The 72,089-nt window shown below is 43.7% G+C and overlaps 2 long non-coding RNA genes and 1 pseudogene across 6 annotated transcripts; all 3 read left to right on the plus strand.

Moving 5' to 3' along the window:
• Window positions 1–23,352: 23,352 nt before the first annotated feature.
• On the plus strand, window positions 23,353–31,182 carry LOC136524170 (GDSL esterase/lipase At1g28600-like; annotated as a pseudogene).
• A 14,787-nt stretch (window positions 31,183–45,969) lies between these two features.
• Window positions 45,970–55,110, plus strand: LOC136522368 (uncharacterized). 5 transcript variants are annotated; one of them, XR_010775868.1, is made up of 10 exons: window positions 45,970–46,145; window positions 46,216–46,266; window positions 48,085–48,852; window positions 53,059–53,158; window positions 53,316–53,477; window positions 53,555–53,695; window positions 53,783–54,118; window positions 54,205–54,450; window positions 54,552–54,624; window positions 54,724–55,110. It is a non-coding gene; the product is annotated as an uncharacterized lncRNA (long non-coding RNA). The 5 variants fall into 5 exon arrangements; XR_010775870.1 differs by having other exon boundaries at window positions 53,997–54,118; XR_010775869.1 differs by having other exon boundaries at window positions 48,067–48,852; window positions 53,555–54,118.
• Window positions 49,554–50,517, plus strand: LOC136522369 (uncharacterized). Its single transcript, XR_010775871.1, has 3 exons — window positions 49,554–50,092; window positions 50,173–50,322; window positions 50,396–50,517. It is a non-coding gene; the product is annotated as an uncharacterized lncRNA (long non-coding RNA).
• Window positions 55,111–72,089: the final 16,979 nt, after the last annotated feature.

Raw genomic sequence — 72,089 nt, forward strand, 5'->3', positions numbered from 1 at the left:
GATCGGGTCTGAACTGGGTTGGTTGGGCCTGGATATGGGCTGGTTTTGGGCTGGGCTCAGCCCGAACACGTGGCATGCTATGGCGCAGCCATGTCACGACCTTGGGCCTTCACTGGGCTATGGTCTATGGCTCATGGTCCATGGTGGAATCAGGAGCGTTGGTCCATGGACCTGCAGGCAGGTCTACGGTGGACCGCATCCACCCTTCTCTTCTCTCTCTGTGGTCCACGTGCACCGGGTGCATGTGCGTGTGGCCGGCGAGGGGAATTTCCCCTGTTTCCTCTCCCAGCGTGCTCCCACTGACGACGAGCGCCCGGTGAGCCTTGCCAGCGGCGCTGGTGCGTGATTGAAGTGGGTGAAAGCTCCACTGAGCCTTGACGTCCTCGTTGGTGGGGTTAACATGGCGTGCGGGGTCCCATGGTGTGCCGGCCATGGTGGCGGTCTTCCGAGCACGACGACGGTGTCGGTGAGGTGGCTACGGCCTCAGAGAGGTGTCTCGGTGGTGCATGTGAGCATCACGATGCTCTAGCGGGCTTGTCGGGTAGGTCGGAAGGTCCTCTGGAGCCCCCGGTGGCTTTGGCCACGGTGGCGGCTTGATCCGGCCATGGCGGCGGTCTGGTGGTGAACGGCGTAGGCTCGCAGGAGCACTACGGGGCGCCGGTGGGGCGGTCTCGTCGTGGTCGTGGAGGTGTGTGTGAGTGCGAGTGTACCCAGAGGCCGGATACGGCCTTGGCCTACGTGCTCCCGATGTGGAGCACCATGGCCGAGACGGTGAGGTCTGGCGGTGAGTAGGGGAAAGACTGGGGGGCTCACCGCTGGTGTCATGGGAGATAGGGTGGTGATGCAGTGGTAGTTTGAGGCTGTGTAGCTCCGGATGCAGTGCAGTGCTGCTGTAGTCGATCATGGCGTCGGCTCCTGCTCTGGCGGCTTCAAAGGTGCTCCGATGGTGCCTCCTTCTTCCTCCTCCCTCTCCCTTCCTTCTTCCTCGCCCTTCTGCTCTCTTGGCTCGGGTGCACAGTGGATGGCCACAAGTGGCGGCGGGGCGTTGAGAGAGCTCAGGGGCTCCCGAGACTGGGGCTTTTATAGCCGAGCTCGGCCATGGAGCTCGGTGAACGGTGGATGGAGATCGAGGGCGATCGGAGGCATGGGCTTAGCATCCAACGGCACGCGCGTGGTTGCGTGGGCGCGGCGCCAAGGGGACAAGGCCATGCCCTAGGCATGACCCCTTGGCCCGCTTCTACCAGCGCTGTCGGCCGTCGGTCGTGTGGCAGTTGAGGCGTGGGTGGAGAAGATGAACAGGAAGCTGATAGGTGGGGCTCGGCAGGCAGCGATAGCAGGCGGAGCGGACGGGCGCGTGGGCGTGAGCGGTGTGCTGGGCCGGCTCATGGGCCGCGCGCACGCGCGCGTGGAAAACGGGAAGGGGTTGGCAGGCCGGCTAGGCTGGCTAGCTTGGGGCTGAGCTGCTGGCTGCGAGGCCTTCTCTCTTCATCTCTCTTTTTCCTTTTCTATTTTATTTTTCTTCTTCTTTGTTTAAATTTCAAATTGATTTTGAATTCAAAATTGGTGTACCTTAATGATTGTAGTTTTAGATATGAGGCCCACAACATTCTTATATAAATATTAGGAATTTATTTAGCTATTTTGTATAACAAAAATAGGTGTAGTTTTGTTATACAAAAATAGAATTAGTTTTCTCTTTAAACCTTTATTCTTTGGTTTGAGTATTAATTACTTTATGGTGTATTTCTTTAAAGGAGTTGTTAGGCATTTCATAAAACAGATGAAAATCCAAATCACCATTTTAGTTAACAATATATGCTATGTTTCTTTTATCAGCATTTAAATAAACATGATAACAAATGACATGCCATGCTTATGAAATTGTCTAGTTGGGTTTCTTCTAATGCAACACCTAGGGTTGGCTCCTATAGATATCACTCAACATTACATGGGGTTAAAACAAAAATTTTGTAGTTGGGATTTTTGGTGTGTGGATTTTTGGGTTGTTACAGTCTTACCCCCTTAACAGAATCTCGTCCCTGAGATTAAAGCGTAACGTACTCTTCGAAGAGATATGGATATCGTAGCCGGAGGTTAGACCCTTTTTCCCATGTTGCTTCTCTCTCCGTGTGGTTGCTCCATTGGATCTTGCACATAGGAATAGTTTTGCTTCGGGTCTCTTTGGTATCTCTTCCCAGAATTCTGATAGGTTGTTCTTTATACTCAAGTGTATCTTGAATGTCAAGTGTATCAGTTGGAACTACTTTATCGAGCACTCTCAAACACTTGCGTAGCTATGAGACATGGAATATGGGATGTACACCCACCAATTCCTCGAGTAGCTCAAGTTTGTAGGCGAGCTTTCCAATCCTCTTGCAAATCTTGTATGGGCCAACAAATCTAGGGGTAAGCTTTCCTTTCACATGGAATCTAACAGTTCCACATAGCAGGGATACCTTAAGATAGACGAAGTCTCCCACATTGAACTCAAGTTCTCTTTTCCTTTTGTCAGCATAGCTCTTGTATCGACTTTGAGCAACTCTTAAATTCTCCTTTACTTGTGCAACTCCTTCTTCTGCATCTTGAATCTTAGCAGAATCAAAGAACGATCTTTCTCCTAGTTGGGACCACATCAAAGGTGTCTTACAAGGTCTGCCATATAGAGCTTCAAATGGTGACATCTTGATACTGGCTTGGTAGCTATTGTTGTAAGAGAACTCTGCATAGGGTAGGCATTTCTCCCAATTAGAGCCATAATTCAGTACACTAGCGCGAAGCATGTCTTCTAAGATTTGATTTACTTGTTCTATCTGTCCATCTGTCTGTGGGTGATAAGCGGTACTAAAATCAAGTTTGGTTCCAATGGACTTGTGCAGAGCTTCCCAGAATCAGGACATGAACTGAGGACCATGATCAGATACGATACTAGAGGGAGCTCCATGCAGTCTGATAATATGCTCAACATATAGATCTACTAATTTTTTGGCATTGGTCTTGGTTTTAACTGGTACAAAGTGAGCAATCTTGGTCAAACGATCGACAATCACCCAGATGGAATCATTGCCTTTCTATGAATGGGGCAATCCAACTATGAAATCCATGGATATGCTCTCCCATTTTCACTTGGGAATGTCAAGAGGCTTAAGCAATCCTGCAGGCCTTTGATGTTTAGCCTTGACTCTATTGTAGGTGTCACACCATGCCACATGTCCTGCAATGTATGTCTTCATGCCTTTCCACCAAAAGTGTTTCTTCAAGTCTTGATATATCTTTGAACCCCCAGGGTGTATATAGTACTTGGAATCGTGAGCTTCTAATAGAATTTTCTCTCGTAGTGCTGGATCAGAAGGGACACAAATTCTATCCTTGAACTAGATGGTTTCTTGTTCATCTTCTTGGTGGTTGGTCTTGTAGCCTAGTTTCATCAGACCACGGAGATACTTGATCTCTTCACAACTTTTCTGAGCTTGACGGATGCGATCTGTGAGATCATACTGTATGCGGAGCTCATTCAACAAGCCATGCGGTAGTATCTCTAGTTGGAAATCATCAATCTCTTCCTTGAGCTCAGGTGGTACGGATTCAGTGATCAAAGTGTGATAGTAACTCTTGTGACTGAGAGCATCTGCGACTATATTAGCTTTTCCCGGATGATAGTGAATTTCCAGGTCATAATCTTTAATCAACTCTAGCCATTGGCGTTGCCTCATATTTAGATCTTCCTGAGTGAAAAAGTACTTTAAGCTCTTGTGATCGGTGTAGATATCACACTTGTTGCCTATCAAGTAGTGTCTCCAGATCTTTAAGGCATGCACAACTGCTTCTAACTCAAGATCATGAGTAGGGTAACGATTCTCATGTTCTTTCAACTATTGAGACGCATATGCTATCACTCTACCATCTTGCATCAGTAGACAACCAAGTCCTTGTTGGGATGCATCACAATAGACTATGAAATCTTTGCTGATATCAGGCAATGCTAGCACAGGAGTTGTGGTAAGCTTCTATTTCAATTCCTGGAAGCTTTGTTCGCACTCGGGTGTCCATTCAAACTCCTTAGTCTTCTTCAGAAGGTTGGTCATTGGATGGGCTATCTTGGAGAAGTTCTTAATGAATCAGCGATAATATCCAGCCAATCCTAAGAAACTTCTAACTTCTGTCACATTACGTGGTTGATCCCACTCTTTCACGGCTTCAATCTTAGCTGGGTCAACTACGACACCTTTAGCTAATAGTACATGGCCTAAGAAGGCAACATCCTGTAGCCAAAATTCGCATTTACTAAACTTTGCATAGAGCTGATGTTGGGCTAGTTTCTCAAGCACCGTTCTCAGATGATGTTCGTGTTCCTCCATGGTGGATGAATAGACAAGGATATCATCAATGAATACTACCACGGACTTATCCAGTTCATCCATGAAAACCTTATTCATCATGTTCATGAAGTATGCGGGAGCATTCATGAGTCCAAAGGACACCATGGTGAACTCAAACTGCCCATACCTAGTTATGAAAGTTGTCTTTGGGATGTCACTCTCTCGAATCTTCATCTGATGATAGCCGGATCTGAGATCAATCTTGGAGAAATACTTGGCACCTCGAAGCTGATCAAGCAGATCATCAATCCTTGGCAGGGGGTACTTGTTCTTGATGGTGACTGCGTTCAAGTTCCGGTAATCAATGCACATTCTCATTGAGCCATCCTTCTTCTTAACAAACAGAACATGGGATCCCTAGGGTGAAGCACTGGGTCTGATATATCCCTTCGAGATGAGCTCATCAAGCTATTTCTTAAGCTTGGCTAGTTCATCAACTGACATGCGATAGGGTCTCTTGGCAATGGGTCCTGTTCCTAGCAAAAGATCAATGATGAACTCTATATCACAGTCTGGTGGCATACCCAGTAATTCTTCAGGGAATACATCGGGATAGTCTCTGTCCATAGGCACATCATGAACTGTCTTCTCCTCTTTCTGTGATTTTGAACTGGCTTTAAGGGCACATAGGATAGAGGTGGACTTTCCGGACTGGGGTTCACATCTAATGACTTGGCCTGATGGGTGGGTCACTTGGACATATCTAGGTGAACATGATATGATACCTCGGTGAATGGTTAACCAATCCATGCCTAAGATGAAATCTAGGTTAGTGGAAGGTAGCAGGGTTAGGTTGGCTTTAAAGATAAGACCCTCAATGGTAAGACTCACTCCCTTACAGATGTGGGTGCATTTTAGGTCTCCTAAAGGTGAGCTGGTGATGATAGGCTTCTCGCGTGGGGTTACAGGCAGGTCATGCTCTCATGCAAACTTGGATGATATGTAAGAACAAGTTGCTCCAGAGTCAAATAGAACTAATATAGTATTGCCATTAACTAAAAACATACCATACACAACGTCAGTGGCAGCCTATGCTTCCTCGGCGTCCAGATGGTTGAGACGTCCACGAGTAACAGATCCCTTGAACTGAGACTTCTGAGCAGCTAAGTTCTGTGGGCACTCAGTGGCTTTATGACCTGGTTGGCCACAAGCAAAGCAGGTAAAAGGCGTACCGCCTATAGGGGTTAGCGCGGGTGCCTTCTAGTTTCTAGTGCTTGGTGCGGAGCAGTTCTGTGCTGGGCGTTCATTCACCGAGCGAGAACGGTTGAAACGGTCCTAAGTGTTGTGGTCCTGAGCATAATGGTCCTGGGTGTAACGATCCTGAGCAGGGTGGGAGTATTTGGCGGTGTAGCCTCCAATACCCCTACTCGATCCAGGGTTGTCATCCCTGTTGTGGCGAGAGCGTTCCCTAGATGGTGCATCTCTGTGGAACCTCTTGCGATCACGGCCACGGAAGGACTCCTCAGGCTTATGCTTCCTCTCCCTGTACTCCTCTCCAGCTTCAGCATGGTCCTTCTTGATCTAGATGTAGCGATCCACCAGAGCACGTAACGTGTTATTCTCAATACCGCCAAACTTCAGCTTGATGTGCGGGTTAAGTCCCTTGCGGTAATAGTATAGCTTCTCCTTCTTAGAGTTCACAACATAGGAAGGTGCATAGCGTAGAAGGTTGGTGAAATGAGTAGTGTACTCAGTCACCCTGTCCTTTTCCATCTTGATATTGCGGAACTCCTCAGCTTTGGCCTCCATGATACCCTTGGGAATGTGATACTCAGTGAATGCTTCGGCGAACTCATCCCACAAGATGTTAGCAGGGTCCTCATGGGAATCACTAAAACTATCCCACCAGGCACGTGCTGCACCTATGAGCTGGTGTGCGGCTGCTCCAACACACTCATCGTCGGTGAAAGTAGTGAGGTCAAGCTTCTTCTCCATCTCCTTGAGCCAGTCATCGGCTACAAGCGGGTCAGGGTCGGTGCCATCATAGGTAGGTGGCCTTAGCTTTAGGAATCCTTCTAGCTTCCTTTGGAAGACATTCTGCTGACCTCCCTAGCAACGGTTTGCTCCGTTAACTAGAGCTGTAAGAAGTTGGGTCTGTTGTACCATCACTTCTACCAGGTTTGGTGGTGGTGGTGGAGGAAGGTTCTCCTCAGGCGGTGGGGTATTCTCTAGGTTGAAGGGTATCCCTCCACGTCCATGGCCATGGCCATGGCTATGGTTATTGCCACCATGCCCCCCATTTGGTTTGACTAGTTTGAGGGTGGGCGCACGTCCATGGTTCATTAGGCAATGAGATCGGTGGTTCGGTATCTACAACACGGATTATAGAGAATTTAGTGTTTGTGCCATAAGTGCTTATAATTCAATATGATTACATGATTTTGACGATTTAAAGAAAAACATTTATACTATCCAACACTCATTACAAAGAAGCAATAAGATTCATAAGATGCAATAAGATCCAAAACATTCATTACATGGGTTTTATTACATAGCATCATCTCCAGTAGTTACACTTGAAGACGTGTGAGAATTGTACTATGCATAATGTCTCATAATACATCTCATAAAGGGTACATCATGGGGTACAACTTATGGAAGCTACTGACATGACTCATGACCATGTAGGGTCATTCTACTCTAACTCGTACAGCGCAGCTAGGATACGACTGTTCTCAATCTTGATCTCCTCATCAGACTTGTGAAGTCGGGACACGTACTTCAAGGCCTCAGCAAGCTCCTCAGTAGGCTTGGCTCCAGGTAGGGTAGGGCAGGCGTCTAGGTTAAGGTGAGTTGGGGCTAACTCAAACTCCTCTATCCTAGGCTTCGTCTTGCTGCGAACCTCCTTGGGTAGCTGATCCCACATTCCCTTCATCTCCATGAGGCGCTTCCTGTCAGACTTCTGCCAAGCCTGCCATGTCCTCTCACACTTGTCCTATAGGTACTCGGTCTGCCTGAGTGCTTCGATCAGGTGACCTTGGTTGTAAACGGCCTTCTTCCTAAACTCCTCTAGCTCTTGGGTCATGGTCTTGTTCTAGGATTGGATTTTCAGCATATCAATCCCCTTGGACCTCTCTCTGTCTCCTCTATGGTTGAACTTGACCTTCTTGTCATCCAACTCTCTCTGCAACTCCAAGACCTTGCTGTCGAGGTAGCAGTTCTTGTTGCCTAGGTCGGCTGCTTTGTCCTATAAGTCAGCGACCTTGGCTTTGTGGACTTCTTCACGATGGTTGAGCTCGTCCTATAGCTTGGTGACCGTCTCAAGTAGACTAGCTCGCTCCTGTGCTCCCTATGAGTCTCACTCCTGGTACTTCCACAGAAGGGCCTAGTCTTGATGTCTCCTCTGCTCTAGCTAGGTCATGTACCTGTCCTGCTCTAGTAGGTGGATAGCTGAGACACGAAGGCATCTGTCCTCCTCAGCAAGGATAACTCTGTCGGCTACGAAGCTCTGCTCACTAGGGGTAAGGCTAAGGTCGAGGGCCTAGGGAAGTAGACAAAACTCTGTCATCTTCAGGTACTCGTAGTGGTCCCTCATCACTCTGCGAAGTGCCTTGTGTGAGATAGCTTGTAGTCCCTCCTCGACTGTGTCCTCTATAGTCAACTCGGTGAAAGCTGGGACAGAAGGTAAGGTAGTGCTAGCTGGGAACTCGACTGAGGTGATAATCGGTCCTTCGATTCCTCCTTGAGCTGGCTTCCTGGTGCAGGTGACCTTGACAAGCTTGTTGGGGACACCTAATGTGACGAGAACTCAGCAGAGGGTCTGTGCAAAACCCTCGAGCTCACATAGGTCGAAGGTAAGCTTGGCGTGGTCCAAAGGTAGGGGTCCTAGAGGCGGACAGTCGACACTCGTTGTCTTTTGCATGTTAAGGAAACAGGTGTTAGCAGGTCAATAATAGATAAGCCTTGCATAAAAGTAAATGTAGGGTCGGTATATAACCGAAAGAAGGGTTGTTCACGTCCTATTCTATCATCCATTTCTAAGGGTGTCATTCTATGGTCAAGTATGGCTCTAATACCAAATGAAACGACCTGATTTCCACAAAGGGAAATCCACAGAGTCAAAGTGTAATAAGACCGTTGTAGATCATATTACCCAAATTTCCAGTCGAATACCACATCCATACAATGATAATATCAGAGTACAAATAGTATGGAATTACATAATTTATTACATCGCCGCATTGGCGGAATCAAAAGTAGCATTCATTTAGAACACCTTGAAGATAAGATCACCAAACTCGAGCGTAGGCACGAACCCCTCATCCGTCAAACTCCTCAGAGCTATACTCCTCAGCAGAACCTGTGTGCTAAAATTTATCAGTATGATTTGTACTGGCCACTCTCACCCTATGAGCATTGTTTTGTGGAAATTGGATGCAAGTTGGGTATAATAAAAAAGAACCTATAAGGCTGGAGTTTTCCTATGTTTTAGCCTATCAAGTATATAATAATAGTTGGTCAAGTTTTAACACCATTCCCACACACATTCCACCACATTCCCTTTCCCGAGTCAGGTTTCGATCCTAGGATCGATATACCACCATCTCCACCAACACCATACCATCACTCAGTCGACAGGCCAACTCCCTCTCGGCACTGCCTTAAGACCCATAGCCCCTGGCTATGACTGACACTCTCTCATGAGGGAAGAAGAGAATGACTCATCTCACTATCTAGTTTAAGCGAAACCCAGGAAAGGTCCATAGCCGACAAGTCAGCATATGTATCGATCGATCAACCATACACTCTGCAGAGGTTTTACATAACCACAAGATCTGCCTTCTTCGCTGACCGTCGTCAACTGGGCTGATTCCGACCGCTTGCTATCCTAGGATAATGCCAATCTACCATTCAGCCCTAGTACACCCCAAGTCCAGTCTGGGGTGGCTGAGACTGTGAGTCATAAGCCGGGTCCAGAAGGTCCCCATGAAGTCTCGAAAGGGTGTGGGGGAATCCTCCGCGCCCCGTACCTCCTTACACTATCCGCTATCAACCTAGCAGTAGTGGCAATATCCTACCAAGTAGTCCGGCCGTCCTGCACCATATAGGGCGAGTGGTACGTAAGGCTTCTCGATGAATCTGAGTACTAGTAAGTCCTTAGGGTTGACCAAGCCAGAATGTCTTCATCAGGGTTTTCATTTATCGTGCCACCACAGCACCTCCACCCCGGGCTTCTCCCATCACAGGTTCACACCTAGGACCATCTTATATACCATTTACCCACCACATGTATCCATTCCAGGGGTGCCTAGGTAGCACCCTATGGCAAGACTTGCCCTAGGCTCGTCGTATATTCCAACTTGGTCGACACAACCCTCACCCTCCACACACCCAGGTCACACACGCAACACTCTCCTCGTAGTCCAGAATACACCATGCATTAATGTAGTATAAGCGTAGTAGAAGTACAAGCAAATGAAATATAGTAGTAAGCGTGTGTCTAACCTAGGAGCAGGGTAAAAATTAATTGAGCACAAATGTTTTTTCTGTGAACAATTGAGCACAAATGTTAAGTCTACGTAAATTTATTACAACCACTTGCGGTTCTTGCCTAAGGATTAAAAGACTCATACTAACATCGAGCTAGTCCTTAGAAAAGAACTAGGTAGCGTATCTGTGCGTTATTATAGGACAACTAAATCTTTTATATTAAAAACACACGGATCACATGATAAGATAATAATATTGTTAAATTAAATACCGACGTCAAAGTGACAATTAATTCAAAAAGCAAAGTTCATGAAATTAACACAGTCACGGAGAGCGCGACGTCGCAGGCTCACAAACTCTACTGTATAGACTTTTTGGTGATACGGCTAAGATAATATTTTATATCGGCAAAAAGAATTCTACGATATCCATTTCTTTCATACGCCAATAAATCTATGAATAAGTTCTGCTGCATCTCCATATAATCATGTACACACATGTTCGAGTATATATGCAAATAGGTTCATGCCCGTGTGTTGCTACGGGACAGCTAAACTTTTATACTAAAAATACACGGATCGCACGATAAGATAACAATATTGTAAAAGTATATGACCGACGTTAAAGTGACATTTAATCCAAAAAGCTAAGTTCATAAAATTTACACAGTCACAGAGAGCGTGGCGTCGCAGGCTCACAAACTCTGCTGTGTAGATCTTTCCGTAATGCGGCTAAGATCATTTTATATACCGGTAGGAAGAGATTTTCGATATTCATTTCTTTCGTGCACCAACAAATCCATGAATAAGTTCTACCACATCTTCATACCATCCTGTACACGGTGTTGGCAAGCGAATTAGCCACAGCTTATGTAATTAGTTTTATAATTAGCTCATATTTAGTCTTCCTAATTGATATCTAAAAATTTAATGTGACAAGGACTAAAGTTTAGTCCTAGTATCCAAACACCCCCTGATTCTCGACTCTTGCTGGCTGCTCACTTGTATCACCATGCCTATGTGTAAGGCTGGATAACGAGCTGGCTTGGCTCGACTTGGCTCAGCTCGTTCGGGCTCGTTAAGATAACGAGTTAGCTCGGCTCGGCTCGTTATTCTAACGAGCCAGAAAGCCAGCTCGGCTCGGCTCGTTAAAAGCTCGAGCTGGCTTGTTAAGCTCACGAGCTAGGTATAAAAAATACATAAAATATAATATTTGCATTTATCTAAAGTTTGAGAATAATAATAATATAAAAGAAATGCATTTAGACCAGTTACCAGTCAATTTATAGGGTCTAGACCAGTTATCAGTCAATTGTAAAGTGCAAGACATGAAGTAATACAAAAACTAATATAAGTTTTGATACTTTTTTCCTGGAAGCTTGGATCGTTTAGCTCGCAAGCGGTTTGCGAGCTGGCTCGAGTTGGCTCGTTATAGCTAACGAGCTAAAATCTTGGCTCGGCTCGGCTCGTTATCATAACGAGCCGAGCCCAGCCCAGTCGAGCCAGCCACGAGCCGAGCGAGCTAACGAGCTTCGAGTTTTTCGTCCAGCCTTATCTCTGTGTCTGTACGTATATACTCTAATGCTAGAACATCCAAGATGGTCTTTATTGTCCACCCTTTAAAAATATCATAACTTTAGGGTTGTTATTTGTGTATGCTGTAGGATTGGGATACTTTGCACTGATCCATGATGGTGTCCATGAGAGTCAAAATTTTTTATGCCACTATGATGTCTAAGCTTACCAATCAGACAGAGACGAACTTGATTGTTAAAATATTTTTAACACTGCTTTCATATACTCTCTATGTCCCAAAATAAAATTCATTCTCGTTTTTTGAGAGTTAACTCTTTTTTTAACTTCGACCAATTATATATAAAAGAATATTAATATTTATAATACATAGGCCCTGTTCGGCTTACCCCATATTTAGTTTGTTCGGCTTGTTTTTTCAGATGGAACAGTGTTTTTCTCTCACAACAATTCACCAGAACAGTGTTTTTCAACCAAGATTCAGTAAACCGAATAGGGCCATAATTAGTATCATTACACAGAACATTGAATATATTTTCATAATAAACTTATTTAGAGATATAAATGTTGCATGCATTTTTTACAAACCTAGTCAAAGTTGAGAACTTTTGACCTGCACGCATCCCATAACAACTTATATCTTGGGGCAGAGAAAGTATATGCTAATGGGAGTAGTCAACTGGAAGTCATGATGAACACAACAATACCTTCATATTATATGCTAATGGGAGCACGAAGAAACGTAGGAGAATAGATCTATATACTAATGGTGGGAATATTTGTTTAGGAAATTGCAGAAGGTTCACCAGTCTCACCATGTATAACATGCAAATCTTTTATTTGGCACCACTGATGTTCTCAAGGAGCAGCCACTTTTTATTTTCTGGTCTGCATGCTGAAAATACTAAAATTAAGGGCCAACCTCATTGAGTCGTCTTGCTTTATCTTTGCCAATTGTCTTCCTTGAGCTTTGTGAACAAATTATACCATTGGCAAAGACTAACACATAAAGAGGTAGAAGTTGCAAGAATAAAGCTGAAACGACCTGATTTCTACGAATGGAAATCCATAGAGTCAAAGTATAATAAGACCATTGTAGATCATATTACCCAAATTTCCAGTCGAATACCACATCCATACAATGATAATATCAGAGTACAAATAGTGCGGATTTACATAATTTATTACATCGCCGCATTGGCGGAATAAAAAGTAGCATTCATTCAGAACAGCTTGAAGATAAGATCGCCAAACTTGAGCGTAGGCACGAACCCCTCATCCGTCAAACTCTTCGGAGCTATACTCCTCAGCAGAACCTGTGTGCCAAAATTTATCAGTACGATTTGTACTGGCCACTCCCACCCTATGAGCATTGCTTTGTGGAAATTAGATGCAAGTTGGGTATAATCAAAAGGAACCTATAAGGCTGGAGTTTTCTTATGTTTTAGCCTATCAAGTATATAATAATAGTTGGTCAAGTTTTAACACCATTCCCACACACATTCCACCCCATTCCCTTTCCCGAGCCAGGTTTCGATCCTGGAATTGATACACCACCATCTCCACCAACACCATACCATCACTCAGTCAATAGGCCAACTCCCTCTCGGCACTGTCTCAAGGCCCGTAGCCCCTGGCTATGACCGACACTCTCTCACGGGGGAAGAAGAGAATGACTCATCTCACTATCTAGTTTAAGCGAAACCCAGGAAAGGTCCATAGCCGACAAGTCGGCATATGTATCGATCAATCAACCATACACTCTACAGAGGTTTTACATAACCACAAGATCTGCCTTCTTCGCTGACCGTCGTCAACTGTGCTGATTCTGGCCGCTTGCTAGCCTAGGATAATGCCACTCTACCATTCAGCCCTGGTACACCCCAAGTCCAGTCTAGGGTGACTGAAACTGTGAGTCATGAGCCAGGTCTACAAGGTCTCCATGAAGTCTCAGAAGGGTGTGGGGGGAATCCTCTGCACCCCGTACCTCCTTACACTGTCCGCTATCAACCTAGCAGTAGTGGTAATATCCTACTAAGTAGTTTGGCCGTCCTGCACCATATAGGGCAAGTGGTACGTAAGGCTTCCTAGTGAATCTGAGTACTAGTAAGTCCTTAGGGTTAACTAAGCCAGAATGTCTTTATCAGGGTTTTCATTTATCATGCCACCACAGTACCTCCACCCTAGGCTCCTCCCATCACAGGTTCACACCTAGGACCAACTTATATACCATTTACCCACCACTGGTATCCATTCCAGGGGTGCCTGGCAAGACTTGCCCTAGGCTCATCGCATATTCTAACTTAGTCGACACAACCCTCACCCTCCACACACCCAGGTCACACACGCAGCACTGTCCTCGTAGTCCAGAATACACCACGCATTAATGTAGTATAAGCATAGTAGAAGTACAAGCAAATGAAATATAGCAGTAAGTGTGTGTCTAACCTAGGAGCAGGGTATGCAGGGGTAAGGTTGCGTCAAGGTAAAGGCCATCAAGTAAGCATACTACCATGCAAGTCCTATCATAGTATGATTATAACAGTAAAGTAAAGCAATAGCAGTTCTACATTAGCCATGTGCAATAGGTGCTACGAGATTTGGGTGGGATGTGGCACCTTCGGTGTAGTCGTCTCTATACTCCTCACGGTACTCACGATCCTCGTCCGTCTGGTTCTCCTCCGATTCTGCAATGATCATATTATAGTCACGTTAGCGACGTCTATAGAATAGCACAAAGAAGCAACGAAAATTCAAAAGAACCAAATGCACTAAAACATGGGTTCATTGCGTAAAGCTCGATTTTAGATGAATTTTGGTCCTGGTTTCATATTTTCTAAGGTCATATGAATTAGTTATGAATTTCCAAAGTTTAAATCATTTCTGAAAATGGAAAAGGCCGAATTAATCCTAGGCTGACACGTGTCACGCTGTGACTGGTCCACGTGGCATGCTGACGTCAGCATGACATCATCAACGTCATCAGTTCTGACAGGTGGGTCCAGGGGCTCTTAGGTCACTGACATGTGGGTCCGGTCAGAGTCAACGTCAAGTCAACGAGCGAGTCAACGATCAACGGTCAGGGACACTAACGTGTGGGGCTAGGGCTGCTGATGTCATCGTGACATCAGCATGACGTCACCCTAGCTGTGTTGGCTTCTAACGTGTGGGTCCCACGTGACATCAGCATGACGTCACCATCTGACATGTGGGTCCAGAGTGTCTGTGCCACTGACATGTGGGGCTAGGTCAACAGTCAATGTTGACCAGTCAACGGTCAACATGGACCTGGATATGGGCTGGATTTGGGCTGGGCTCAGCCCGGACACGTGGCATGCTGTGGCGCAGCCACGTCATGACCTTGGGCCTTCACTGGGCTATGGTCTACGGCTCGTGGTCCATGGTGGAATTAGGAGCGCTGGTCCATGGACCTACAGGTAGGTCTACGGTGGACCACGTCCACCTTTCTCTTCTCTCTCTATGGTCCACGTGCACCGGGTGCATGTGCGTGTGGCCGGCGAGGGGAATTTCCCCTGTTTCTTCTCTCGTCGTGCTCCCGCTGACGGCGAGCGCCCGATGAGCCTTGCCAGCGGCGCTGGTGCGCGATTGAAGTGGGTGAAAGCTCCGCTGAGCCTCGGCGTCCTCGTTGGTGGGGTTAACATGGCGTGCGGGGTCCCATGGTGTGCCGTCCATGGCGGCGGTCTTCTAAGCATGACGGCGGTGTCGGTGAGGTGGCTACGGCCTCAGAGAGGCGTCTTGGTGGTGCATGTGAGCATCACGATGCTCTAGCGGGCTTGTCGGGTAGGTCGGAAGGTCCTCTAGAGCCCCCGGTGGCTTTGGCCATGGTGGCGGCTTGATCCGGCCATGGCGGCGGTCCGGTGGTGAACGGCGTAGGCTCATAGGAGCACTATGGGGCACCGGTGGGGTGGTCTCATCGTGGTCGCGGAGGTGCGCGTGAGTGCGAGTGTACCCAGAGGCCGGATACGACCTTGGCCTATGCGCTCCTGATGTGGAGCGCCATGGCCGAGACTACAAGGTCTAGCGACGAGCAGGGGAAAGACTGGGGGCTCACCATTGGTGTCATGAGAGATAGGGTGGTGATGCAGTGGCGGTTTGAGGCCGTGTAGCTCCGGATGTAGTGCAGTGCTGCTGTAGCCGATCGTGGCATCGGCTCTTGCTCCGGTGGCTTCGAAGGTGCTCCGATGGCGCCTCCTTCTTCCTCCTCCCTCTCCCTTCCTTCTTCCTTGCCCTTCTGCTCTCTTGGCTCAGGTGCGCAGTGGATGGCCACAAAGTGGTTGCGGGGCGTTGAGAGAGCTCAGGGGCTCCCAAGGCCGAGGCTTTTATAGCCGAGCTCGGCCATAGAGCTCGGTGAACGGTGGATGGAGACCGAGGGCGATCAGAAGCACGGGCTTAGCATCCAACGACGTGCGCGTGGTTGCGTGGGCACGGCGCCAAGGGGACAAGGCCATGCCCCAGGCGTGACCCCCTGGCCCGCTCCTGCCAGCGCTGTCGGCCGCCGGTCGCGTGGTAGTTGAGGCGTGGGCAGAGAAGATGAACAGGAAGCTGACAGGTGGGGCCCGACAGGCAGCGACAGCAGGCGGAGCGGACGGGCGCGTGGGCGTGAGCGGCGTGCTGGGCCGGCTCGTGGGTTGCGTGCGCGCACGCATGGAAAACAGGAAGGGGTTGGTAGGCCGTCTGGGCTGGCTAGCTTGGGGCTGAGCTGCTGGCTGCGAGGCCTTCTCTCTTCATCTCTCTTTTTTCTTTTCTATTTTATTTTTCTTCTCCTTTGTTTAAATTTCAAATTGATTTGAAATTTGAATTCAAAATTGGTGTACCTTAGTCATTGTAGTTTTAGATATGAGGCCCACAACATTCTTATATAAATATTAGGAATTTATTTAGCTATTTTGTATAACAAAAATAGGTGTAGTTTTGTTATACAAAAATAGAATTAGTTTTCTCTTTAAACCTTTATTCTTTGGTTTGAGTATTAATTACTTTATGGTGTATTTCTTTAAAGGAGTTGTTAGGCATTTCATAAAATAGATGAAAATCCAAATCACCATTTTTGTTAACAATGTATGCTACGTTTCTTTTGTCAGCATTTAAATAAACATGATAACAAATGACATGCCATGCTTATGAAATTGTCTAGTTGGGTTTCTTCTAATGCAACACCTAGGGTTGGCTCCTATAGATGTCACTCAACATTACATGGGGTTAAAACAAAAATTTTGTAGTTGGGATTTTTGGTGTGTGGATTTTTGGGTTGTTACAAAAGCTAGGTGGCCTACTATGCACCTAGCCTAAATTTAATACCCTCCAAATTATGGACAATACCATATGAACTGTTGTAACCGACATGTTAACTCCATCATGTAGTTCACCTAAGTATTGAACATGCACATGCATAGTTTTTTTTATCATAGAATATATTTTTGTTCTATGAGACAACATAATTTTTTTAAGTGACAGCAAAGAGCCCCAAAATATTAGACAGAAACTCTCATTTTACTATCTCTACATTTGCTAAAAATTTAACTGAAGTTTAGTTAATCCATGGAATAATTTGGATTGTGCCTTTTGTACTGCTCCAACAATTCTTTTACCAAGCATATACAAAATCTAGTTAACAACATTCAATCAATAATCAAAATTCATTACCTTGGTATTCGAGGATCATAATACAGAAGGTTTGCCGAGTGCCTGAGATTTGACACACGGCAAACGCGTCGTGACCGTTTCCACTCCATCACGTTACTTTTTTTCGCTGAGTGTTAGTTTCAGCTCTCGACAAAGTCTTTGCCTAGTGCCTGATAAAAAACACTCAGCAAAGAGCCGTTTGTCGGCACTGTAGATGCCGTGTGCTGTTTGTTGAGTGTTACACTCGACAAATCCTTTGCCGAGTGCCTGTGGCACATGGCAAAGCGACTGTTTCCGGTAATGGTAGTGACCTATAGCACAACTGGTAACCTGGCACCTCGATGATAATTGTGCAGGAAAAGTAAATTTGGCATTCTACATGCTATTGAGACATATCTTTGGCTTAACTGTAGTTGCTTCAGCTTTCTCCCACACAAATTCTTCAACAAGCTAAGGTGCACGAGAAGCCACTACATCATAATCTAAAAGGAGCTGCAACATTTACACACACAAAAAAATAATTATCCTATTGAAACTAATAAATTGCAAAATCTTGTGTTGAATTCTGTTGAATTACTCCATAAAAATTTCACACTATGCTCTTGGGTTGGTGCATATCAATGAAGATCTCTTCCTATGTTGCTTGGAAAGACAATCTACAGACTACACCAATAGGCAAAAAATCCACAACTTAGAGATTCTGTTTTTTTTTCTGTTCTCAAGCAAGCATATTTAGTCCAATCATCTATGACTATTAGGACCTATAATGTTCCAAACTTTTCAACTACCACTACTGTTCTACCTCCAACCCTATTTATTAGCTGTGAAAAGTTCTGAAGGTCTACCCTTCAGAAAACTGCAAATATGATAGAAAATGCAAATTGCAACTGATATCTAGATGTGTCCACTCTTAGTGCCACAAATGTTGCTTAAGTTTCATCAACATGCTCTAATTTTCTTGTGTGAAGCTGACGATTCAGTTTTGCTATACTTCACTTTGCATAGCACTATGTTCCCTCCTCCCTCCCTCTCTCTCTCGTGTTAGAAACTTAAACTGTAGTATGCATAACTTAAGCAACATTTGTCGAGTGTTAGTTTCAGCTCTCGACAAAGTCTTTGCCTAGTGTCCGATAAAAAACACTCGACAAAGAGCCGTTTGTCGGCACTGTAGATGCCGTGTGCTGTTTATTGAGTGTTACACTCGACAAATCCTTTGCCGAGTGCCTGTGGCACATGGCAAAGCGACTGTTTCCGGTAATGGTAGTGACCTGTAGCACAACTGGTAACCTGGCACATCGATGATAATTGTGCAGGAAAAGTAAATTTGGCATTCTACATGCTATTGAGACATATCTTTGGCTTAACTGCAGTTGCTTCAGCTTTCTCCCACACAAATTCTTCAACAAGCTAAGGTGCACGAGAAGCCACTACATCATAATCTGAAAGGAGCTGCAACATTTACACACACAAAAAAAAACAATTATCCTATTGAAACTAATAAATTGCAAAATCTTGTGTTGAATTCTGTTGAATTACTCCATAAAAATCTCACACTATGCTCTTGGGTTGGTGCATATCAATGAAGATCTCTTCCTATGTTGCTTGGAAAGACAATCTACAGACTACACCAATAGGCAAAAAATCCACAACTTAGAGATTCTGTTTTTTTTTTCTGTTCTCAAGCAAGCATATTTAGTCCAATCATCTATGACTATTAGGACCTATAATGTTCCAAACTTTTCAACTACCACTACTGTTCTACCTCCAACCCTATTTATTAGCTGTGAAAAGTTCTGAAGGTCTACCCTTCAGAAAACTGCAAATATGATAGAAAATGTAGATTGCAACTGATATCTAGATGTGTCCACTCTTAGTGCCATAAATGTTGCTTAAGTTTCATCAACATGCTCTAATTTTCTTGTGTGAAGCTGACGATTCAGTTTTGCTATACTTCACTTTGCATAGCACTATGTTCCCTCCTCCCTCCCTCTCTCTCTCGTGTTAGAAACTTAAACTGTAGTATGCATAACTAAAGGTTTAGGTACCTCTACTGGATTAATTATTGTTGGTTAAAAGGCTTTCATTGATGACGCGTGATCAATTGTGTCTCAAGTATAAAGTTCAATGATTTTTTTTCTAAGAGAAAACAGAACTGCACAGATCAAGTAGCAAAGGAAATCTAAATAATATATACCTCGAGGCAAGGAAAGGAATGTATAAGATGTAAGATTCTTTGAAAAACAATAGTATTTTAAAAATTCATATCGTGTTTTGAATATTTCTGTCAGGCCAACAATCTCATCCTCGGATGAGTTTTCTTCGATGCAAATAAAAGACATGAATTAAAGTCTCTGATATAGCTTGCAAAATAAATTGTTGAATGTTTCTTGTACAGCTCTCTACCCTGCAAATAAAAGACAATATGCATAAGCTAGCAGTTAGTAGATCTCAAAGGGGCACACTGGCTAAAGGATGCAGCATTACGGCCATTACCTAGCCATGTACTTATTGGTGAGAATTTATATAAATATAAAGAATGAAAAAGACGACAAGAAAGATTAGCATTAGGCCAACTCCTTTTGATTCTTTACAAACATATCTGAAAGTTAACATATGGGTTGTGGGTATCAAATCAAACACAACAAAAAGAACATGGATTCGATCATAAGTAGCATTTGCCCTCCTTTTTTTGAAAAAAAAGAAAGGTACCGTAGAGTTACAGGATTGTCAATCTTATCAACACTATCAATTTTTGGCAATTGTAGAACTCAACCAAGACACCCATTGAAGTGCTACATCCCTAGCTCGCAACCCAATTAAGAGTAAGTTCTCGCAAGCCTAGCTCCTCAGCCATTATTAAACTGCATGAAGGGCTCCGAAATGAAGACCACTATTTGAAAAAAGAGTAAATGATAATCCCAATCAACTAATTCTCCTAACTTCATTTTCTTGGCAAAAAAAAATAGTTTATGCAATTCAATAATAGTAAAAACAGTTGGCTGCCTGAGACCCTACGCATGGACATCTTGACATACAGATTCTCCAGCCCATCTAGATCACCCTAACATCCGCGGGGAGCACCTGAGCTGGTGCCACCACTTATTCCGCAACCGCCACCAGCTGTGGAGTCCTTGATTGACAAGTATCAATACTGAACAAAAATGTATTGCACACTGTTTCAAGTATACAGACTCCTAATACTATTTATATTCAAATTCAAATTATGAATATCTGATGACTGATGATAGTGAAAAACTAAATTTATTGCACAACTGAACTGAATTAGCTGAACTCTAACAAACAACCATTAGTCTGAGAATTGAAACAAAGGGCAATGACGGCTACACTTACGTCAAGCAAGTCGGCGTCGATCCTAAACTTCCACGATGGTAGACCAATTCCGTCGCCTGAGTTGTCGCCACTCAGGCCTTCTTGTCCAGCAGGATCAAACAAGAATACACCAGGAGCCATCTTCAGTAACGCACGGCTTAGTACAATCCCTCGTAGCAGTGTATCGAGAAATAAATCAAATAATACACCAGAACCAGGATGCTTGCTGATGGATCTCGCTACCACGTGACTCCCTCAACCTTGTTGCCGCTAGATCCTATGGACCTCGCCCCGGTGGAGAGGGCATCGCAGAGGAGGACGACGCCGAATGAGATCTTAATAGCAACGGTGAGGATAGGGAGAGATAGGATGCAGTCATATGAGTAGGTTCCAATAGCACCTCGTTCACACAGGGACATGATTAAATAAAATTTGCATAATCTCAAATATGCAGCAATCATCTTATAGTAGTGTTTCTCATGATTATCATTAAATCATTTGCTGAGTAAGGAAATTGAAGGAAAAAAAGTTATCATCCAGAATAAGATGAAATCATAAACCGCACCTGATAAAGCAGTTGCAGTCGCCTTCTGTTAGCGCGGCATCGTCAAGGACCTCTTTGCAATCGTTCAACAGCGGTCGGCGTCGACGGCATGGCTGTCGGATGAGGAGGGGGCGTTCCAACGGCGTCTGAGGGCCGAATTGGCGTCGTGGCATCTAGCCGACGAGTGCCTGGCGTGTGGCAGCGGCGAAGCGTTGTGGTGTCCAGCGTCTTCTACGGGGTGGCGTGGATTCGCGAGAGCGCACCACGGGAAGGACAGGAGAGGCATGTCGATGTTGGCCTGGCGTCGATCGACGATCCAGTTTATGTGGAGACGAAAGATATCTGACCGAGCGAGAGAGGGGCACCGCATGATTGTTTCCTTCCATGCATGTGGCCTCAGGTGATTGATTTGTTTCCTTCAAAGCAGACGGGGATCGTAAGAATGATAGTTTCTTTTTCTATTGCGCGTGGTATCGCACGACCGGAAGGGAGAAGCGACCCCAGAAAAAAGTCGGACCAAAAATTTTTCTTACTTTTGTTCTTTTTAGTTGTAGCAGATACCATGCAAAGAACTAAGGCTGTTTGGCCTAGGACTAACAACTAGTCCTGTTAGCTCCTATGAGTGAACTAACAACTAGGTCATGACTAGTGGATTAAGAATTAGTGTGTACGTTTGGATACTTAGGGACTAAAAATTAGTCAACTATTGGTTAGTTCTATGGATCCAAACAGGATCTCTCCAGCAAGATACAATAAATTAAGATTAAGTGGTAGAAATCAACGAATATGTTGGAATAAATAAAAAAACTATTTCTTTTTTCCCATTTTTCTTTCTTATAACAACCACAAGAATCAAAATTGGATTACTTTATTTATATATGAGTATGAGCCTTTCGAATAAAACATCAACAATCGGAACTTAAGTTTCGATTGTTGTTTTTTAAATTCTGGTTGGAGTTTCTTAAGTTTTGATGGGAATTGAACTTTTGTGTTAATTGAGGAATATGTCTATTTTTTCTATGTCTAGGACCAGTAATTATTGAAATTGCTTGGGCTTGAAATTGCTTCTCATTCTCATAGTTACGAAATGGTAAGAAAGATAAAATACGAGCTTGTTTTATAGCAAGAGTAATTAATCGTTGTTGCTTCAAGGTTAATCTATTTAGTCGTCTGGATAATAGTTTTCCTTGTTCGCTAATAAATCGATTAATTAAACTCATGTTTCTATAATCAATTCGAGCCCCGGGCCTATTCGAGAAAGCCTACGAAAAGGTTGTTTGGATTTATGAAAAGGTTGTTTGAATTTACGAAAAGGTTGCTTAGATTTATGAAAAGGTTGTTTGGATTTACGAAAGGGTTGCTTAGATTTACGAAAAGGTTATTTAGATATAAACATGATTTATTCCTTATTTAAAAAATTGAAAAAAAATCTTTATTGTCTTTAGATGTGAAACTAAGCCATATAGCTAAGCTCACTCTAACATGCAAAGTGACCCGACACAGTTCTTAGGTCCCCATAATCTACTGCCTCATTCACGCATAAGAATGTAGTTGTCCAGTGCAAATGCTATACTGTAATATAAAATCCCTAAATCATTAATGAAGCAAATAAAGGTCTACTTTGAATATCTACATATCCGGTCAGCTAAAAAGTCCTTGAGAATCAAGGCACGAAGTACAACCGATCAACCGCAGGAAATTGCAGGAAACAAGTCGCCTCATTTTTTTCAGAAAAAAAATCTGTATAATTATAACAAATACAAATAATAAGTGAGTAAGATGATATTTGGAACCAACCAGCTAACTATTAGTCGCGTAATTGAGAGGAAATCAGCTAATTGCAATTAATAGCAAGGTGGTAGCTAAGATATTAGCTGCCTTGTTGAGGATCCAAACAAGATCTCAACTAATTTTAGTAGCTATTTCCTCTATTTCAAATTGTAACTTATTTTAGCTTTTTTAATTCATAGTTTCTATTATGTATACAGATATATTATATATCTAAGTGCGTAGCAAACTCTACGTTTTACCATCTAGCTATAACAATTACAATTTAAAATGAAGGGAGAAACTATTATTATATGATTTGTAAACAAGTCATAATACCTTACCTACCACCTAGCTATAAAAATTAACTACTCCGTCCATCCCTGCATAAACCAATTCCTAGAATTATCAACAAGCCTATAGAAAAGAATATGAATTTATAAAATCAAATTAATATAATTAGATACACCATAAAATATATTTCTATAGTATGCTCATTCATTGTCATAAACATTTGTGCCCCTCTATATAAATTTAGTCAATTATAAGAAAAAAGTGACTCATATAATTATATGGATTAGTTTATTCATTTGTTGCCGTGTCGCTGACGCCCGAAGCCCAATTCCAAATGGACGAGTGTTGCGCTTTACCTACTTGATCGATAGACTCCATTCCTTGCCTTTCGGTTTCAGTTTGCATGTCCTCCTAACGTTTACCTACGACAAGAGAACCGCCATCGCGCTTGTTCAGTTTCATTCTTCCGCGGCGTCCGTCTCCAGCGCCGCCGAAACCGACGAGATCAGAAGAAACCATGGCTTCCTCTCTTTCCGGGGGAGGAGGAGGAGGAACACGGCTGCTGTTCCCGATGGTGGTGGTGGCGGCGGCGGCGGCGGCGCTAGTTGGGGCGGCGCCGTCCTCAGCGTGCTACTCGCGCGTGTTCAGCTTCGGCGACTCGTTGGCGGACACTGCCAACTACCGCTTCTTCTACAGGAACGACTCGGATCCCGTGCTCCGGCTCCCCTACGGCGAGACCTTCTTCCACCGCGCCACCGGCCGCTTCACCGATGGCCGCATCGCCCTCAACTTCATCGATACGTACGCCATCAGCCACAATGCCCCCTGCTACTGCTATCCATCCACCAGCCATCGTGGTTCATTCAAAATAAATCTGCAGCTGATGCGCTGGGGCTTCCGTTCGTGCCGCCCTACCTGAGCGGGCAGCGCGCCGAGGACTTCTTGCACGGGGCCAACTTCGCGGTGGATCGCGCCACAGCGCTCGCCCCGGACTTCTTCCGGGACAGGGGTTTTGACGTCGGCGACGTAGTGCACCTCGACATGGAGCTGGAGTGGTTCCGGACTTCCGGGACATGCTCAGCCTCCTCTGCCCCGCCGACCTCTCACTCTCAGGTATGTCACTGTACGTTTCTTGCCGTGAGCATCAGCTGCAGATATTTTTGTAGCGTATGATGAACTCTTGTTTTAGTGGGGATCATAATTCAGAAGCCAGCGGTAACTGGCTAACGTTTCTTTTCTTGCCGTGAGCGTTCGATGAACTGGACCTACGAGGGTATGATCGCCCCAGACATTGTATTAAGAAGAAGATCTTCTCACGCAGGTCCAGAAAATCCGCGAACCCCTACCCCACCCTTACACAGCGGCACCGTCGCCCTGTGAGAACAGAGCCGGTCCTTAGACCTGTGCTTAGGCGTGGGACAGACGAGGGGATTTTTTTAACACCAGCATGAAATTCGCTCCCATGGGGAGTCGAACCTAGAACCTGAGTGCCACCGTGACGCTCTAACCAATTAGACTAGAGGTCGATGAACACAAAACTAGTACGATATATGGACATATTCATATGAGGTACAACTAGTTGTTGATTCAACTGGTATAGATGTGACCTATGCTTAAGAAAATCTCAGTAACCTCACCATCAACCGATCATAGTTCCTCTTTGGTACTAATTCAGAAAACAGAGCCATGTTGATATTGCACAGGTTGCTCGGACATGATGAACCAATCCCTTTTCATAGTTGGAGAAATTGGAGGCAATGACTACAACCTACCCCTTCTGGAAAGAGTTCCATTTGAGAATGTTCTCACTTTCGCTCCAGCTGTTATCGCCAAAATCTCTTCATCTATCACAGTGAGTAGTATTTGTTTTCTATATCCATCGTACATTATCACTAACATTGTACAGATAGTAGTGCAAATGCATCCGATTTTTGCAGGAGTTGATCAGGCTAGGAGCCAAAGACTCTGGTGGTTCCAGGGAATCTCCCGATTGGATGCATCCCAGTGTATCTGTTGGCATTCCAGAGTGACGAGAAAGAAGATTACAAGCCAGGGACAGGTTGCGTTAAATGGCTGAACGAGTTTGCACGGTATCATAACAAGCTTCTCATCGAGGAATTGGAGAAGTTGCGTAAGCTCCATCCTCGCGTGGCCATCATCTATGCTGATTACTATGGAGCCGCTATGGAGGTTTTTGTTTCTCCGCAACAATACGGTGAGTTCAAATATATCTCTTTTACTTTTTTGACAAAAAACATAGTACAGGCCTCTAAAATAATTTTTGACCGTCTCCACAGATGTTTCAAAAATAATTCACCTCACAACATTTCATAGTAGAAAGTGAAATGACCAATTGCATTTAATTTCGGATATAAGATAAAGTAGTCTAAAAGTTTTATCTTATATCTCTGATGCAATCATAGTATATATATGATATCAATAGTATTAGCATCATGCCACTTGCATTGAGCTCTAGGTTAACAGATTAGTTGGTTTCAGTGGATACTGTTTAAAACCTTATTAGAAATTAAGATAAATCATATGTTTCCTAAAATTTTACTTTCATACTTACATTGTGGTTAACATTGTAACGATTGAGGTTCAGGAATCGAATATCCCTTGGTGGCTTGTTGTGGTGGAGGAGGACGCTATGGTGTGTCCCAGGATGTAAGATGTGGACGTGGAGAATACAAATTTGTTGGATTCTATAAGACCTCTAGGTGCATATCTAGCGGGTAAAACATCTTGTTGGTGTACCTTGGTAGCTAGTGCGCCCGCGGCGATGTCGGAGATGAAGTGCAGTGACGGTGACCGACGACGAGGCGAGGTGCAGCGGTCCGGTGGTGGCACTTCCCACCGCTTCATCACTCCCTTGATCGGTAGGGTTAGGGCATTAAGTGGGGATCATGGCGGGTGTAGTGTACCTTAGTCTGCGCCCTGGCCCCCACCTCCCTCTATATAGTGCTGCACGACGGGGGCTCACCAACCTCGATTTGGTTGGTGCCCCCCCCCCCCCCCCCGCAATCAGGGCACTGGATCAAGGCCCAACTCGACCGTTGGGCCGAGTCGGATGAGATCAACATTAACCATCTCTCCATTGATCTCACCTTATACTTAAACTCAACTTTCTTTATCTTTTTTTCATTCCATCATAGATCAGTGCATAGAGCGTGCTTCATCGTCACGGTCAGTTGCCATTAGATTTAACAGCTACAATGCACCTCTCTATTTTAAAACAAATACTCAACTAGGCCCTTAGTATCTAGAAATCATAGTCTTTCCCGTAAACCCATGTCGACTGTGTGTTCTCTGAACGCACTGGGTGGTAAGCCTTTGGTAAGCGGATCCACAAGTACTTACTTGGTACTTATGTGCTCAATGCTTTCAAAATGATTCTGTATTTTCTCCTTTACAACATATAACTTAGTGTCAATGTGTTTGGTAGCACACTTGACCTGTTGTCTTAGGAGTGAACTAACTTTAAATTGTTATTGTTGTTGACTACCATTGTTAAATCTAGGTACAAATTCCCTTAACCTCCTTTTGCCTGTTTCTTAAGCCTCATGTCAAGCTATACTATGGTATGCATCATTGATGACACCGCAACTGTTTTTTGGAGCTTTTCCACAATAATACTTCAACTGCGAGTGTTATCAACTACTGTGGATTTCACTACACATCTCGCTAAGACTTAACATTTGTACCCTCAACTATTTGAGAGTACTTGCCCTTTCTTACTCAGCATGAGGCCTATGATACTTTGCAAAATTACAAGATATTCTCAACTCCATTCCAGTGATCTATATCTAGAGTGGTCTTCTGCCAAAATATCCCGGATACGTAAACTACGTCAGGGTAAGTTCTTACTTGTACTTGTACACTCATCAAGCTTCCAACAACTGAAGCATATGGAACCATTTTTATTTGATCGATCTCATATCGGTTTCTGGAACATTTAAAGTTCTCAAATCTATTACCCTTGACTATAGGAGTAGGCATATGTTTACTCGCATGCATACTTTATTTCTTTAGAATCTTTTCTAAGTATGCCTTTACGATAGTCCTAATACCCCATTTTCTTTTATCTCGGTGAATTTCGATTCCTAGAACCAATGACGTTTCACCAAGATCATTCACATTGAAACTTGAGGACAAAACTTCGTCTTAATGACAGATTAACATCACTACTAGTGAGTAGAATGTCATCTATTCACATGATCTGGAAAATGAATTTTCCATTCTTGAACTTCGCATAAACGCTATTGTCCTTCTCATTTTCTTTAAAACCCAAATTTTCTTATTGTTTTCATCAACTTCAAATACTATTGTCTAGAGACTTATTTTTAACCCATAAAAGGATTTCTACAGGCGGCATCCTATACATTCTTTTTCTTCCACGACAAAACCTTTGGGTTGTGCTATGTAAACGTTTTCATATAAATCCCCGTTGAGGAATGTCGTCTTCACATCCATGTGATGTAACTCTAAATCGTAATGTGCCATTAACACCATTATAATTCTAAAAGAATTCTTGCATAAGACTGGAGAGAAAACTCTTATTGTAATCTATTCATTCTCTTTGCGTAAAGCATATTACTACAAGTCGTGCTTTATATCTTTCTACATTCCCTTTGAAGTCATATTTTGTATTATAGACCCATTAACAGCCTACTGTTTTGGCTCTATTAGGAATTACTTCTAAGTCCCAAACATCGTTGGTATTCATCGAATTCATTTCAACTTACATAGCTTCTTGCCATTTAAATAAGTAAACGCTTCTCATGGCTTCTTCAAATGAGGTGGGATCACCCTCCATTTGAATTTCTTTAGTAACATAGACTTCATAGTCATCAGAAAAATTGGTTTACTAATTCTTTGAGACCTTCTGGGGCCTTAGCTACTAGCACTTTCATATGGGGCTATTGTTGCTCTTCATTGCCAAGAGGCAATTGATTCTACAGGCTCCTGTATTACAAGATTCTTGTTTATATTATTCATCTTCTTCGAAGAGCTAACAACATGTGTTGTATTAGTCATACAACATCAACAGGTATTGAGAAACTTGTTGCTCCTGAGTCACTGGAGTGGGTACGCAGTCTCTCTTCTCTTCAAGTCTTAGGTCTCTATATACCATGCTCCCCCAGATCTTTCCATATTTTCTAAAGATAGTGTATCTTCAAATATCTTATTTTGGGTTTAATTTGTTAAAACCTCATATGGCACTTTAAGCATCACCTTAACATCTTTGAGGCTGACTACGCTATCTTCCTGTCGGAACTTAAAACGTCCAGAAATTTAGCTATTTCTCTGCTTAGGGGTATCGTTGTTGTGACCATTGTACTCCTCCGACGGTCGTATACATCTTAGTTAATCTTTATCTCACTCTTAATGAAGAGTATCTTTCTTAATTAATCTTTATATCACTCTTAATAAAGAGTATTTTTTTTAATTAATCTTTATATCACTCTTAATATTCTTCCCTCGAAATATGGCATGAACTTTATTGCCATAATTTTGAGAACCATTAAGAAAACCCGTGAATGAGGAGACATATATAACTTACTTCATTCACATGATTATGTCATGTGAACATAGTTATTTCTTGATTCGTATAGGAGTACACTTTCCTTATTTCACTTCGAGAACTCAACGAGGTCTTTCATTAGCAGTGCTTTTACAAGTCACACTTGCATCTTTTCTTATCTTTTAGTTAGTATTGACCATGACGATGCATTTCTATTGTGCCAAGGTCAATACTAGGACAACATAAGAGCTATCCAAACTTCTCTCGCTATGCGGGATACAAAACATGTGAATCATCACAAAACTTCTCCCGCCATGCAGGATTGACTAGCATAAGTACTATGCCAAAATTTCTCCCATGTGGGATACATCTATACGAAAACTTAGTCATGACGACTAAAACATTCACTTATACTTTATTTTCTAATTAAATCTTTCTGTTGGTTCCAATTTAATCAGAAAATTGGTAAATTAACAAAAAACTGTCCTGAACTGACTTGACTCAAGCCTTTCCATTCACATACCCCAGCATTGCAGCCCATTGGCATACAGCCGAGTGATCTCGTCGGTTAAAAAATAAAACAAACAATATGCTTCTACATCAATTCTACATCACCATTGGACAAAAAATAGAATTAATGCATAAAACTCATAAACTAACTTGAAATCCATATAACTACTCTTCAAAATTAAATTCTTTTATTGGTTCGAATTTAATTAGAAGATAATCAACATCATTACAGTGAAAACTTGATAATAAAATACTTTCTATTAGTTCAGGAGCAGTTCTCGGTCCTTATCTACTCTATGAAAAATTGATCATATTGGTGCAAAAAAATTTCAGATATTTAAACCTCAAACTTGAACTCATTATAATATTGTTATCATCAACGTTGGTCAGAAAATAACAATATTATAATCTAACATAAACAAATCGGACTACTCCTCTAATTTAAATTTTTCCATTGGTTCCAATTTAATTAGAGGATAAATATAATCATAATTTACTAAATATAACTGCTCTTCAAATTAAATTCTCCCGTTGGTTCGAATTTAATTAGAAGATAATCAACATTAAACTTTGCAGCGAAAACATAAAAAATATAATTTATCTACTTTTTAGAAGTATTTTACTATACTCATCTACTCTCTGAAAAAAATATCCAGTTGGTCCAAAATTTTAACAGAGATTTAAACATCAAAACTTAACATCACTTCTAAAAATAATAAAACCAAAAATAAAACCGACGCTGTGCGTTTTGGCCAGAAAAGCCCAGCGGTCAAAATCGGCCTGTGACCTGCCTCGCGCGCTGCTCGTGCCTCGTCCAGACTGCAACCTGGGCCTGGGCCGGCAAAGTTCCTACCTGCCTGGGCTGTTTTCGGTCCACTAAGCGGTGACCATCAGATCTCATCCGACGACTACATGCATAGATCGGCCAAACAAAAACGGCGCGCCACACAGCTCCCCGAACCCTAACTCCATTTCTTTCCCTACGCTGTGGTAGCCGGCTCTCTCTCCCTTCCTCTATCTTTGCCGCAGAGGTGACAATAGCGCCGACAACGGTGGCCGTCGACGTCGGTGAGGAAAAGCCTCGTCGAAGGAGATCCGGCTACCCCTCCTCTACTTCTTTCTGTGCCGAGACGGAAAACCGACGGCGGCCGCCCATGACGGCCGGAGGAATGGAGTGGTGGCGCCGTCGCGGGGCCCCGTGCTCGCCCGAGGCTGAGCGCGCCGCCGTCGAGCGGCCTTACGACGTTGCCCTTGACCCTCGAGCCTGAGATAGAGGCTCCGTGATGGCGTGGCCTCCCCGGATGGCGCCTAGGAGCTGCTTCCCACGTGACGTCGGCGGTGGTGACGGCGACATGTAAGCCCCTGGTAGGCCCTTGTGCCCTCAGTCTCTCGTTCATTAGATTAGGGTTGGGCTTAGGGTTCTGGGTTGGGGTTAGGGTTTTGTCCGAATTGAATCGAATCATCTCCTTCTTTCTTTCTCTTACTCCACGTGCCGACAGCGGCTTGGGGTGGCTTCCTTCCCGCATGCCATCGAAGCGGCGGCTCGGTCTTCTTCCCACGCGACGGCGGTCTTCTTCCTTAGAGTTAGTATTTCGGTTCTAATTCTGTTTCACTTTTCTACCCCGATCTACGATCTACACACTAGGATAACCTAGCTCTTGTACCATTGTTTGATTCTATAAGACCTCTAGGTGCAGATCTAACGGGTAAAATATCTTGTTGGTGTACCTTGGTAGCTAGTGCGCCCGCGGCTTTGTCGACGATGAAGTGCAGTGACGGTGACCGACGACGAGGCGAGGTGCAGCGGTCTGGTGGTGAAACTTCTCGCCGCTTCAACACTCCCTTGATCGGTAGGGTTAGGGCAGTAAGTGGGGATCATGGCGGCTGTAGTGTACCTTATTCTGCGCCCTAGCCCCCACCTCCCTCTATATAGTGCTGCGCGACGGGGGTCCACCAACCTCGATTTGGTTGGATGCCCCTGATCAGAGCACTGGATCAAGGCCCGACTCGACCGTGGGGCCGAGTCAGATGAGATCAACATTAACAAAATTATGTCATAACCCAGAAACGCATGGATCATGGGATGGTCTGCATCCTTCAGAAACTGTATACAAGGCGATTGCGATGAGCCTTCTACGAGGCTCTCATACACAACCACCGATTGCTACCACCGCCAGTTCATGCACACAACTAAGTGAGACTGGAATATCTGTTGAAGACAAGTCCTTTTGAGACTATAAGGCCTGTTCGCTGGTTGGTTTCTGGGCTGATTTGGACTGGCTGGTGCTGGTTTGTTGTGAGAGAAAAACACTGTTGGCTGGTTGGTTTGGGCTGGCTGAAACCAACAAGCGAACAGGCTAAAATCAAATGTTTGTCTCCTCACCGATAAAAGGGTGTAGGGAGTGTGTCACTTCTCTGAAAGTAATTTCACACGCACGCGCGGGGATCCTAAAATTGATAATTTTCCTTGAATGCCACTCTTTCAAATTTATAATCCTTGGTTGTCACTTTCATCAAATTCATGCGTACCTTGCTTTAGCTGGATTCATTATGGTATAGCCTATCCATCCTGATTCAAGTCCTTGACTTGACATAGGTGTCCATATTTTTCTAGATTTATTCTAAGATTTAATAGCGTTGTTCTTCCAATGGTAGACACTGTAATCATTGACAATAAGGCGGTTTAGTCTCAGGGCATCTTTAGTGCAGATTCTCTGGGCTCCGGCTCCCAACTGCTATTTTCACTGTTGAGAGGTGGGAGCCGGAGCCAGAAGAATCTATACCAAAGAGGCCATCGGTCTTTCAGTGGTAGGGTGCAGCCTCGCAGAGATGAAATTGGGCGTTTGCTCCCCTTGCCACTGACAAAAGAAGAGTGAACAAGTTCACAAATCCCTGAGGCTATCTAGGCTGTGTTTAGTTCGCGAAATGAAAATTTTTGGATATCATATCGGATGTTTCGGGGATGTCGGAAGGGATTTTCGGATACTAATAAAAAAACTAATTACATAACTCGCCTGAAAACTGCTAGACGAATTTATTAAGCCTAATCAAGCCATCATTAGCGCATGGTAGTACTGTAGCACTTATGGCTAATCATGGACTAATTAGTCTTAAAACATTCGTCTCGCGATTTCCAATCAAACTAAGCAATTAGTTTTTTTTCATCTATATTTAATACTTCATGCATGTGCCGCAGGATTCCATGTGATAGTTTAGAGTGAAAATTTTTGAGAACTAAACCAGGTCTGACTGCAACAAGGAAAGACGGGGATCGTGATTTGCACAGAGAGGATAAAAGACAGGACTGGTGCAGTAGGGCATAGCCGCATAGCACTCTAGGTCTCTAGCTATGACTGACGGCAGGGAAGGAGAAAAAGGCAGGCGATGGAGAGTCGTGCCTGCCTGCCTGCCAGCCATTGGCAATAGCTACAGTATCATCTTTTAGAATTATCTCCCTACCCCAAAATCCGATTCACCCTCCGACTGGTAAGGTGCGTGATTGTTGTATGCATATAGCTGAGTGTGTATGTGCATATATATAAGTATCTGCACATCTAGTGTGATTCGCAAAAGAAATCCTACTAACTAGATGAGTGCTAGCTTAGAATATCCTACTAACTAGTGCTAGCTTAGTCTCTCAGTCTTTGCGATGCTCATAGAGTCGGTGTGTGTCAGTAGAGATGAGTGTATGTGTGCGATATGCATATGTGAAGTGATTCCCACAAATAAAGCCCTATGTAATTAGATATATGTTCTCGTGTGTGTTTCGAGCGCCAAAATTGCCCCTCCAACAATAACAAACTAGGCCCACAACCACTATCATGCATCTTACTTCCTCTATCCTAAAATAAATCCATATCTTGTATTTCTAAAAGTCAACTAATTTTCAAATTTAAGTAGATTTGTAGAAAGATAATATCAATATTTATATCTCTAAATAGATTTGCTATAAAAATGTATATTGCGATTGATTTAATAATACTTATTATTTAGTATAATGTCACAAAAATATAATGGTTTTTATATATTTGATTAAACTTGAGGTTGGTTAGTTCGTTGAAATACGATATATGTATTTATTTTAGCACAGAGAAAATATAGAGCTGCGCCCTTGTGCCATTGTCCATTTACGGATCGGTCGGACAAAACTACAATTCAACTGCTTTTTAACACACACATACACACCACTCATGTGTGTGTAGACGTAATTCACAAAAAAAAAATGTGTGTGTAGACGTGTGGTGTACTGGTGTAGGCAAGCGCAGGCGCTGGCCTACCTTTTTTGTTTGTTTGTTTGTTTGAGGGGAGCTAGGCTGGCCTACCATGTAGCTATGTAGGCGAGATGCGCCGGCCAGCCCAGCTTCATGTTGGGGAGCACCATTGCACCAATAGTGTCCAGTGAGACTTCACTTGAGTATTGCCCCCGCAAGCCATTGCGACAGAGCCACAGAGCTGTGTGCTGGGTTTGGACGATTGGAGAAGAAGCAAAATTGGTGGCTTGGTGGCCTGAAACATATGCGTAGGCCCACGGGCCCAATACAGCAGGAGCTCACGGCCCGCCCGTTCAGTAATACTGCTGCTATTCTAAAAAAAAAGATAAGGCTACTTAGCGGGCATCCATCCCGCGTCGGACGCAGCTAGCTGGGCCTGCCACCGGCTCACATACAGAGTTCCTCAACGAATAAAATAGAGCAACATCGTTCCACATTTCGCATCGCTGCTGCGAGCTCCTCCACCGCACACCGCTTCTCCACCGTTGTGGCCGCGACCCTCTCTCCCTACTCCATGGCGGCCGCTCCCCTCCACTCCATGGGGCTCGAGCAAGCCTCCTCCCCTCCCCTCCATGGATCCAGCCACCTGTCCTCCACGTGCATCTTCCTTCAAGTCTGGCGGTCTCCATGGCATTCCCTCCCCCCACTCCATGGCGGCGGTGGTGGCTCCAACGAGGTAGGTCGTTTCTCCTCTAGGTCAGAGCCCCCTCCTCCTCCTCATCTGGATCTGAATTTGAGCCCTCCTCCTCCTCTGGATCTGAGAGACGCGGCGGTGGCTAGGGTTCCGCGCGAGCTCGAAGGTGATGGGCCATGAGCTGGAGCAGCCTGCACCTCGAACCCATCCCTTGTTGTTTTTGTACGTCCTTTTTGCTGTTTCTTCGTGTTGCAATGGTTTTTTTGGTTGTTGCAACAGATGATTTTCGAATGTTGCAATAGGTGATTCATGTGTTGTAGAAAGGGAGTTCTAATGTTAGGATTATTGCAATAGGGGATTTTAATTGTTGGAATTACCTTTTCAAATGTTGCAGCACCGAAAGGTGATTTGAAGATGTTTTCATTTCTATGTTTCATGGTTGATTTTGCGATGCTGTAGTTTTGCTGTTTGAGATGTTGCAGTACATAATTTTCGATGTTGCAGTACATTTTTTCGATGTTGCACTATATAGTTTTGCGATGTTGCAGTATTTATATTCCGATGTTGCACTACATAGTTTTCCCATAATTTGCGATGTTGCGCTCGAAGTGTTTCGTGTTCTTGGGACAGGGCGCGGTGGGGAACGGGGCACGGGGCACGGTGGATGAATGGGGCGCGGTGGGGAACGGGGGCGCGGTGGAGGGAACGGGGGACAGGGGCACGGTGGGGAACGGAGATAGGAGCGTGGTGGGGGATAGGGTGCTATCTGGGACCAACGTCCGGACGCCGTAAGGGGGACGGACGTCCAGGTGCTAGGTATACCAAAAAAAAATGTTAATACTGCTGCTCCAGCTGAAGTTGAAGTCAAGACACAAACACAATCACTCCTGCAGTCCTGCTCCAGCTGAGCACATGGACAAGCAGCGGTCCAATTCAGCTCTGTCGTTGCTGGGCTGAGCAGGGCCTGTCCCTGTCGCGCATTCCAGCATCCAAGAACGACGAAGTGCTCCCTAATGCAATGCAACGTCTTGGGATGCTGGAGACAACGCACCAGTGACGACGTCCACGAACAGGGCTTGGCGATGAGATCTACTACCTCACTGACCTCAATCCCAGTCATTGTAGGGTGATCACTGATCAAGGAGTTTTTCCCATTGGACGAAACTGCACCAGCTACTAGAAACCTATGCTTCGACAGGGTGGGAGCGTCGAAGTTGATGGGTTACCCCAGAAGATGTTAGTATAAAGTAGAATCAGTAAACATGCATACAACTCTACTCTTATGATCCGGCATTGTTGTTCCATGTAACCATGTTGCTTTACTTTTGGCTTTCTAATTAACCAGTTGATAAAATTGGCAACAAAGTACTGTTTGAGGTACAAGATTTTAAACCGACTGTTGTAGATTATCTTTGACGTAAATGAAAAAGGTTATTCAGTGTTGACAACCAAAATTGTCCATTTTTTGAAGTTGTCAAAATATAAATGGACCTCACCATTGCGTTCCTCTCATTGAGATGATCAAATATATATATATGAAACGTCCAATTCGAAGTCCAGATGAAGGGGTTATGCTTTCGGAAAAATGGTCCAGATGAAGGTACCCATGGCAGTAGACATGGGCAGCGCCACCAGGGTAGGTCCAGCCCATAAGGAGAAGGCGTGTGATGCAAGACACCGATCGGCATGCATCACACAGTTTCAGAAAAGAATCTTGAAGATAGAGAATGATCTGTTTGGATATGATAGATATTGTATTCCTTGTAAATACTTACCATATAGCCGAATAGATCTAGACCTAACCGACTTGTAACCCTGCCCTCCAGACTATATAAGGCGGGCAGAGACCCCCCTCGAATTCATCTCATATACAATACAATCCAACAAAGACACATGACGTAGGGTATTACATCGATCAGACGGCCCAAACTTGTCTAAATCGTTGTCTCTGAGCCTTGTGTCACCATCCGGTTCCTATTACGCGCATCTCCACCAATCATCTACTACCATGGGTATACCCCTCGGTAGACTGCCGATCAGATTTCGTCGACAGTGGTGCACCAGGTAGGGGTGTGCGTGCTGATTCCATGGCCAAGCAGATGGTCACTTTCCTGAGCTCCATGACCTTTCTAGATCTTCACGGTCAGATCCATGACTTGGGTCATCGGCCCCGACGGCAGCGGGGAAATCATAGAGGCGGTGTAGGATCACCCTGCGCCGATCATGCCAACATCTACAATAACATCTCCGATCCCGATGCCTCGCCGCTGGGTTAAGAGATCTATCAACAATGACGATCTGATCGAAGCTATTGATTGGGTCACGGACCGCTTAGCGGAATGTCAGCTCCTCGTGGATTCGGTCTTAGATCAATCTAGAGCAAGCGAGGAACCTCCTGCACTCCAAGGTCACCATGCCATTAATGCCGAGCGCCCCGCTCGTGCACGTCGTCCGAGATGGCAAGATGAAGATTTGGTGATCATGGCAACTCCGGAAGGGCATACCGTTCAACGCCGACCACTCCCTGCCCCAACTGAGAGCATGTCGAGGCCTTATCCTTTTGGGCTAGTGGGTGCAGATCTGATCTGTCAGGACATCGTGCATCATCTTTTCGCTGACCACGCCGAGCACAGCCGCGTCGACGACCTCTATTAGATCGACTTCCTTGAGGCCGACCAGCCTGCGCCAATGATAAATATGGTGCAAATCCGAACAGATCTTTCAGATGACACGCAACATACAATCCTGGAGGAAAGCCCTGAGCCATACTTCGAGGGCTCTACCAGCACCTGCCCACCTTTCCCTCTAGGCTTTGGGAGAGAGCTCTTCATGGTTAGCCATGATAGCGTTGCTATTGATGGAGAGACCAGTGTCTAGCATCGTGAACATGAAACTAGGAACGTCGATCGCCAACGGCATCACAATGAAGAAGCAGAAGACGCCATCCAAGCTACCGGAGGTGACCCGCCACCTCTCGCTCGTAATCTCCAACAGGAGTTCATCATGGTGGACAACCAGCAAGTGGAGGAGATGCTGAGCGCCAATCTGGCTATGGCTATCCATGAGTTGGCTCAACTCCCACCAACGCCAGAGGTACTAAAGATTCTAGCACTGCTTAAAGCAGCTCAGGTCCAAGTCAACGACATCTAGAACCCAACTCTGTCTTATTCGACAGCGACTGCACGTAGTCGTAACCCCCGTAGTTTTCATCGTGATGGGGAGAGTCGTTACCATAGCGGCTAGATCGTCCAAGGGGGGTTCAGGGGTAATGTCGCCATCAATCCTGGATCACAAGGACTGCGAAATCAGCATGGCCTATGAGCTCGTAACGCCAACCAGAAGGTTAATCAACCCCTGTGCGGTGATGCCTATGACCGCATCAACGCCAATCTCGATGATCACAATCGCATCGAGAACAGTCATGCCTAGTGACATCAGGCAGAACTCCAATGCCGACAGCAGTACGACGACCAACACGGAGACCCCATTGGCCTCCGACCACTCCCTGCTATCGAGCCAATGGGACCTCGCCCCTTCACAGCAAGGCTGCAAGCTATATAGTGGCCTACAGGTTTCAAGATCTTTGGGGCCGATCCCTACGATGGCAATGCTAATCCCGAGCAGTGGATGCAGCTCTACGAGATCACCATACGTGCCACCGGGGGAAACAATGATGTAATGGCAAATTATTTGCCTGTCATGCTCTCCTAATCTACCAACAATTGGCTTATGGGCCTAAGGGAGGATTGCATTGAATCTTGGGATGATCTCAAGAAAATCTTCGTTGAGAATTACATGGCAACGTGCCAACAGCTTGGTACAAAATATGATCTGGAGAAACTCCATTAGACCTCTGGGGAACCTCTATGAAGCTACATCAGGCGCTTCTCCGAAACAAGGAACACCATCCCCAACATCGGGGACACCGAGGCCATCTTCACTTTCACCAGAGGACTCCATCATCATCAGGAGCTGCGCTCCAAACTTTATCGCAAGAGGCCTCAGACCATCGGCGAACTACTCAAGGTTGCAAATTCATACGCAGATTTCGAAGAAGCTGATCGACAGTTCAAGGATGATGTTGCTCGTGCTTCCCACTCGCATCACACCCACGTCGTGATGATGATCGCCGCGAAGAACGACGTTATGTAGATCATGACAGGCATTATGACGATCACGAACGCCGACATAATGATCGGCCAGAGGGATCAAGGACTGCATAGCCACGTCGCCACCGACCAAAAAACTTCATCAACAATGTAGAGCAGCCACGCGTTAAGCGCAATTTTAATGCTACCTATGAAAAGCTCCTTGATGGTCCATGCCCAATTCACAAGAACAGCAAGCACACCATGCGGCAATGCTATGGCATGGCCAAAGCTTTCCGCGATGAACAGCAGAAATGACAGACACACAAGGACGACGAGTCTGATGATGGCAAGGAGGAGGAACATCCTAAGGATGCACGACTTGCTTTCCAAGATGTCGACAAGACGATCGCCACAATCTTCGGAGGATGCGCTGCCTCCGAGAGCAAATGCTAGCAGAAGCTCACCGCTCGGTAGGTCATGTCGGTCACCAAGTATGACATGGTCACCAATCCCAAATATCTAGACTGGTCGGAGCATCCTATCATATTCAGTAGGGCTGTCCAGTGGGTAGATATCCCCACCCTAGGCATTTCCCACTCGCGCTAGATCCAACCATCCACAATGTGCGGTTCAAGAAGGTCCTCATTGATGGTGGGAGTGCCCTCAATGTCCTCTTTGCCTGAGCCCTAACTGAGTTAGGACTCACGAAGGATGATCTCGTTCCTGTTGATTCTCCATTCTAGGGTATTGTACCTGGTAGAGCGTCCCAACCTTTGGTGCAGATCACCTTGCCAGTCTAGTTTGGTAGCATCCACCAGTTCCATACTGAGTACGTGCATATCACCTTGCCAGTCCTCACCCTACGCGTCAACATCTCCACCACCTACAAATGTGAAAGAGAAGGACTCACCATCGCCAAAGCGATGGACCTCTCGGCCAGAATGGAGGCTTGCATCGCCGACTCTAAGAAGGTCCATACATATAAAAGCTATGACCCGACTAGTGTCATATAGGCTCTGCGATCAAGACGGCATCGACACCCCTAATTCATGGTGCATTGAACACCTTAGGTGTTTCTATCCTTGAGACGTTCTACTAAAGATATGTACCTTTTTATGTATATATGCATTTCAATAATGATTCTATCCGTGATGTCAACAGCAGCGGCGGCCCTATGCTTTCTCCATTTGTTTTCCATATTTTTTCTCAAATTACTTATTTCTCCATGCTAAACATCTTTAAGATGACATATACTATCGCCATTCAAATCAGACTGCGCCCTTGCCTCAGCCGAACACGCTCAAGGTCTTCACCTCCCCACATGAATTGACTCTGCCAGGCTCCGATTACGCCCATTTGCCTATGACTCTGTGTAGCCCTCGAGCCACCGAGCTACCGTGCCGTCGTGCTGCCGTGCCGCCGAGCCACTCAAGCCATCGTGCCACCATGCTATAATGCCGTCGTGCCACCGAGCCGCTCGAGCCGTCGTGCTGCCATGCTGCCATGCCGCCGTGCCATCAAGCCGCTTGAGCCATCGTGCCGCCGAGCCGCTGTGTCGCCGAGCCACCAAGCGAGCTGCTAAGCGAGCCGCTTGAGTCGTAAGCACTCTCCATGCTCTCCAAATGTCTCCATGTTCTTCAATTTCTTCATGTTCTCCATGTTTGTCATGGTATAGTGCTAAGCACTCTTCATGTTCTCTAAATTTCCTCATGTTCTCCAAATTTCGCCATGTTCTTCAATGTTCGCCATGGTATAGTGCTAAGCACTCTATATTTCGCCACGGTCTCCATATTTTGTCACGGTCTCCAAATTTCACTATGGTCTCCAAATTTCTCCACAGTCTCCAATTTTCGCCACGGTCTCCAAGTTTCGTCATGGTTCTCCATTTTCGCTATGTTCTCTATTTTCGCCATGGTTCTCCAATGCTCTCTGTGCTCTCCAATTTTTCTCCATTTTTAAGTGCTCAGCACTCTCTAAATTTTAAGGATTTTATTCTTTTTACAAATATGAACAAACTCCAAATAAACATAAATTGTTCTGCAGGATATAAAATTCACCGATATATTGCTCCTGATATATTTTATTTTTAAATCATGTACTACCCGTCCTATATATTTGTATTGTAGGATCATCGTCTGGGTGGCCGCACCATCTGGCCTTCGGATTTCTCCACCGATCAACTGGTCGAACCACTGGGTTCATGATTTCGTCGCCGACTAGTTGGTCGGACCGTTCGACATTCACTTCTACTCGGCGCTCACTTCGCTGCCGACTAGTTGGTTGGGATGCTCGGTACTTGATTCTTCGCCAACCAGCTGGTCGGATTGTCTGTCGTTTCATCGTCAGTTACACTGGGGGCTCGCTAGCTACGTTGGGACTTCATCTGCCAATTCGCTTGTTGGCTTACTATGTTTTGCCGACGCTGCATGTTATGTGTGATATCAAGGTTTTCCATGCTGTCTAGATCAGGGAGCTGATCTTGGGTGGCACATCAAAGGCTTCGATAAGTATATCTATCATAACAGTCTAGTGCTAAGCACTTTTCGTTTTCTTCATGTTTTACTACTCGATATTATCAAGTTTTACTCCAGATGTCCAATGCTAAGTGTGGGGACTTCGTCCTTTACACTTAATTCTTTGATCCTGCTATAAGATATTTTCTATCTTACAACAGGCTTGAAGACTAAGTGTGTACACTTCACCTTGCGGTGAATATACTGTTTTTTCTTCTTACTGATTCTTCAGCTAAGCTGGGGACTAGCTGTGTGCACGGCTAAGTTAGGAATTGGTTGTTCTGATTAAAGTCATCGTTGAAATTCTTTGATCTTCACACCAGGTGTTTTCTTCACCTACTATCAGGATCGGGGACTACAATGTATACATTGCACCTAACAGTGTGTAACACCCCTAGTGTTACAAGCTTGTTTAGCACCGCGATTTAGGCCTAAGAAAAATTTTCAAAATGAGTTTCTCAGATTTTTGATTTAAAACATATTTGAAAAGTGAATTTTATAGAGTGACAATAATATAGAACGTGTGTTTGGGATTTTAATAAAAATTAAAATACAAATTTTGTAGAAAACAATGCAACTTTTGTTTTAGCAACATAATACGGTTAGCCAGTGTTTCTTAACCTAGCTCGAAGATTTAGAAAACTTTCAAGTTAAAAACGGTTTGACGACACCAAGTTCATGAATTTATTTTGTGAAATCTAATTTATAAGTAGTGGCATGTTTTAGCTTTGGTTGATAGTCCGACGCACCTTCTTAAGTGTAGTTTAGATGATTGAACCCAAAATGAGTTAGATGGGTTTTTGCACGTGCTTTAAATTTCGTGCACGAGCTCGTCCTCGGCAGTTTGGCCTATGGGCGCCGTCACCACGCGCGGTCTCGGCATCGTCGTGCCGGGCTCGCCCGCATGGGCTGGCCGATGCCAACCAGGCTGCTGGGCCAGTTTAGTGGCCGCCAGCCCTTTCCATTTCTGAAATGCTTTTCTAAAATAGGTTTCTAGTTTAACTTATAAAATCAATATAAAATGGTATAGAAATCCAAAAATTGTGAAACAAGTTTTGTTGAGTTTCTAAAATTATGATCTACCTGTTAATATATTTTGTTCACATAGTTTGATAATATTCTTGGAAGCTATATAATTAAATTAAGGTACTTAATATTGTAAAAATATAAACTTGTAGGAATTGTTGTGATAAATTAGTAATAGTGTTGGATCTGAAATTTTTACAGTAAGCTCTTAGCAATATTAGGTACTCACTGTAATTTTTGTAGCTCCAGAATAATTAGTTGCTAGATAGATGATGATGCCCTATTTCGAATAAAGAAACAACTTGAGTTTATATAACTAAAATAATTATTGAGAAATAACGTCTTTTTCGACAACATGGATATGTAGCCTAAGTACGGTCATCGTTAGAGCTATCTTGTTAGCTTGTGAGGCGCGATCGGATTTCTAAGCGTTTCGACTGTCATTGGTTATTTACATCTATGCATTTGCATCAATGCATATCATATAGGTATGATGATGGATCAACGGATCAATTGAAGGATGAATGGGAACCCAAAGATGGTGTAATGGTATTCTCTTTAGAAGATGATGCAATGGGTTCTCTATTCAGTTGATGGTGGATGATCTAAAGATACAGATACTAACTTTTAGTTATATTTTACTCAAGTAAGCCCTGGTGCATAACCCATACTTTTTTGTAGTTTAAATTATATTTGTGCATTAAGTTTTAAGGAGTTGAATGAAACCCACTTGCATATATATATATACACATATATATATATATATATCTTTATTCTATGAGTCTTACTAGTATGACATGATCATGTAGATTGCAATGCTACAGGACTTCGGTAGAAGTCGAGTGATGGCTGTCGCTCGTGAGAGATAGGAAATATATTATTAGATGATTATCACTTGGAATAAATATAAATGGTGGAAAGGAAAAATTATGATCGGACAGGGATATAGTTTGGGTATTGATGGGTGTAAGAGGTTGTGTCGCCATGGACACGAGGCATGGCTTGGTTACACTGTTTTCCCTGTCTGTATCGGTTAAGGACCGGCCGTTGCATAAGGCTCTAGGCAAGTCACAGACTTATTATCCTGAACACATACTTGGGTATAGGTGCTTGGAAGACTTGTTGCTCTCTTGTCGTGGATCCAACTCTTTCCGGACCGACTGTCTTGGTGGTTTTTGGGTTAGGAGGTCCTTGCATCGCACTGAGTCCAAAACTCAGGGGCGGAGGCTTGGAGTCCCAGTTTAAACGGGGACCTAGACATCTAGGACAGGAGGATGATGGGTTGGTCCTGCTTGTGCCTTGGATACAAGCAGGACATGTGTTTTTAGGGTACCCAGCTGGGGCATTGATTCGTGAATCGCCGGGCGATCCGGTACGGCTTGTCTACGGTTTAGCATCGTAGTAAGAACTGAAAAATAAAAGATGGAAGATGGAAAAAGAAAATCGGATTGCTTACCACATGCTTGAAAGTAGCACATGTGCTTACATAGAATGGTTAGTTAATGAACTAATGCACTACTAATAAAAATTGAATATAAGGACACACTTATAGTATATCCTTGGAGTCTTTTTCTTTCCTCCTGTAGGGTAAGTTTTGCTGAGTATAATTGAGTACTCAGGGTTTTATTCCTCCTTTTGCAGGTGACAGGTGGATTCTAGAGCTGACCCTTGTGTGTGGATTCCTCCTGGTGGGCTCAGAGATGATTTCCTTTACACTGCAATCGTAGTTTTTAATTATAACTCTCACCAAATATTTTATAAAGGAAAGTTTTATAATCTGTTGTCATAGTTTATTTATCAATGCTTCATCATACCATGAATAGATAATTATTTTCGCTGTAATTCTGATCACACGTTTATATTCCGTTGTTAATTAAATTATTCATAACTCTGATAATATGATTACATTCCGCTGTTATAATAATAAATATTATACTCTGATGTTGTATTAAAAGTGATGTAAGAAATGGTTAATAATGATGCAAACTTTATTCTCTTATTTGTGATCCTGATGGAAAAATGTGGATTTTTGGGTTCTCTCCTGGGGTGTGCCCGACGGAATTGAGTAACTTGGTGTTCTCCCTTGGGTGCTTAGTGTCTAATGGAAGACGGCACTCCTGAGAGGCGTTAGATTAGGCAGTTCTGCCACACGATGCTGGTATCAAATTTAATGGTTGGCTAAGTTCTCATTTTTTTTCCTTTTCAGTCGTTGATATTCTTTGATCCTAACACCAGGGGCATTCTTCACCTACTGTCAGACTCAAAGACTATAATGTATATATTGCACCTTGCGGTGTATATATTAGTACTAATACCCTCTTTGCCTAAGTCATGAATGATGATCATCTGACTTCGCCAACGAAGCCTAAGTGTGTACACTTCACCTAAGGCAGAGAATTTTTAAATTTTAAACTTGAGCTACTTACATCCCTCTGGCAAGCCTTACTTGGCTAAAGTCCGAGATCAGGTCACCTGATAAATTGGCTAGCTTTAATTTCTACCGATCGGATCACTAGTTAAACTGATCGGATTTCTAGTTAAACTGGTCGACACTTTATTTTGTTGATTGGATTATTAGTTAAAGTGGTGAGATTGTTAGATTTGCTGGCTGACTCCAAGTTAAACTGCTCGAACTTGCTCAAGACGGCGTTACTCAGCGGATACAAGACGCTCGGGGACTAGCTGTGGGGGATATAACCCTAGGTACCCATGGCAGTAGACATGGGCCACATCACCAGGGTAGGTCCAACCCATAAGGAGAAGGCGTGTGACATAAGACACCGATCAGCATGCTTCACATAGTTTCAGGAAAGAATCTTGAAGATAGAGAATGATTTGTTCGGATATGATAGATATTGTATTCCTCGTAAATACTTACCATATAGCCGAATAGATCTAGATCTAACCGACTTGTAACCCTACCCCCAGACTATATAAGGCGGGCAGGGACCCCCTCGAATTCATCTCATATACAATACAATCCAACGAAGACACATGACGTAGAGTATTACGTCGATCAGACGACCCGAACCTGTCTAAATCGTTGTCTCTGCGTCTTGTGTCACCATCCGATTTCTATTACGCGCACCTCCACCGATCATCTACTACCGTGTGTATACCTCTTGGTAGACTACCGACCAGATTTCGTCGACAGGAAGTTTTGACAATCACCGAAACTTCCGACAAATCTACGCGAAGTGCCCGTGGTCATCTTTATGTCGGAAGTCCCGATAAGTGCTAGAAGTTCCGACAAGTACTTCCGAATGACTAAAAAAGACTTTGTTCGGATTTGGACTTATGGATTCCGATCTGAACTCTTCCAAACTTGTGGAAAACTTGGAAAATAAGTTTTGGGAGGGTTTTCTACTGGGATTTGACCATCCCGCCCTATATATGAGAGGATCATGGCCGATTGAGTACATCCAACAATCTATCATCTTTTTTCATCTACAACTCCTTTACGTCTTTTCCAATCTCATGCTACTGTTCATCGCTTGATCTGACGACCAAAGATGGCTCCTAGGCTTACCGGCCGACCTAGGGCAACCTGGCGACGTCCTTGCCCCCACGGAGTCTGTCCCGGACGAGAGCTTCGACGGTTCCTTTGCTATGGTTTGCTCGAAAACTAGTTGTTTTTCATCACGTAAGCGCAATAGCTATTCTTTGGTGGTTTGCTCATAAACCTCTCGTGACGACTCACCACGTAAGTGTGATATCCTTGCTGTGTTCTTCGTTCTTCGGTCCGTGGCAGCCCGAGCGACATAGCCCTAGCTGGCGTGTGATCTGGGATCAATCTGACGTCAACACAAGAGATCTTACATGGAAAAGGCAAATTAGTAGTCAATCCAGGTGGTGTCCATGTGTTTGTGAATTCAAGTTAAATAGGAGTATGCTTGTATTTAATTTGTTTTTATGAGAGAATAAGGAACATGTCTTCGTTAGTGCAGGAGACACTTTGGGCCTTTAGACGGGAAAGATCTGATAATGTTCATGACAGGCTTCCTGAACAAATTAAATAATGATGTGATGCGAACTTTGAGTCTTTGACAAGCTTCTTTGTACTTTTCCCTTTCACTTTAGTAGAATCGTAGTGCTAACTTTTTCTAGTGGTTGTGGTTCTGTAAAAACGTTACACCATCAATTCGTGTGGGTGATACAGAACTTAAAGCATACAATACCTTGCAATTACAGGAAAAAACAATAGCATGCGCTGCCTGATTCGCTGCTTTTTTTTTTTTTTTCCTTCGGGAAACTGTAATTGCCAAATTTCTGAATGGAACTAGATGGTCTTCAGCCATGTTGCGTGTATTTTCAAAATAGGCTCCTGATTAGGATCGTGATTATTTATTGCGATCAGGATATTTTATAGTCGAACACTATGTTAGGTCGTTTGCTAACCGTATCCTAATATTTGCAAAACGGCCCCCTAATTTGGGTCAGACTATTAATCGCTCCGTTAAAAGAACCATAAATAATCTCGCCCAGATCGTCTCTCTCGCCCCGCCGCCACCCTCCCCAGCCCCCACGTTTCGTTTCAGCCAGAACCCAGAAGCGCAAAGCCGGTGCGATTCACCTCGCCCACGCAGTCGACCATGGCCATGGGCCATGGCGGCCGCTCGTCCCCTTTCAGAGTCAGATACGATGACAATCGTCTTGGGAGGTATAATTAATCCCTAGGAGATTGATCTGATCAAAATATTTATCATTCTAATATTTTGTTGTATTTTCAGAGGATTGCGCAAAACTGCTGGTGCTGGTTAATAGCACCAGGATTTTGATCTGTAAGTAACCTCAGCGCAGGACATCCTTCGTAATTGATTTGCTGCAAGTGTTTTTGTTCGATTTATGTGTTAGTTTGATCGATGTGCACATGTTATATTGGCTGTCTCTGTACGGGTGGATTATCTACCAGCTACCTGCACATGTGGTCATTCTTTTGACTTTCTCTATTAACTCTATATAAAAAAAAACTTGTGTGCAGTACGAAATTCTCTTATTTTCTCTCTCCCTCTGTTCCAAATTATAAGTTGTTTTGACTTTTATGATTCATCTATTTTGCTATGTTTCTAGACGTATTATTTATCTAGATGCATAGCAAAAATGGATGTACCAAAAAAAGTCAAAACGACTTATAATTTGAAACGGATGGAGTAGTTAATAACTGTGAACTGCAGAAAAGTTCAGTAACAAGCATTGCTTTGTTGAATTACTATAAAATGAAAATGTTAGCTCTAAAAGAACCCTTCAGAAACAGTTGTTTGTTTTTCTCATTTTTGTATTGGGTATAAACCATGGTTACTCGGTTACTTCATCAAAATTTCCCTAAAATTTTAAGCTATTAGGTGAACTGCCCACTCATAAAATTCAACATGCTATGGGTATTGAAAGAATGATATGTCTACCAGCTAAAGAGAATGGTTTCTATCAACATGTGTCAGACTGTCAGCCTGCAGATCACACCTGCAGATTTCAGAAATCATAAGGATTTGTGGCAGCAAGAAGTTTTAACTGACACTTTATGTTTTGATTAAAAAAATCAGAAGAGAAGCCCTTGCAAAAGTTGTCCAAAAATCAGCACATCAATCAAATGGCTCGTGTATCCGGTAGTGACAGGCCATTTGTCATCTTTGCAACAAGTTGGCAATAATTACTCTTCAACCGATAAGCGGTTTTCCTTTTGTGCCACTACCTATTTTAAACTCTCTATGGAATAAGATAGCTCCTGCTACATTTCTTTGGAAACACCATAGAATTTTGTAGTAGTTAAAAGGTACTAAGATGAGACCAGAGGTCACAGCCACAGGTTGTATCAAGTCTAGGGTTGGTTGAACCTAGATGTAACTTTTGAAGGGAAGTTGACACGATGAGGCAAAGTTGCTCATATTTCTTAATTAACACCTTAAAATTTTCGTTGGATTGGGAGGGCGTGAATTTCAACTATTTTGATCTCTCTGTATTGCTAATTTCTTCTTTCTGACTAACCAGTTGACGAAAGGTGTTATTTAGATGTGATTTCTGCTATTTGAGTTTCAAGGCTTCACATTGTCTTGAATACTACTCTTGATATCAATGAAAAGGGTACCCAGATTGTGGAGGTTTTACATGGACAAAGCAAATCAGCATTTAATCATTGCAATGCTGATTGGTTGATGAATTTGTTTTAAATAAATTTGTCTTTGTTTTTCAAGAACAGCAAACACGCCTTTGATTGTGTAAGAGACACTTTGAGCTTTTAGACTAGAAATATTATACTGATAATGTTGCTGACAAGCTTAGCAATAATGATTCTGCTTACTTTAGTCTGCTCTTTTGGTAGTCAACTTTATCTTGTGGACCTGGGAAGAACATTACATTATTTGTGTCGGTGATATAGATCTTAGAAGTATACTACTCCATCCGTTCCAAATTATAAGTCGCTTTGACTTTTTTGGTACATCCATTTTGCTATGCATCTAGATAAATAATATGTCTAGATACATAGCAAAATGGGTGAACCAAAAAAGTCAAAGCGACTTATAATTTGGAACGGAGGGAGTACTTTGCAAGATGGTAAAATATGCTTTTATGCTCTGATTGATTAGGCTGTTTTCCTTTTTCAGGAAATTATTGTTGTCAAAGCTCTGAAACTGGATGATCTTGAAGAAGGCTGCTAGATGCTGAATTGCTTACCTATAAGGTTGGTTTGGAGCTGAGGGTTTTCCAGCCAGGTGCATCCTTATCAAATGACAGTCTTTTCCCCTCTAGATGACTACTTCTTTGTGAACCGTTTAGGCTGATGCACTAATCTATTTTATGGTGCTTTTTTCTAAAGTTGATCACTTAGCATTTCCTGTCACTCAATATTCCCCCCTAAATTATGTTGTGCTGCAATAAACTACGTTCTACTTTCTGCACCTATTTTCACCTGTTTTTGAAATACGCAGTGCCTACTCAAGTTATTTGCTGAATTTTATAGTTTGGCTGCATCCATGTCTTTTAGAAGTGGGAGACACAAAGTAGCCCGGGAAAAGCGTCGTCGCTTGTGTATGTGGCCGCATGGGCTATCCTGACCGTCCATCTCGGCTGCGGGACCCACAATGTTAGTTGGTACAGTTGGAGAGTTTAATAGTTTCTGTTCCTACCCGATCAGTTGGTCAGGGCATTTTAGGTATAGAAAGAGTTCGGCGTCGTCCTCATTTAGGCACGCCTTGCACTTTCCCCACCTTCTACTTGCTATCTTCTTCCTGCGACACTTTCTCTTCTCCGGCACCTCCTGTTCACGGAACTCAGATGGTTGGCTATTTCGAGTTCCTACAATATAGTTCGAGATGGATCCGTCCAAGAAAGGTGCTGCTGATGGATCACCTTTGATTGATCTGTTTTCCGAGGTAACCGTCGTGCATTCTCTTGGTATTGTTTGATGTGGTTAGGATGGGATTTTCCGAGGTTCTCTTCATCTGTCCTCATGGTGGGGTGGAGGGGGATGGCGGTCACCGCGGACGTGGTGGGGTGTGGACGGAGCTCCGGTGGCCACGGTAGTGGTGGTCGGAGCTCCGTCCACACCCTACCGCGCCGTGGCGGGGCGATGGCCGGGGCGGCTGGCGGTGGCGGCGCTTGGCGATGTTCTACTACATATTTAACGCAAGAAAATGTTTTCCGAACACTCGATTTCTCCTTGCTCGCGCGTCCTTTCTCTCCGGCCTCTCCCTCTCTTCTCCAAATCCGGCTGCCTTAGAAGGGGAAATCGGGGGAGGTAGGCCGTCATGCACACCCGCCGCCGTTCCATGTTTTAGCATAGTAAAAACTACTTCTCTCGGCAACTTTAACATTTCTTATTCACGTAATTTGATGCAGATGCCAATGGTACCCGTGGTAGTACTAAAAAATCGCGAGATGGGACCAGCAAGCAGGTAATCTCACTATCCAGTTCTAGTTTTTGTGTAAGTTGCCTCTACATTTTTAGCAACTTATCATCGACCAACTGGTTGCTGCAGAATGCATCTATGCATTTAACACACTCACCTGTGAGATTTGCAAAAGCCATACAACATTTAAAGCAACCGCACAAGGTTGCTATTGAGGCTATGGGATTTTGGGGGCTGCTTCATATGCCAGAGACATCTCTCAGGAGAAACATGATACTTGACCTTGCTGACACATACCAAGTCAGCAACCAAAGTTTCAATATATGTGATCAAAGTATTATTATTCATCCAGAGGATGTCAGTAATATAATGAGAGTACTAATTGAAGGTTATGATATAGACAAATATGTAAAGAAAACAATGCGGAGTGAAGAGAAAATTGTGAACACTGAATTGTATAAAAGGTATGCCAATGTAAGACACAAGCTCAAGCTAAGCAGGCTGGAACAAATGATTTCTACATCAAAAACTTCGGATGATGACTTCAAATGAGCCTTTGTGTTGTTCACAATTGGTGTCATTCTAGCACCAACTACACAGACCCATGTCCATTGGAGTTATTATATACAAGTTGTTCGAGAAGTATCAGTCATTCCAAAATTGAATTGGGGCCAATTCACTCTGACCCATATATTAGACTCATGCCATAATTACAAGATACGTAAACAAAGCCACCCTGCAGGGCAATTCGGCTCTGCTACAGGTCAGTTCTATATGGTATAACCAACACCTATAAACAATGTTTATTTTCGGTCTTACGTATTTTCTTTCTTTTGTTCATAGTTTTGGTACTGGTAGCACGTCATTGCGGCCAGCAAATATGGGGTCAAGTACGACAAGACAATCCAACCACCACTGATTGTGTTCTGGAATGAAACCAATGCTATTGCTCGAATGAATGGTTTTATGAAGGAGGTGATAAATGGAGGAACTGTAAGTTTCCAAACATAGCATCAATATGGTGCTATTCTTACGCGTACAATCTAACTATCTTAATTGTTTGCAGCTTATGGTGCCCCTGTTGGTCACACCACCCAGCAAAAAAATGAACCAACGATTAGGGATCGAACACTTCACCTTCATCACAAACTGCATCCTCCGCCTCCACATTTATCTCGCCTAATCCTCTTCCGATGTCTCCTCATTCATCTCCCATCCTCCTCCTCCGCCTCCTCTGCCGCCGTCCGAGATGACGAAGCCAGGAAAGTTAGTCACCGCAAAGCCGTCCTCCTCGGCCGCGAAGAAGAAGCCCTCTTCCTCGGCCGCGAAGAAGTCAACGGCCTCTTTCTCGGCCGCGGAGTATTGGCGCCCTCATCCACCGCCAGGGGCGCGAAGAAGCCCGTGAAGAAGCACGAGCCGCAGGAGATTACCGGCGGTAGGGATACCTCATCAGGGAGCGACTGCGTCGTGATGTGCCGCAACTGCTTGAACGGACTGTGTCTGAACTGGTTGGATGGTGCCGAGAAATGCATGCAGACAAGCTCCTCAGAGACGAGCTCCGACGCGTCAACCTACAATGATGTAATGTCTCTGAATTCTCTGATTGAGTGAGTAGGGTAAATTACTATGCTGAAACATGGAACGACGGCGGGCGTGCATGTCTTGGACTTTGGCTTCCAAATGAGTCCGTAGAAGCAAATGAATGTGGCAACTTTGAGCTTAAGTTTTAACCTACATCCCTTTTGGTATGGAACTTGCTATCTTGTAACAGAGTTAAAACTTAAACCCAAAGTTGCCACATTCATTTGGTTCTGTAGACTCATTTGGATGTCAAGGTTCAAGCCATGGACGCCCGGTGCCGTTCCATAATTGAGCACAGTAATTAACCCTACTCTTTCAATCAGATAATTCAGAGACATTACATCGTTGTAGGTTGACGCATCGGAGCTCGTCTCCGAGGAGCTTGTCTGCATGCATTTCTCGGCACCATTCAACCAGTTCAGACAGCAAATCTTCGTTCAAGCAGTTGCGGCACATCGCGACGCAGTCGCTCCCCCATGAGGTATCCCCGCCGCCAGTAATCTCTTGCGGCTCACGCTTCTTCACGGGCTTCTTGGTGCCCCCGGCGGTGGATGAGGGCGCCGGCTTCGTCGTGGTCTTATAGGGCTTATACTTCGCGGCCTAGAAAGAGGTCACGGGTTTCTTCGTGGCCGAGGAAGAGGGCTTCTTCTTCGCGGCCAAGGAGGATGACTTCGCGGCGACTAACTTTGCTAACTTTGTCATCTCGGATAGCGGTGGAGGAGGAGGACGACGAGGAGGGGAGATGAATGAGGAGGCGGAGGAGGATTAGGCGAGGTAAATGTGGAGGCGAAGGATGCGGTTTGTGAAGAAGGTGAAGTGTTCGATCCCTAATCGTTGGTTCATTTTTTTGCTGGGTGGTGTGACCAACAGGGGGCACCACAAGATGCAAACAATTAAGATAGTTAGATTGTACGCATAAGAACAACACCATATTGATGCTATGTTTGGAAACTTATAGTTCCTCCATTTATCCCCTCCTTTGAGAAAAACATTCATTCGGGCAATAGCATTGGTTTCATTCAAGATCACCACCAGTGGTGGTTGGATTATCTTGTCGTACTTGACCCCGTATTTGCTGGCCACAATGACACGCTCGCAGTACCAAAACTATGAAGAAAATACGTAAGACCGAAAATAAACACTATTTATAGGTGTTGGTTGTACCATATAGAACTGACTTGTAGAAGAGCCAAATTGCTCTGTAGGGTGGCTTGTTTACATGTCTTGTAATTATGGCATGAGTCTAATAAATGGGTCAGAGTGAATTGGCCCCAATTCAGTTTTGGAAACTGATACTTCTCGAACAACTTGTATATAACTCCAATGAACATGTGTTTGTGTAGTTGGTGCTAGAATGACACTGATTGTGAACAAGACAAAGGCTCTTTTGAAGTCATCATCCAGAGTTTTTGATGTTGAAATCATTTGTTCCAGCCGGTTTAACTCGAGCTTGTGTCTTCCATTGGCATACCTCTTATACAATTCAATGTTCACAGTTTTCTCTTCACTCTGCATTGTTTTCTTTACATATTTGTCTACACCATAGCCTTCAATCAGTAGTCCCATTATATTACTGACATCCTCTGGATGAATAGTAATATTTTGATCACATATATTGAAACTTTGGTTGCTGACTTGGTATGCGTCTGCAAGGTCCAGTATCATGTTTCTCATGAGACACGTCTGGCATATGAAGCAGCCCCCCAAATCCCATAGCCTCAATAGCATCCTTGTGTGGTTGCTTTATATCTTGTACGGCTTTTGCAAATCTCACAGGTGAGTGCGTTAAATGCATAGATGCATTCTGCAGCAACCAGTTGGTCGATGATAAGTTGCTAAAAATGTAGAGGCAACTTACACAAAAACTGGAACTGGATTTGGAGATTACCTGTTTGCTGGTCCGATCTCGCGTTTTTTAGTACTACCACGGGTACCATTGACATCTGCATCGAATTATGTGAATAAGAAATGTTAAAGTTGCCGAGAGAAGTAGTTTTTACTGTGCTGAAACATGGAACGGCGGTGGCGTGCATCATCAAAGATCAGTGTTTTCTTGCCAACGAGGTCGATCTATTTTTATACATAAATCTGGCATCTTTCAGATCCTTTAGTGCTAATACCAACTCTTTGATTTTGATTTTTGCATAGGGAAAAAATATTATTGCTGATGTGGTTGTTGGTGCTGGGGCAGAGGATGTGGCATTGACATCTGGTGCTCCTGTATATCCTCTTTGACTTAGCTGGCAAGGTGAGGCTCAGTGCCATATTTTTTTTTGGCATTACTATCCAATAGACAGCTAATGTTACTATTTTTGGAATCATATATTGTTAGCTCACTAAAATGAATGGTACTCTGAAAGATGTGTGTTTTTTTGTGCTTACTTTTAGATCTTTTCTTTTTGCAGATTCTGTATTTTGAATCTATCCAGACGGGTACTCTGAATAGACGAAGAGGAATCTTGCCTCGTGTTAAAGTCTATGATTCCAAGTCATTGAGCCTAATGATTGCTGTAGACAAAGCTTCGCCTGCATCTGGAGCCGAAAATGGCACCTGGGCTAGCAGTGTGGTATGTTTGGAGTTTAGGAAGTATGCGTTCTTATACCACATGTCATTGTGTTCATACATTTTCCTTTCTGAGTGTAGTGCCGTTTGCCTAATGCAAACAATGAATCATTTCAATTGGCTTCACATACATTTATTGGTGAAGGCGACACTGAATTATACATTGAGAATCATATTATCAAAGACTTCGGAAATTTTGTGAGGAACAAGTTTGGAGACAAGGTATGCGCATTACTTTCTAAGTTGCAATTTAGCTTATTATTTAACTCATGGTGGGTTATAATGGTCCATTCTATTTGTCCTTTCAAGCTATCACCGGAGCAACCTGTAGCACTTAGTTGTTTCCATGATAGATGCACACATCATCATCATCAATTGAGGCTTAATATACAGCAGGACACAATTGATCTGGTTGCAAAACGTTTTAGCTCTTCTGCTTCCCACATGCAAACACCTCTGCTGCTCATTGGCGTCATATACGTGAATCTGAGTTTGCGGTACCTTACTTTTATTTGAATGTCAGGTATTTTCATGCTTTAATATCTGTAATTCAGTTTGGCTGGTGAGTAACCATACAACCGCAAATCTATCATAGAGCAGTTCATTGGTTCTTCTATAGCATATCGGCTTGAGGATTGCCGCATGGTAAATCCTTTAATCATCTTATGATGAGCAACCAGAATTCTGTTCCACAGTTTCCTCCTGGACTGATTCATCCATCCATTTTGCAGATAGTCGTGCCTGACTTTATATTGCTGAACTGGTCGTGCTACTTCTTTGATTTCAAACACAAATGTGTCCATGTTATTGACCCTGTATACAACAAAGATCAATCATTGATTTTTGAACAATTGCATCATCCAAATGTCGGCAGCATCAGTTTGTAACTGTATTGAAATGTTCTTTGAAAATTGGCATCATAAGATGCAGGACTAGATTATAAATTTTGTACAGCCGACTGTTATGGATCCAACCTCGTAAGCTCCTATTTCGTTTTTCAGTTATAATACCTGAAATTTCCTCTTGGTTGTGAAGAATTTGGAAGAATGTGATTACTGAATTCTTTTCATTTTCGTAGAGATGTGACATGTCTTTTGACTCTGTTGTACATTCGGTAATTTGATGGCTGCAAGATCCGCAATTCTAATAGGGTATTTATCTAACTGCAATGTCATTTGTGCGATTTTCTATAATCTTTAGACTTGAAATTAATCTAATAATTGTCCTAATGCCTTCTTCTCTTTCCTCAGGAATCATTTGTTGAGTTCAAGAAGCTGATGCTGTATGAACTGATGTGCCTCTCTGACAATCACGTGAAGTCACCTGTCAACTTCACCATCACCATCACCATCGATGACTACAATATAAGCAGTCACTGTAGACTACTATTTTGGTGCACGCTGCATCTTGTACTGATGATGAGTAGCATCCCTACTATGTCGGTCAATTTGTTTAAATTGCCATGTGAAACTACTGAACCTTCAGTATCTTAGTAGTAGCTTTTGAGATTTTTTCTTTCTTTCTTTTGTAACTTCACTAGTCTTAAGAAGAATATCGTAGTATTATTGAAAATGTTATCATTGACGAACGTGGACGTTGTTGGTGCACTGTCTGAATAGTAATGTTATGTGGTTCTTCCCCTAGCAATATTTCATGGAGAAGTGTTCATGTACTTCATACTTGTGTCCTCCAGCTACTGTCAATGGCCATGAGGCCCTGTTAAGTCAAGTACATCTGCAGTGTACTTAAGCAGTCCTAGCTGTCGTTAGTGTGAGTGGCATTAGCTCCTTTCATTTCAGCTACATACAGACTGTACATGTCCACATGGTAGTCCAATGGGAATTTATTGAATTGAATTATTTCCATCTCATGTCATTTCACTTGCTTAACTCATACAAGTACATAAGTTGGAGAACAGCATAACTCTATAAATTGTACTCCCTCCGTGCTAAAAAATAAAGTCATTTTTTGACAAGGCTTGAGTTAAATATTGAAAATATAAATCATGAATAACTTTTAAGTTGTTCAGTTTAGAAATGTGAAAGCCATATAAATAGATTTGTCTTGAAAAATACTTTCATAAAAATATACATATATCACTTTTTGATAAATATTTTTATAAAAAACAAGAAGTCAAAGTAATACTTTGGAGACTGTGTCGCTATTCAAAAGGACTTTATTTTTGAGTGCGGAGGAAATACTGCCATGTACACTTCAAAATATGTGGAGTTAAAAAAAAACTTCAAAATATGTCCCATAGGCTGTTTTTTTAGTCTAGGAGTACAAATCCTTTACTGTATTCACACAGTTCTTGGCCCCGCTCGCGTGCCCTTAAATTTAGCTTGATTCGCTTCTTTTTTTTTTATCTGGAACAATATTTTTCTCTCACAAATTCATTCGAATTTCTTCAAATTTCTCCAAAATCCCTCGAAGCGAACGGGATTTATCTTCCAATTCTTCTCCACGCCCCCGTCGTACAATTGATGTACTACATACCAGTACATATCCTTTATGCTCGCCAACAAGTCTGTAATTCTTGAGGGTGGTTTGTTATTTCTGGTGGCCAGTAGCATGTTCGTTTTGGCTGGATTGCTCGTATCTAGCTTATAATTTACGGTTTGAATAGTATTTTTCTCTCACATCAAACTAGCCAGAAGTACTTTTAGCCATGGCTTATAAGTCAATCCAGCCGAAACGAACAGGCGGTAGTTCTCTTTTCCCTTTGCAACTAACAATTGATAAAATGAGCTGAAAAGTAACTGCTCGTGTGTTTATTTCCTTGCTTATGATTTTTCTGTTTTGGTTATGTCTTTTATCTATATAATTTAAATTTTGGATTTATGACTCCACGTCACGACATACTACCAAGGATTAGCAAGTATACACCCCGCCTTGCGTCAGAGCTTCTTTCATTTGACCGCAGAAGCAGCATGTCATTGGACGGTGCAAGGTAAAATGTCCACTGTATTCTATTCTCTGAATGTCATATAAAACTAGATCATTCTCAAGTATAATTTTTCCTTTAGATTCATCCACGCAGGAGGTCTTCAATTCTTATCAATGACTCACCAGTAACCGAACAGCAGCATACTTCGAAACTCCGGAATGAAAAGTTTGTAAATGTTCAAAGTTCAGAAATCTCATCACAAGATCAAACAAGGAGGATAAAGGTCAGCCATAATTGTGCTGATAATTAAATTGTTCTTGCAGTATAACTTTCCACATTTAATATTAGTTTCAGGGAGCATTTGATGCACACGCAGCATTTGAAGAATACACTGAAACATTTAGCAGGAAAGTACCTCAAGCTACTGATGAATTAAGATGTAAGACATGTATATTGATAAAGAACTTTCATCACGATGATGTTCGTCTTCTCATGTACCAAAAGGTATAATACTCTTCGCCATTTCATTTCTGCTGAGCACGGGGTTTTACCTAGTAATTAACCCTGGTGCCATTTTACAGATGTAAGTCTTGACCAAAGCACTGATGAAGATCTGAGTGCCAGGGCAACTCACTTTGGATTGAAGGCTACAAGCAGTAAGTTTTAAAACTCGACATCCAGTCCACCATCAACCTGTACGCCTTTTCAGATCTGAAATGCAAAGACTGATAGATGCACATGTACGTAACACAATGATTAAGCCTTGTTTATTTTCCCTACCTAAACTTTAGCCCCCGTCACATCGGATATTTTATACATACATGAAGTATTAAATATAGACTAATTACGAAACTAAATACACATATTGAGACTAATTTATAAGACGAATTTTTTAAGTCTAATCAGTCCACAACTTAGTGCTACAATATTTTTCTCTGGACAACTTGGTGCTACAGTATTTTTCTCTCACAGCAAAAACAGTTTCATCCGGCTTATCAGCCGACTTTCATACCAGCCTAACAGGCCGGTTGTCTTCAGTTGGACAAATTAGATGAAATTTTTGCATTTTGGTCCCTTTTGAAAACATTTTTTACAAAAGACCTATGCCAAAACGTTTGTTGAAAATAGACTATTTTTAGGCGTCTTAGAACATGACGCCAATGTATGAGGGTCGGCGTCGACTGACATGACGCTGAGGTCTTGCCACGTCACGGACGACCCCGGTCGACGGCGACACGGTGGCGTATGGGGTCCGATATGTCGGCGTCGTGTCAGCCAACGCCACAGGCCCAACCTCGGCGTGGTGGGACTACGCGTCGAGCTATTGGCACCATCCGACGCGCGGTCCAGGCGGCCCAACAACGCTTCATGGCCTAATAGCTCGGCACGGGATCACTTAACGCCGAGCCACCAGACTCGGTGCGGCCCGACTCAACGCCGAGGTCTGGTCTCTTGAAGCCGCGCCACGACCCTCTTCTTCTTCCTCCCTCCATTCTGAAACCGCCGGCTCTCTGTCTCCCAAATCCCCCCACGGCCTCCACAAAACTCTAACCCCCAAATGCGACCCTAGGTACCCGGATCTCGTCTCCCGAAGCTTCCTCAAGGTAATGGTCCCTCCCCTCCTCCAATCTATCCGCGTAGATGTGCTTGTATTGTCTCTAATCATGTGGAATCATGGGTATATGTGTGTTTGCATTTGCAAAATGTATGTCTTAGGTTGATTGAGTGCATTGTTGTTTAACTGTTTTATGTGCGGAACATGTTAGGTTAGTTTGGTTTCTAGTTATTTTGGTCATTAGGGTTCTTTGTTTATTGTAGGTGTCATTAGAGTTAGTTATTTGTTGGTCATTAGGGTTAGTATGTATTTTAGTTATTTGTTGGTCATTACATTTCAATTTTTTTATGACTAAAACGTTTTGCCAAGGTACTCCTCTTTCCCCTCTTTCATTTCATCCATTTAGATTCGGTTGTTTTTTAACTTGGCATTATAGGTTTGGTTCATGTTCATGTCATTCGTGCAATGTATGATGGTTCAAATGATTGAATGACCCAAATGTATGATTGTTGTTATTGTTGTTGTATATGTTCTGGTTTATAATCATTGAGTTAAATTTTGTGTTTGTTGGGATTCAAATTTGCTTAGAGTTTGTAATGAAAAGCTTATTTGGGAGGTACGGTGATTTAGTGTTAGTAGCTTTACATTTGTTGCAAGGTACTTTGGATTGATTTTTTTTCTACATAATGTTAGGATGCCAAGGCATGGCAAAGCTCATATTCCAAGGTAATCCCAATGTTTATTCATTATTTGTGCAACAAATAGAAAACCCTAGGTTTAGGTTTGGTTCTCCGTTAATATGACTAAATTCTTTCAATTGTAGCTATGGTCGCTAGAGGGCAAATCCTTACGACCTAAAGCCTCTCCTTGAAGGTGTTCCTCGACCAATGTGCTTTTGTGGTGATCCTTGCAAGGTAGACATCTCTAAAGATGATGAAACATATAGGCATAGGTACTGGATGTGTCCTAATTATGCATGGGAACCTACAAAGCAACAACGATGTGCATTGATTGTGAGAAATTTTTATTGTGTGTTAATTAATTTTCTTGTGATATTAAGTATTGCTTATTTATTTGTTTTGTAACAATTTATTTTTCTTGCAGACCGTTCCACCACTGTGTGACTTTGAGCAGTGGATTGACACTGAGATCAAGGAGTCAGACAAGCAGCATCTAGAAGGCCTGAAGGAGTGGGATGCGGAGGTTAAGGAGAGGTTTGAGCAGAGACGCAGACAGGAGGCTATAGAAAAGGAGCATAAGGAAGAGGAGAAAAGGAGGCGTGTTGCTACGTACAGGGCAGAGAGGGAGAAGAAGCTTGAGCATGTGCGCCGAGCGAAGGCAGCGATGGAGGAGAATCCTGATGCCCAAAGGAAGGGAAAGTGTCCTCGTTGCACTCAGTAGGTATTTGGTTTATTCATGAGCAATGTCGTGTAGCCCTGAACTTTTTTATTATGTTGTAATGCACTCTGCTTTTATTTTAGATGAACTTATTCCCTGGACTTTTTTTATTATGTTGTAATGCACTATGCTTTTATTTCAGATGGTCTTATGCCCTGTACTTCGTTAACTATCCTAGGACTATAGTGCTACTATTTGTATCACTGAAAAGGCTACTTGTGCTATTACAGTCACTGAAAGGGCTACAAGTACTGTTGCAGTCAATGAAAAGTCTATTTGAAAACTCACTGAAAAGTCTAGATTCGTTTACTGTTGTATCCGTATACGCAATGAATTAATATTAGAGTGATGTACTGCATTTAGATGAAGTGACAAAACACAGGTGTAGCCTTTTCAGATGAAATGACCAGTCATGGTTGTAGGCTTTTCAGATGAAGCATCTAGCCTTTGCAGATTCAATAAATGAGTACGCACACAAGTTTTTTGTCAAGTAGCATTCATGGTGAACCTACCTTCATCTCTATATATAGTGCTCCATGTCTTGCTCCACATCCACACAACTTGTTTTCTGGTTTAGTTTTAGCAAATGTCGAGCGGAGGTTCCTCGAGTGGAAAGGGTTTCGGTGGAGGGAGAGGAAAGGGGGTGAGGAAGGGACCTCTAATTATGTGGGAGGGTTCTTTGGGTCCTGATTCTTTTGAAGAACCAATAGAGGACTTTCCTTTGGAGAGGAAGAGTGACTTTACCCATGAGAGACCTCTTAGATCATACGACAAGCGCATTGAAGATTGGCCAAAATGCCGCCATGGTTTGGATTGCGTTGTGCAGATGTACAACGACTATGACGGTGGAGGCCGTCGTTTCTTCAGATGCCTACGAGGATTTGTATTTCCTTTGAACTCTCTCCTTTTTTAGATTTGCATTTGGTTTGTAGTAGTACTTATTGGTAGATGGGTTTTTAGGATTCAAGCTATCCAGATAACTGTGGCTTCACTAGATGGGTCGACCCTCCTCCTATCTATCCCCATCAATAGTACATCACATATCTACAGGGATGCATCTTTGACCTAGAGTATGGCCCTGGAAGTGGTAACAGGGACAAGTCGGACGACGACAACAGTAATGATGCAGAGGAGGCACTATGCAATAATCCGTACCGTGAGTGCCCGTACCATAAGAAGGACGGGCCTCCTTCTCCACCGCCACCGCCACCACCGCCATCAACTGGAGGATACTATGGGGAAGGCATAACTCAGTTCAATATGTGGGAGCATTATTAGGACCAACCTTTGTTAGTCAATCCAAATGTGGAATGCTTGTATGAGTTGTTCTTTTCAATCTCCTGAGGCATGCTAGGTTTAGTTTGCAACATGCCATTGTTAGTTTTCATGTGAGTGTGTAATCGTAGTACCTTTGCAACATCTGTATCACTTGTTTCTTTCAATCCCCTAAGGTATGCTAGGTTTAGTTTGCGACATGCCATTGTTAGTTTTGATGTGAGTGTAATCATTATGCATTCGCTATTTCATAAATTGCAGTTTACCTATCTCTAAGTTTCATGTACTATGGTTGATTCCCAAACTGAAAAAAAGATTTGACTCTCTCTAAAAATAGGGGATTGAAATCGAACCAACCTTCAGTTTTTCCTACAGGAACAAACATACAAACATAAATATAGCATGTCTACTCTTATTAGTATAACTCGTGTTAGTAGAAGAGGAATCATTGAGAAAGATTTTTCATTTGAATCATGCAAATAGGATTTCAACCTATACCAAAGGTTTAGAAGACCTCTGTCTTTAATACTTTATTCTTTCTTTTTTATGATTTATAGGCTCGGTGTCAAGTCGGACGACGCCGAGGTAGATGACCAAGGCATTGATTCGGCCCACGCCAACCCTAGGGTTTGGCTCGGTCGTTTACGTGAAGTGTTGGGCTGAGGCTTGGCGTCGAGTCGGCCCACGCCAACCCTAGGGTTTGGATCACCATGGCCCACACCAAGTTTGGGCTAAACCTCGGCGCTGAGTCAGCCCACGCCGAGATGAGACAGCTAGGCACCGAGTCGAGCCACGCTGATGTTTGGGCCACGAGCGTCGTCGGGTCAGCCCACACACCTACCTCGGCGTTTAATATTTTCACGCCGAGATTAATGGCTCGGCGTCAATTTACGAAATGCCGAGCTTGGGCACCTCGTCGCTTCGAGGTAAAGGATTCTAGTATGCACCAGGGGTCGGCGTCAATTGACTAAACGCCGAGGTGCCCACCCTCGGTGTGTGTTCAATTGACGCCGAGCTCCTGGGTTCACCAAAAACAGTTAACTGAGCATACACATAACACATAATACACATAATACATGAGCATACAGAATTTCACATAACAAATGACCACACCGACATACACATTCATTCAACATCCATACATACATAAGGTCCAACACATTCAACATCCAACATAGTCCAACACATTCAACATCCAACATAGTCCATACATATGCTTCATCAATCATCCAACATAGTCTAAACATAGTACAAGGTCCATACATAGTGCATTACATAAGGTCCAATGCATACATAGTCCATGCACAAAATATAGCATATGAAGTCTTTGGATCTTTTAGCTCGCTCCTTGTACCTTAACATGGACGGCGAGCGTAACGCTTTCCCCTTCCAAACGAATAGGTACCTAGAGTGTACCTATCCACTGGTCTGAGCATCCTCTGTGGACGTCCAGAACCAGAGGGGCTTTGAGTTCCTTAGGGTGCATCTTCAAGCTGGGACATGCCAATCTTATCATACTCATGATCATAGTACTCTCCCTGTCCTTCATCATCTTCATCATCATAAGGACCATGTCCTTGACCATCCTCTACACTAGTTGCTGCACCATGTGAAGAAGAAGTCCCACCAACATGTGCACCATGTGAAGATGAAGTCCCTCCAACATGTGCAGTAGAAGGTCCAGCACCAAGCTATTGTGGGACTGCCACATCCGAGGCACGTCTACATCCAAGGCGTGCAGCTACCTTTTGGAGGCGATGCATGGCACGCTGCATTTTGAAAGCACTATTAGTAAGTGGGGTTGGTCGCAAAACTATATAAAGATGTAACATGAACTAAATGAGAGGAGACTACCTAAATGTGCTATCATAACATGGAGGCCTCATCAGGATTGCCCATAGGAATCATCAATGCCCTTCCTTGCTCGGCCACTGTCCTCATTATCTCCGTGCTCTATGCAACAAAAACAAGAATTTAAGTCTCCATCACAGTAAAGACCTCAGAGATGGAAATAGTTGTATCACTTATAGCTCTGGCTAACGCAAGGGCGATCTCAACTTGCCTGCCTTCTCGGGTAGCTTGGTCATATGGGTTGTTGCCCTCATCCTCGCTCGCAATGTCAGCAATGTCTTGCTCTGTCCAAGCGGGCCTCAATTGAAGCCTTGTTCGTTGACCAAGCCAAACAAGGTAATCATCGAATGCCTTGTCACGATGGACGGCGTGGATGCCCATGTTGTTCTGCTCCATCAACATCCACTCATCAATGTAGCGCTGGTGCTCCAGCTGCCAGTTGGTGATCTTCTTATTTTTTTGTCTGCTGAACCTACAAATTTTACACCATAGCAGCAATATGAAGTCCTACTCAATGATTCATTCATGTGAAACGAACAAAATATTGCATGTTACGTACTTGTGGAGCTGCCAACCGGTGGAGAAATCCTCGGGCGGAGAAGGCTATAGCCTACCAAACTGTCGTGCTACACGGTGAGGGAGATGGTACTCCATTGCATAGAAACAAATAAGGGGGTCCTCATCATCCAGACGTCCTCGTCTGCCATGCATAGGGAGCTCAAGTTGAGATCTGTGACTTGCCTCCACCGATATGGGCGCCATTGAACCTATACACAACGTCATCATCAACTAGTCAACGCTCAATTTGTGCACATATCCTCGATTAGGCCAAAAGGGTGGGAAACTTACATGCTGTGGCAAAAGGGTGTCTAGCTCGTTGGTGAAGCTGATGTACGTGCGGCGTGACACATGGTAAGTTCCGTGGGCTCACTCATAGAGGTGTGCCACGGTAGGGGCAACAACTACGTCTCCTTGAGGAAACCAAGGTTGTGGGGGATCAAGCTGATCCGGTCTCCCAACTCGAAGCCTCTCCCACATCCAAATCTGCAAAAAGAGTGGAAACTTGCATTTTAATCACTTTTGTTAAGAAAAAACATTGAATTGTAGTGGAAACTTATACAACTTTGCTTTATTACCTGCAACAATGTGATGCACCCTGACATTGTAGCGTGCACGCCTCTAGGACGGCGGCAAGCCTCACAAAGCTGACGGTACAAGAAGGCAAGTATAGCCGAGCCCCAACTCCTATTGCCGGCATCCTCCTAGTTCCAAAGGCATGGGATGTACATCCAGGATGCCGTGTCTCCAGTGCCGTCAGGGAAGAGAACCATACCAAACATGTGCAGGACGTAGGCCCGACAGTAGTATGTCATGGTCTGGATGTCTACATTGGGTGGGCACTCCTGAAACTGCTGATGAAGCCACCTCAGGGACACCCCACTGCTACGCCATTTCTTGCTAGCCTCAACTACCGCTAGGGGACGTCCCAAGAAGTGCTCAACCCGCTGCTGCCATCCTTCAGACTCTATGTCTCCTGTCACTAGGAATCCTTGGATTTTGACTCCAAGGATCATGGCAATGTCCTCGAGAGTGACCGTCATCTCCCCGCATGGTAGGTGAAAGCTGTGTGTCTCCGGACGCCACCGATCTATCAAAGCCGTCAGCGCCGCTGGGTTGAGAGGTGGCGTGCCTCGACAACAAACACGAGCAACGGTAGCAAGGTTTGCTAGCTTCAGGAGGGGCATGTACCTCTCATCGTAGACCATGGTAGTAGAGGCCTCATGTGTCATTGGCCTCAGCACATTCAAAACCTAAAAAAAGACAAGCATGAAAAAGTATTAGTTCATGTCACTTTATAAAGAGCATGGACTATAGAGCAAAAGATGAACAATGCACTATTTCATACAAATTATTGAATATACCTCTCCGTTCTTGATCCTCCGAGCCCGGTGGTGCTCATCGAACCTTGGATCAAGAAGGGGGAACCGATCCATCCTGCAACATAAGGAATGCCAAAGCATTAGTATAAGTTAAAGCATGTATATGTGGTACGAAGTAACATAACAATAAAAAAACAAAAGTAAACCAATGCACTATTACACAAAGCAATTCAAGTAGTTAGCTTGGTGGATACCTGTTGTCTAAGTAGTTCAGGACATTTTCTCTTATTGTGGCCCATCTTATGGCAACCAGAGCAACGGCTCTTTTGGGTGTCCTCTACAAAATGTGTCCCAACCTTACTCGTGGTTGATCTACCTTTCGTGGCTCGGTCCATGTCCATCCTGAACCGCTTCCGCCGCCTAGGTCCTCTACTCTTCCAGAGTAAACCAAGATCAGCCACATACTTGGGGCCATCATAAGTAGGCCATTGACTCTCATCAAGAAATGGCTCGAACTGAGCATTCCAGGTGCTCATTAGGTTCCTCAAAGAGAACTCCACGACCATACGGGGAGGGACCTCAGTGTCAACACGTCTAAGGCGACAGGCTGTAATCATGTGGGAGCAAGGCCTATGGTATATGGTTGGTTTTCCACACGTACACTTGTTCTCATTGATCACTACTTTATGTTTTCGAGCACCCCGGTCTTCACCACCAATGTTAGTTCCACCACCCTCTAGAATCTCATATCCATGGTTGATCGGATTGAAACATGAACCCTTCTGTCATTTAGACTTTTTCTTTTAGAAAGCTAGTTCCTGAGATGCTAAAAGTGGCCAAGCTTTGCCTATTGTCCATAGAGACCTCACATGCTTCTTCCTCGAAACAAACCAAGCATTCAACTTGTAGAAGGTGAATGAGGCAATAGCAGTCACATGCAGACCACAACAACCTCTTAGAAGGCTATTGAACATCTTTGCTATGTTACTAGTCATGAAGCCCCATCTCCAACCTCCGGTGTCATATGCATGTGACCACTTATCCTTTGACGCCATCAACTCACTCAAGAATTGCCTGCCATCAACATTTGTGGCTAACTTCAGGGCATCTAGCTTGTCTTTGAATAATTGAACCTCTTGCTGCCTGCAAACCTCCTCAAATAATTTGAAGTTGTCCTTTGTGTGATCATGCCTTATAAGATTCTGAGCAAGGTGTCTGGTGCACCACCGATGATGTATTTGGCCATAACCAGGAATCTCTTGTTCTATGGCATTCAGAATGCCAGCATGCCTATCGGATATCACACAAACATCATGTCCTAGACCAATTACCACTTATCTTACTAGCCTGAGAAACCAACACCAACTATTCGTGTCCTCCTTCTAAACAATCGCAAATGCCAATGGCACAAGCTGGTCTTCTGCATCTGTCCCAATATAAATAAGCATTGTGCCTTCAAATTTCCCTGTAAGAAAGGTCCCATCAATTGAGACGATGGGCCTGCAATGCTTGAATGCTTCGATGCTCTGCCCGAACACCCAAAAGGCCCTTCCAAATACCTGGCTACCATTCCTTGTTTCACCCTCCATAGGTAAATACTCGAAGTGCATCCTAGGATTTATAGCCCTCATTGTGTTCAACATTACAGGGAGGCGCTCATAAGCTTCTTCCCAATTTCCAAATATTATTTCTAGTGCACGCTACTTTGCCCTCTATGCTTTTCCATACTTGACATAATAATTGTACTGTTGGAAGATGATCTCAACCAATGCGGACACTATAATGGTTGGCATATGCTTCACCACGGGGCATAACTGCCTTGCAATGAACCTAGAATTGAGCTGCAGATGGTTCTCTTCTACCTCAGTAGTGGCACAAACATGTGGTTGCTTCACTGAGGTAATCTTCCATTTGCCTACCTTCATCTTCCTAGCACATACTCTCCAAGCACACTGTTGTTTTTCACAAGCAACAGTGTACCTCTTCTCCTTGAATGAATTGATGACCCTAAAAGGTCGGTTGTGTACAATGGAGTACTCTTACAGCCATGTTTTCAACTCATCCATGGTACCAAACAATATGCCCTTCCATATGATGAGGTAACTGCTAACATCAGGCAATGTTGTATCACTTGGCCCACCATCAGCTACTGCCCTATGACCATGGCTAAGGTCCTCAAAATCACCAACTAGTGGATCTCTCCAAGGCAAGACCCTAGACAATCTCTATTTCCCTAAAATTGAGACGACCAATAGGGCGATCGTCATCAGAGTCTTTGGCTATATCCTCTACGAAGGATTCATCATCTCTAGCTATCTCCATGTCAAAATGGTTCGTAGCCCTAGCATCACCAAAGTCTTCTTCACCACTAAGATCATCTTCATCGCTAAGCTCATCCTCAATAGAAAAGTCTCCGCTAGCATCGTCCAAACCTTCTTCTACATCACCAAATACATAATCATCATCCTCTTCATAACTATCATGATTGTTCTCACCATCGGCAACCGCATTCTCCTCCTCATCTCCATCGTAGCCTAGTTGTGTGACAAGTATTTCTTCTTCAGACAAAGGACCATAACCTATGTGAGCAGGGGAAGATGGGCATGCTTCGAAGCTATCATTTCCTAAGCCGGACTCCTTACTTACTACTAAATCCAAAGATCGCACTTCTAAGGCTAATACAATTGCCTTATAATCATTCCATTCAGACTCGCTTGTAATTTTGAGCAACCGCTTGATCCGAGGACCCTTCGACGACCCAACATCTATGACACCTTCAAACTGAACATGCATGTCTCCTTCATTCTAGCCTAACTTAACCTTCACTCGCTCCACTAACTAGGTCAAAGATGGTGTTTCAGAAAAAATCAACAACTCACACATGTCTAGAAATTCCAAACTATCATCTCTTGTCCTAACAATACGGCCTCCATGATGCAACCTCACTAATTTATCCATCTACAGCCATCACACAACAAGTAGTGTCACATATCAATATATCATACGAGTTTCAATCCAATAAGTACAAACTAAAATATATCATTTAATATTTTTCAACCCCAACAACATAATCATTTCTAGTCATAAAAATTTGAAATCTAATGACCAACAAATAACTAAAATACATACTAACCCTAATGACCAACAAATAACTACCCTAATGGCACCTACAATAAACAAAGAACCCTAATGACCAAAATAACTAGAAACCAAACTAACCTAACATGTTCAGCACATAAAATAGTTAAACAACAATGCACTCAATCATCCTAAGCCATACATTTTGCAAATGCAAACACACATATACCAAAACACCATACACCCATGATTCTACATGATTAGAGACAATGCAAGCACATCTACGCGGATAGATTGGAGGAGGGGAGGGACCATTACCTCGAGGAAGCTTCGGGAGATGAGATCGGGGCACCTAGGGTCGCTTTTGGGAGTTAGGGTTTCATGGGGGCGTGGGGGGAGCCAAAGAGCAGAGCCGGCACCGGTCTTCAGAATGGAGGGAGGAAGAAGAAGGGGGCCACAGCGCGGCTTCAAGAGCCTAGACCTCGACGTTGAGTCAGGCCGTGCCAAGTCTGGTGGCTCGGCGTTAAGTGACCCCGTGCCGAGCTATTGGGCCACGAAGCATTGTTGGGCTGCCTGGGCCGCGCGCTGGATGGTGCCAATAGCTCGGCATGTAGCCCCACCGCACCGAGGTTTGGCCTATGGCATTGGCTGACACGATGCTGTCGGTGCGGGACCCATGGGATACCCCACGCGGAAGGGAAAAGACCTAGTCTAATTAGAATTCTTCTCCTATAATCTTAGTAGTAGTATTACCCTGTAATCCTACTAGGAACTCTCATTGTAAATCGACTAGGACTCTGGTCTCCTGAATATATAAAGGAGGGCAGGGCTCCTTGGATCGGGGGTTCAAGATAACAATTGTACAACACAAACACTTTACAATCAATCCAACGCAAAGGCTAACGTCGACTGGACGTAGGGCTATTATTCGATCAAAGATCGAGGGTCTGAACCAGGATAAATCGACTATCTCTTACGTTAACCGTTGAGTTCTGCATATGCTGAAGCCTAAACATACTGCCTCGGGTACCCCCATGGCAGGCTATTGGTGGTCAAACATCGACAGCTGGCATGCCAGGTAGAGGCTTTTGGCGACTTTGCATCCAAGAGCTCGATGGACCTCGACAACATGATCTTCTCAAAGGGATCGACCTTCATCTTTGGTTCTTGGATCTGCGAGGCAGGCGACGATGGCAAGCTCCAAGGCCATCTCCTCAAAGATTCAGATCATCATCAGGACTTTTCCATTTTGGCGACAACAACAAATCAGTTGACCGAAAGATTCGCTCAGCTCATAATGTCCAACCCGACTCAGATTCCACAACTTCACGCATCCGATTCAAACTCAGGTTTCGCTTCTGAGATGAAGTCTTATCCGAGTTCTTTTAGAAAACCGAGTTCTTTTCTGACAAAGCTCCAGAACATGACGTCAACATATCAAGAATACTACTCGGAGTTCACTGAAAGTACTTCAAAGAAGTCGGGTCCCCTTCTGTTCGGATTCCACAACATGGAAACATCTTATCAGACATGGCCCAAAGGATCCACTTATCTGATGCTTAGAATGCCGCTGAAGGGAGCCTAGGAAGGTCTCATTTTAACCATAACATCTCAAGACTGCATCATTTACTGGCCAGGTACCATTCCTAGGGATGACGGCACCCAACTAGTCGACGATACGACAACATCAATTCTACCCTACTAAGAAGGAGATTCGATCTATGACTTTGAAACCTCTACTGAAGTTGTCAATAGCTCTGGCAGTACGGAAATCAACGACGATGGCAGAACAACTCACGCTAGAGAAGTATTCATGATTCACCGCCCTCGATCACCATTGACCCCCCTAGAAGCACCCGACATAAGGTCTTCAGATGAATCCGAGTCCAACATATCACTGTTTATCCAGGGGTACGATGGTGAGACTGAGAGTCAGAGGCAAGCGAGAGAAAGAAAGAATAAATTGAAACAAGGACGTCAATGCTGTGCTAAACAGCGAAAGGACACTTGGATCAAATATGAATTAGACCTAGCCGAGTACAATAGAAGAAAATCAGAATGAGAGGTCGAAGAAGGACGAGCAGTGAATACACCCTATGATAAGATCCGAGAAGCATTAGAAGAACTCAGAGCGACTTCACATCCCAATGAAAAACAAGAACAACTCTAGGAATTCCTCCGATCAATAGTCCTTAGGATGCATGACGGAAGAGCAACATCTCATGAATAGGAAGATCAAAACCAAAGGAAGTCCGCTTTTGAAAGACTTGGACCAAGTGCAAGTCACAATGGAGAGAGTCAAAGAAATCACAGTCAAAACAACCGAGTCGAGCAACCAATAAAGGCTAGGAGCAAAGCACCTACTCGGACAGCCACGCAGAACTACTCTCACCAAGACGACAGTTGGCAAGAAGGGGGCGTAGAATCAAAATATATGGAAACCATAACGCACAATAGATTCCCCTATTTTACAAACAGACTTGCTTCAATATGACTACCTCACAAGTTCAAACCATCCAACCACTCCAAGTACGATGGCAAGACAGAACCAAAGCAATGGCTCCGGATTTACTCACAATCGATTGAATTAGCCGGGGGAGATGATGACATCAAAACCTTGTTCTTTCCCATGGTCCTAGAAACCATGCCACTTCAATGGTTTGACAAATTGAATCCAGGATCAATCAGAAATTAGGAAGACTTGCAAAAAGCTTTTTGTGAAAATTTCGTAGGAATTATTACACATCCAATCACCCACGCAGAATTAAAAGGACTCAAGCAGAAAGGAGATACAAGTCTCAGAAATTACTATCGACGATTTGGTGAACTACGAGCTCAAGTACATGACATCACACAACGAGAAGTAATCGAAGCTTTCTCTCACGGAATCATGGCTAGGTGGTAATTTTAAGATTTCTGCAAAGAAAACCCAAGAAACAATGAAGAATTCAGAAGAACAGTAGAAAAGATGATTACTGCAGAGGAAAAAACAAGAGAAAGATTCCTGGATAGAAACAACAGAGACAACCCGGACAGGCAAAATCCTCGAAACAACAGACATCAAGAGAGAAAACGAGGTCTAGACAACACAGTAGCAATGGCTGACAAATCAAAGAAATTTACCAAGCCCAAAAGGTATGATGACATTGAGAACATACGTTGCCCCTTGCACCCCAATGGAAAACACACCATCGGAAATTGCTACACCTTTAACGAAAGATACACTAGAAAAGATAGCAAGGGAAACAATAAAGAAGGCAATCAGAAAAAAGAAGAAGACAACCATGAAGACAAGGGATTCCAAAAATCCAGAGGGACAGTGGTAGTAATCTTTGTCGGGGTTCCAGATTCCAGAAGCAAGCATCAAGAAAAACTAGCGTTATGAACCATCATGGCAGCAGAACCTGCTACACCAAGATATCTCAATTGGTCAGAGTACCCAATACAATTTTCAAGAGAAGACCAATGGACTAGCGTAGGAAACATAGGCCATTACCCACTGGTTCTAGATCCAACTATTGCTGGCATGACTGTTACAAAAGTACTAATCGACGGGAGAGCCGGACTTAACATCATTTTTTAGAAACTCTAAGAAAGATGGGACTATAACTCGCCGGGATGATCACACCAACAAGCACGCCTTTTTGTGGCATAGTACCCGGCAAGGCAGCAATGCCACTTGGACAAATGACTCTATCAGTTACTTTTGGGACTCCCTCAAACTACCGCACAGAGTTCATCAAGTTTGAAGTCACAGACTTTGATTCATCATATCACGCAATCCTCGGGCGCCCAGCACTAGCAAAATTCATGGCAATACCGCATTATTCGTACCTGTTGCTTAAGATGCCAAGGCCTAACGACGTTCTTTCTCTTTGAAGTAATTTAAAGCGTGCATTTGACTGTGATGTTCAAGCAATCCAAATTGCAGCAAAAGCACAGGCAAACAATGGAAGAAAAGAAATAGCCACCATTACCGTAGAAATAAGCCAAGAAGAACTAGAGATACTGGCTAAAAGACCAAGCATCTTAGCACCACCAAAAGAAGCCAACGTCAAGCAGATCGACCTAGGCACCGGTGATCCCTCAAAAATGGCAACCATCAGTGCCCACCTATCAGCAAAATAGGAACTCACGCTCACCAACTTTCTTCGGGACAATAAGGATATCTTCGCTTGGAAGCTGGCCGATATGCTAGGGTTCCCTAGAGAGTTGGTTGAGCACGGAATTGATGTCAATGAAGGCTCCAAGCCTGTGAAGCAACGACTATGACGATTCTCTCCCGACAAGAAGGCAGCAATAAAAAAGGAAATTACAAAACTAATGGCAGCTGGATTCATCAGGGAAATCCTCCATCTAGATTGGCTAGCAAATCTAGTTCTAGTATAGAAAAAGAACATGGACGAGTGGCGCATGTGTGTTGACTACACAGATCTCAACAAACACTATCCAAAGGATCTGTTTGGACTACCACGCATTGATCAGATAGTTGATTCAACAGCAGGATCTACCCTATTATCCTTTCTTGACCGCTATTCCAGATATCACCAGATCGCACATCCAGAAGCCAACGGATAGGTAGAAAGGGCTAATGGACTCATACTAGCTGAATTGAAACCAAGACTGTATGAAGAACTAGTAGACTATAGATCAAAATGGATTGAAGAATTACCCAAGGTTGTATGGGGGCTA

The sequence above is a fragment of the Miscanthus floridulus genome, chromosome 18, assembly GCF_019320115.1.
Source record: "Miscanthus floridulus cultivar M001 chromosome 18, ASM1932011v1, whole genome shotgun sequence".
In the NCBI taxonomy this organism is placed as follows: domain Eukaryota; kingdom Viridiplantae; phylum Streptophyta; class Magnoliopsida; order Poales; family Poaceae; genus Miscanthus; species Miscanthus floridulus.